This window comes from Saimiri boliviensis, chromosome 2, assembly GCF_048565385.1.
Source record: "Saimiri boliviensis isolate mSaiBol1 chromosome 2, mSaiBol1.pri, whole genome shotgun sequence".
In the NCBI taxonomy this organism is placed as follows: Eukaryota; Metazoa; Chordata; class Mammalia; order Primates; family Cebidae; genus Saimiri; species Saimiri boliviensis.
Genome location: NC_133450.1, coordinates 26,905,825 through 26,976,247, shown reverse-complemented (window position 1 = coordinate 26,976,247; position 70,423 = coordinate 26,905,825). Strand labels below are relative to the sequence as shown.

Sequence of the window (70,423 nt, the reverse complement as noted above, 5' to 3'; positions counted from 1 at the left end):
AATATGCCACCCTGGCATATTGACTATTTCGAGTTAAAGGCATTTGAAAAACAGCAGGTGCAAGAAGATCATTCTGACATTCCTTCTGTTTCTTAAAAGTAGGAGATGAAATTCCCATGTGAAAGATGCCTTCCCTAAACTAAAAGGAAACTAACAGTCTGATGATCAAGAATGGAAGCTTTAGAGGAGAGAATTCTGTACAGACCTTGTTAAAATGACTTATCTTTTTTAGCCTCCCCACTGAATTTAGTTACTTTTTCACAACTCTACTATTCTAATTCAGTATGTAAGTGTTCGACTCTAGCTGCATCTTTGGATCTTCAATTCTTGCTGAAGGCTCCCGTGCCATGTAAAGCTTGTATTAAATATATTTGTATTCTTTTCTCCTGTGGCTCTGTCTTACGTCACTTTAATTATCAGGCCCAGCTGAAAAACCTTAAAAGGGTAGGGGTAGGACAGGTACGGTGGCTCATTCCTATAATCCCAACACTTTGGGAGTCTCAGGCAGGGAGATCATTTAGTCGAGAGATTAAGACCATCCTGGCCAACATGGTGAAACCCCGCCTCTATTAAAAACACACAAAAAATAGGCCGGGCGCGGTGGCTCAAGCCTGTAATCCCAGCACTTTGGGAGGCCGAGGCGGGTGGATCACAAGGTCAAAAGATCGAGACCATCCTGATCAACATGGTGAAACCCCGTCTCTACTAAAAATACAAAAAAAATTAGCTGGGCATGGTGGCGCGTGCCTGTAATCCCAGCTACTCAGGAGGCTGAGACAGGAGAATTGCCTGAACCCAGGAGGCGGAGGTTGCGGTGAGCCGAGATCGCACCATTGCACTCCAGCCTGGGTAACAAGAGCGAAACTCCGTCTCAAAAACAAAAACAAAAACAAAAACAAAAACAAAAAAAACACAAAAATTAGCTGGGCATGGTGGTGTGCACCTGTAGTGCCAGCTACTTGGGAGGCTAAGGCCGGAGAATCGCTTGAACCTGGGAGACAGAGGTTGCAGTGAGCCATGATTACGCCCCTGCACTCCAGCCTGGCAACAGAGCGAGACTCCCTCTCAAAAAAAAAAAAAAGGCGGCGGGTGGTAGGGGTAAAATTCTGCCTCCCCTATACCACACAACTCATCTGCAACACATGCACATTAATCTGCTTAATGTTAGAAAATACCAATCCCAGAGAAGAGAGATATAGAAAAGAAAAATTAAACAAAGAAGAACACCTTCTTGCCTAACCATCCATTTGTGACATGTATATATGTTACCAAAGTACAGAAGTGACCTAAATGACCAAAGAACCCCACTTCTCCCTTTTCCACGGCTGAGATGTGTCACTACCATGTGCATCCTAAAGCCAGCTCAATCACCACAATGAGAATTCTCTTTTCTAAGGCATTACCACCCTCTTTAACATTTTGTGAATCCATTTTTGGCACAATCATTTGAGATTGTAATTTGGGCGTGCTCTCCCATAAACTCATCCCTGCTCTGATTTTAAGCAGGTAGCCAGGCCCTTTGGAACTGCTTACCTTTGAGATTTTGCAGCACAGAAAGCTAAAAGCCTCAAGTCCATATCTGCTTCATTGCTGGTGGTGGTAGGGTAAGGAAAATGGGACAAGTGTTAAGGAAATGTAGTAAAGAGATGTGTCCCAAGTGAAGAGGGGAACGAGAGTAGCAAGGGGTGTTGCTGAACCAAACTGAATCTGTTTGCTCATGCGCAATGGAAAGCCACACACTGGGGCATTTTTGCAGAGATTTCTGTAGAGAAAGGTATATTGCAAGATAGCCATGCAAGGAGACAGAAGACAGGTTCAAATCTATCTCCCCAGACCAGCCTTGAAGCACTATACTTAAGAGAGATTCTGAAGAGAAGCTTTGGGATTTGTTAGAGAGAGATTCTGAAGAGAAGCTTTGGGATTTGTTAGCGATTGGCAGCAAAAGAGAGGAATTTTGGAAAGGCCATTGAACATGTATGGTGTATCTTCAAGTTTCTTCATGAGTCACGTGTGCAAATTCAGGGTGAGTTGGTATGAAATATGCAGTGGAAATTTTGGCTGTGATGCCAAAATCATCCACTGGGCAAGTAAGTCTATTCTGGGAAGACTCCAGTCAGCCATATTGGTTCCAATCAGTTTCAGCCAGTGAGCCAGTTATTGCTGCAAGTGGAGGGGACTGTATCAAGCTGTTTCATTCTCTGACATCCTATAAGTCAAGCTGAAGGATTCTTGTTAGTGACCAATTTACCTTTTTTTTTTTTTTTTTTTTGAGACAGTCTTGCTCTGTTGCCCAAATGAAGTGCAGTGGCACAATCTCAGCTGACTGCAAACTCCGCCTCCTGGGTTCTAGTGATTCTCCTGCCTCAGCCTCCCAAGTAGCTGAGATTACAGGTGTGCACCACCACATTGGGCTAATTTTTGTATTTTTAGCAGTGACAGCGTTTCGCCGTGTTGGCCAGGCTGGTCTCAAACTCCTGACCTCAAGTGATCCACCTGCCTTTACCTTCCAAAGTGTTGAGATTACAGGCATGAGCCACCACGCTCAGCCAGTGACTAATTTCTTTAACTCTGTGGGGCACAGCTCCAGGAACAGAAGATGTTACTGAAATGCCAGGGGTCCCACTGCTGGTGGCACAGAATGCCAAGTGTCCCATCGCTCACTGCACAGAAAGTCAATCTGAGACAAGTATTGCAGGGTAGAATGCTTTATTTGGGTGCTGTGGCCAAGGAGAATGGGAGATAAGTCTCAAATCTGTCTCTTCAACCAACTAAAATTAGGAGTTTACATAGTATGGAAGAAATGTAACTATCTGTGGGGAAAAAGGAATTAGAGAAGGTAAAAAAGAGTTGGTCCACAGGCAGCAGGTGATCTGTGAGGCAATCATGACTGCTGAGAGATGTCACTGTCCAGATGTGGTAATCTGCTAAATTTCAGTTCTTTGATACTGTCTGGGAGTCTGGATGGTTGGTTTCCTGAGAAAGAAACGTGAGTAAGACAAATGTAAATTCCTCATGTTTTAAGACTGGGAGGGTCAATTTCTATGTTTATTCCAAAGAAACCATAAACATCAATTCCATGGAACAATTGGTCTGATTTCAAAGAGAGAATTCCCCATCCTGCACTGGGGAGCCATGCATCTCTTTCTGGAAAGATCTAAAGAGACAGATGGCTGTTGGGACACCTAAGGGTGCTAAACTCCAGGCACTAAGGGCCTCAAGTTTTCCCGAGTCCCTTGCCCCAAATGTGGCATAGATGCAGCAGAGGCAGGAGTCAAAAGGAACACAGAGGTCTCAGAGTAACCCGTGGGGTAGGCGACTGGCAGCAAGTCCCAGATGAGTCTTTAGTGCTTAAGGCTTTAAGAACTTTGTATAGGCCAGGCACAGTGGCTCACAGAGGTAATTCCAGCACTTTGGGAGGCTGAGGCAGGTGGATCACCTAAGGTCAAGAGTTCGAGACCAGCCTGGCCAACATGGTGAAACTCCATCTCTACTTAAAAAAAAAATACAAAAATTGGCCAGGTTTGGTGGCTTATGTCTGTAATCCCAGCACTTTGGGAGGCTGAGGTGGGTGGATCACCTAAAGTCAGGAGTTTAAGACCAGCCTGGCCAACATGGAAACCCCGTCTCTACTAAAAATACAAAAATTAGCCAGGCATGACAGCTAGCACCTGTCATCCCAGCTCCTTGAGGGGCTGAGGCAGGAGAATCACTTGAACCCAGGAGGCAGAGGTTACAGTGAGCCGAGATCGTACCACAGCACTCCAGCCAGGGCAACAGTGTGAGAGTCCATCTAAAATAAGAAATTATAAAAATTAGCTGGGTATGGTGGCCGGCACCTGTAATCCCAGCTGGGGCAGGTGGAACACTGTCAGACAGACTTAGTAATTACTGAAATTTAACATCCCACCAATTACACAGGTGGGATTAATCCACGTTGACTTAAGGAGAACAAAAAAGTTGTATTCTTGAATATCTGAATTTGTGGACCAAGAGTCATACTGAGTCTGTATTCGTTTACTTATTCATTTGGCAAATAATTACTGAACTTCTACCATGTGTTGTATACAGTGGCCCCTAGGCTTCCAGTGATCACACTGGAAGATGTCCTTCCTAAACCAAGGAGAAGCCGCTGCAGTACTGCTGAAGGCCCCAGGACATCTTATGGTAGCATTACAAATGACCCACGCTGCACTGATACTCTTACACTGTTAAATTAAGTGCAGCGTAATGTGACGTAGGGGAGGAAAATTTTAGCTCTACCTTCCTTAGGGCTTATCAGGTGAGCTTAAGAATTAAATGACATACTAAGAGAAAATCAACAGGAGCAAAGCATACAACTTCATTCAATACAAGTTTACATGGCCCAGAAGCACTCATAAGGAAATGAAGACTCAAAGACACAGAGTTGAACATTTATGTACTGAATTGGGCAAAGAATAATAAAATGTAACAAGGCAAAGGGGCTTGGGCTAGGGTAATTAATTGGGTAGAGGAGTGACTAGGAAGATAAGGGTTAGTCTAACAAGGTGTGTTTGTACAGATTTCCCTTGCCTCAACTTCCTATTCTTTTTCTTTTTTACTTATTTTATTTTATTTTTTGAGATGGAGTTTTGCACTTGTTTCCCAGGCTGGGATGCAATGGCATGATATCGGCTCACCGTAACCTCTGCCTCCCAGGTTCAAGCAATTCTCCTGCCTCAGCCTCCTGAGTAGCTGGGATTACAGGCATGCACCACCATGCCCAGCTAATTTTGTATTTGTAGTAGAGATGGGGTTTCTCCATGTTGGTTAGGCTGGTCTCAAACTCCCAACCTCAGGCGATCCACCCTTCTCAGCCTCCCAAAGTGTTGGGATTACAGGTGTGAGCCACCGTGCCTGGCCAACATCCTACTCTTGATGACAAGAATCATGCTTTCTTTCTGGTATAAGGAAGACATCTTTCACATGACAATTTCATCTCCTGCTTTTAAGAAACAGAAGGAAGGTCAGAGGGATCTTCCATTACCTCCTGTTTTTGAAGTTCCTTTAACTCAAAATAGTCAATATGCCAGGTCAGCATATTTTGGGGTGGCATGTTTGTAATTCCTTTAGTGTCAAACTTCAAAATTATACATATAAAAATTTATTGCAAGGAAATAATCATGGATGCAATTATTTTGCTGGGAGAATGTTCATCTTGGTGTCATTCATCATAGTAAAATCCTGAAAACACCCAAAATAGGCTAAATATCTTACAATACATCTAGTCACTAGAGCACTATACAGACATCAAGAATGATGTTGTACAGCTGGGCACAGTGGCTTATGCCTGTAATCCCAGCACTTTGGGAGGCCAAAGCAGGAGGATCACTTGAGGCCAGGAGTTCAAGACCAGCTTGGGCAATAAAGATAGATCCTATCTCTACAAAAATTAAAATAAAATCAATTAGCCAGGCGTGGGAGTGCATGCCTGTAGTCCCAGCTACTTGGGGGGCTGAGGCAAGAGGATGACTTGAGACCAGAAGTTAGAGGTTACCGTGAGCTTTGATCACATCACTACACTGCAGCCAGGGTGATATAGCAAGATTCTCTTTTAAAAAAAAAAAAGTATGGCCTGGTGAAGTGGCTCACGCCTGTAATCCCAACACTTTGGGAGGCTGAGATGGATGGCTCATTTGAGGTCAGGAGTTCTAGACCAGCCTGGCCAACATGGTAAAAGCCCACCTCTACCAAAAATACAAAAACAAAAACAAAAAAATTTTAGCCAACAGGCACCTTTAATCCCAGCTACTCAGGAGGCTGAGGCAGGAGAATTGCTTGAATCTGGGAGGCCAGAAGTTGCAGTGAGCCAGGATCACACCACTGCACTCCATCCTAGGCGACAAGAGCAAGACTCCAAAAAAAAAACTTGTTTGTGTTACTTTTACAATTAAAAATAAATCGTTAAAGAAAAATACTTTAGAAGAACATTTGATAACATAGAAAGGCATGAACAGTATACTGTTAAGTTTTTTTCATCATAAAACCGAGCAAATACCACATTTTTATAAAAACAATATAAATATGTGTATGTGTACATAAGTGTATTATATACATGAGATGCTGGGGGATTAGCGTGATATAAAAAAAAAAAGAAAACAAAAATGGTGATTTCTGCCAGGGTTAGGTCTGTGGGCCTTAAGCACTTGTGTCTTCCTGGATCCCTTCCTCCGTAAAAAAATAGAGAGAAAATTGTATTTGATGACTACATTGGTATAAAGATGAACATAACCCAGGCTAGGTTTATTATTATATATTCATTTTTATATTTATTTTTTCTTCTCATGTTAAAAAAATTAAAATTAAAACATTTGAGGGCCCTGTGTGCTTCCCGTGCCTGTTGAGTAGGTCAGCCCTGATTTCTAAGTGCTAGGATTGCCTGCTTTTTATGTCCTTCTGTTTGCCTATCTGCATTTTCTAAATTTTCAATGCCTAAGATTTATGCTTTTGCTACAAATGAAAAGCTATTTGAACAAAGAAATTTGTAAGCATAAATAAATGGTCCATTTTATGCAACATACAAAACTGAGAGCAAATGCAGCACCTGGGGTCGATAGCCTCTGGCGACTTTAACAGCCCATTGGACACAATGCAGCATCCACGGCACTGCTTGCTAGACTATCAGATGACTTCCTGCCATAACCAAGCAACAAGACAGAACTGCTGGTTCACAGAACAAAGTAGCTATCTGACTTACTAGAAAGAATGGGTTCATGCTCTGTCCATCACATACAAAAATGATACCATCAACCTCCACCGGTGGATGTGCAGTGGAACCTCAAATACTTTCCACATTGTCTGCCCAATAGGGCTCAGCCTTCAGAACCCTACAAATGAGTAAAATGTAAAATAATTCTATACTGTCCTAGCACTATAGATTCATAATAAGTTGATTCTTCTGGTATACATTTTCCAACTTTTTTTTTTTCTTCTTCAAGGTTATCTTTACTCTTCTTGGCCCTTTGCATTTCCATATGAGTTTTAGAAATCAGCTTGTCAATTTAAAAAAAAAATTAATAAAATCTGCTAGTCCTTCAAAAAAGACTGCATTGAAGCTAAAGATTAATCTGGAATCGCCTCTCGGCCTTTTGGCTAAGATCAAGTGAAGATAAATCTGAAGGGAACTGATATCTTTGCAGCCTTAAGTCTTCCAACCCATGAATGTGGTCTAACCCTCAATTTATTTAGATTTTAATTTATTTCAATAATTATGTGCCATTTTCAATGAAGAGGTCTTGTACATGTTTTATTAGATTTATTCCTAGATATATGGTGTTTTTAGGCTATTGTAATTAGCAAGCATTAAAGATATTAATTGAATGAGATAATATGTAAGGAAAATACTTTGCAAGATGTAAAACTTTCTACAAATTTGAGGTATTTTTTTCTCACCAACAGCACTAAACACATCATTTTGGAAAACCACCTATACACTCTTTTTAAAAAATATTTTAATGACACATGATTTTTATACATATTTGTGGGGTACATGTGATATTTAGTTACATGTGTAGACTGTGTAATGATCAAGTTAGGGTATCTGAGGTGTCCATCAACTCAAGTATTTATCATCTCTATGTGTTGGGAACATTTCAAGTCTTCTCTTCCAGCTATTTTGAAATGTACAACACAGTGTTGTTAACTACAGCCACCCTATTCTGCTATTGCATATTGGAACTTATTTCTTCTACTTAACTATGTGTTTGTACCCATTAACCAACTTCTCTTTATCTCCCTGCACCACCTGCCACCACACACACCCCTCCTAGACTCTGGTGTCTATCATTTTTCTCTCTACCTCCATGAGATTAACTTATTTTTAAAGTCCCACATGTGAGTGACAACATGGAATATTTGTCTTTTTGTGCCTGGCTTATTTCACTTAATAGAATGACCTCCAGCTCCATCCATGTTGCTACAATGACATGATTTCATTCTTCTTCTGGCGAAATAGTATTCCATTGTGTGTGTGTATACACATACACACACAAAGCAGTTTCTTTATCCATTTTTCCACTGATAGACACAGGTTATTTCCATATCTTTGCTATTGTGAACAGTGCTGCAATAAACTTGGGAATGTGGGTATCCCTCCGTTACAATGACTTCTTTTTCTTCAGATAGATACCCAGTAGTGAGATTTCTGGATTCTGTGGTAGTTTTATTTTTAGTTTTTTGAGTCATGTCCATACTCTTTTCCATAGTGTCTGTACTAATTAACATTCCCACCAACAGTGTATGAGAGTTCTCTTTTCTCTTCATTCCCATCAGCATGTTATTTTTGTCTTTTTTGTAAGTTAAGCCATTCTAACTGGGGTAAAATGATATCTCACTGTGGTTTTCATGTGCATTCCTCTGATGGTTGGTGATGCTTAGCATTTTTTCTTATACTTGTTGGCCATTTGTGTGTTTTCTCCATTCCTTTTCTTTCAATCTATATGTGTATTTACAGGTGAGATGTGTTTCTTGTAGGCAGTATACAGTTGGGTTACGTTTTTTTATCCATTCAGCCAGTTTATATCTTTTAAGTAGAAAGCTTATCCGTTTACTTTCAGGATTATTATTGATTTGTGAGAGTTCATTCTTGTCACTTACTAATTAATTTCTGGTAGGGTTGCATATCCTTTATACTTTTCTTTCTCTCTCATTTTTTATCATTGTGGTTGGGTAATTTTCTGTGGTAGTAATATTTTAGTCCTTTTTTACTTTATTGGTATGTTTGCTCTACCAGTGGATTTTATACTTCCATGTGTCCTAATCATGATGATACCTATCCTTTCACGTCCAGGTATAGGATTCCCTCAAGCATTTCATTTTTTTGTAGGGTCAATCTAGTGATGATGAATTCCTTCAGTTTTTGCTTATGTGGAAAAGACTTTATTTCTACTTGGTTTATTAAGGATAACTTTGGTGGGTATAGTATCCTTCATTGGAAGTGTTTTTTTCTTGTTTCTTTTATGAACTTGGATGTATCATTGTATTCTCTCTTGGCCTATAAGGTTTCTACTAAGAAATCTGCTATTAGTCTGATAAGGGCTCTCTTGTAAGTGACTAGAAACTTTCTTCTTGCTGGTTTTAGGACTCTCTCCTTGTCTTTGACTTTTGATAGTTTGACTGCAATGTGTCACAGACAAGAACTTGCTGCATTTTATCTCCTTGGGGATCTCTGAGCTTCTTGTATCTGGATGTGTAAATCTCTTCCTACTCTTGAGAAGTTTTCAGGTATTCTTTTGTTAAATAAGTTTTCTATCCCTTTCATTTTCTCTTTACCTTCTGGAACACTGAAAATTTAAATATTTGGTCACTTTATGGTGTCCCATATGTCATGTGCCCTTTTTCATTCTTTTTATTATTTTTTCTTTTATTTTTGTCTGGGTTATTACAAAAGACCTATCTTCAGGTTCTGAAATTCTTTCTTCTGCTTAATCTAATGGATTGTTGAAGGTTTCCAATGTATTTTGTATTTTATTTAATGAATTCTTTATTTCCAGAATTTCTGTTTGGTTCTTTTTTTGATATTTCTTTGGTAAATTTCTCATTCATATCCTGAATTGTTTTTCTGATTTCTTTGTATTGTTTTTCAGAATTACCTTGTATTTTACTCGGCTTCCATAATATCATCAGTTAGAATTCTTTTTCTGAGATTTTATAAATTTCTTTTTTTTTCTTTGAGACAGAATCTCGCTCTATTACCCAGGCTGAAATGCAGTGGCACAATCTTGGCTTATAGAAACCTCTGCCTCCCAGGCTCAAGTGATACTCCTGTCTCAGCCTTTCAAACAGCTAGGACCACAGGTGTGCACCACTATGCCCTGCTAATTTTTTATAGAGTCAAGGCTTCCCCATGTTGCCCAGGTGAGTCTTGAACTCTTGAGCTCAAGCAATCTGCCCACCTCAGCCTCCCAAAGTGCTGGAATTTTAGGCATGAGTCACCACCCTTGATCGAGGATTTCATAAATTTCTTTTTGATTGGAATCTGTTACTGGAGAACTATCATATTACTTTAAAGGTGTCATATTTCCTTATTTTTATATGTATCTCGTGTTCTCAAGTTGATACCTACATATCTGGTGTAACAGTCACTTTTTCCTTTTTTTTTTTTTGAGACGGAGTTTCGCTCTTGATACCCAGGCTGGAGTGCAATGGTGCGATCTCGGCTCACCGCAACCTTCGCCTCCTGGGTTCAGGCAATTCTCCTGCCTCAGCCTCCTGAGTAGCTGGGATTACAGGCACGTGCCACTATGCCCAGTTAATTTTTTGTATTTTTAGTAGAGACGGGGTTTCACCATGGTGACCAGGATGGTCTCGATCTCTTGACCTCGTGATCCACCCACCTCAGCCTCCCAAAGTGCTGGGATTACAGGCATGAGCCACCGCGCTCGGCCACTTTTTCCAATTTTTAAAATTTGTTTTTGTAGGGAAAGTCCTTTCCCTGAAGATGTGTTCCTTAGGTAGGACACGTTGGCTTTGATTCTGGATGCATGCAGTAGTATATTCTCCATGATTTTTTTTTTAAATTTTGGCTATTAACAGCATCAATGGTGTCTATGATTTCCTCAGTGACTTATGATTCAGTTGCTAGTGGAGGCTATGGTGAAGTCTTGCTGGGAATGGGGTCCTCAGGCGGGCCTCTCCTTGGGCCCCAGTGGTAGCAATGGTGGGCCAAACATGCCTATCCTTCAGCGTATGCTGCCACTGGTATAGGTGGGTCCAGGTAGGCCAAGTCCTGGGTCTCCAGGTGATTTGCTCAGGTGCCAGTAGCAGCAGCAGTGGGCCAGGTGGGTCAGTGGGTTCTCTGACCTTGGTCATTGGGCATGATGTGGATGATGGCAGTAGCAGGGACAGGACAAATCTCTGGCTCCCAAGCAGTCTGTGCCGGTGTTGGCAGTAGCTGTGATGGGCTGGACAGGCCTGCAGCAGTCTACACACTCTTGCAAGGCAACCAGAGTTTGCAGTAAGCCAAGATTGCACCACTGCACTCCAGCCTGGGCAACAGAGTGAGACCCTATCTCAAAAAAAAAAAAAAAAAAAGAAGAGTTCTCCATCTGAGTCTGAGTTTTACCCAACAACCACTAGACGGCATTACAGAAAAAAAAAATGTCAAAAAGCACATGATTCAATCAAAATCCATGGACTTGATACAAAGACATACTCATCTATGAGCTGCTTCTTCCTCTTTCTTTTTCTTTTTTTTTTTTTCTTTTTTTTTGACAGTTTTGTTCTCGTTGCCCAGGCTGGAGTGCAAGTGACGCTATCTCTGCTCACTGCAACCTCCACCTCCCAGGTTCAAGTAATGCTTCTGCTTCAGCCTCCCAAGTAGCTGGGATTATAAGCATACGCCACCACGCTCAGCTAATTTTTGCATTTTTAGTAGAGACAGGGTTTTACCACGTTGGCCAGGCTGGCCTCAAACTCCTGAGCTCAGGTAATCTGCCCACCTCGGCCTCCCAAAGTGCTGGGATTACAGGCATCGGCCACCACCTCTGGCCTGAAACTGCCACTGAAAATTCTCCCACACCTTGACTAGCCCTCAGTGTGGCGTAAGGCCCTATTGAGCCTCTCTGCCTCTCTCCTATCTCCACAGGAATCCTCAACTGCAGAACAGACGAAGGCGAGAGCTGGCTTCTTCCCGGGAACGGTTCCTGGCAATGGGACATTCGCTTTCAGCTGCCTCTGAGTCTGAATGTGACTCACACCCCCTATCCGAGCCCAGCCTTGATTTCAGCCTCCTCCACCTGCCAAGCACGGCCTGTCCCAGACACCACTGGGTTCTCATTTCCTTCCTCTTTCCACCAGTCTGAAGAAAAAAACGGCCAAGAATCAAGTCCTGGGGATATTAAGATTACGTATGAAACACAAAAAGGAGAAAGCCTTTGCGGTTATTTACCCCAACATCATTTCATGGAAGTGTCTTGGATCCCTTCTCCATCCTTGCAGCAATAACTCTGGGTGTGGGAGCCGGCAATCCACGTCCTCCAAATGACTTAGGGGTTCCCCAAGGATTATCTGATTCCGTATGGAGGGACATTTATGGTTGTCTTTCTGTTGACTAGGCTATTTTATAACCCTGTACAGACAGAAGTTTAGTTGTAGAAAAACTGACAATAATACAAATTATTCTTATCCAGAGATATACAAATGAATTTTGTCTAGTAGAGATACATGGACGTTTAGAAAAGATAACGCCACTCCAATTTATAGTATTCAGACCAGTTCTATGTCCATTGGCAAATTCAGCATTATTGGTTATGTACGTCTCTTTAAATTTACGCTTAACTGGATGTAACCATTTTCTGGCTCCCTCATTAGCTAAGGAGTTAAATAAATAAAATCTTTAACACAGACTCATTTTATACTTGTATGAGAGCCATCGTCGTAGTTCTTCAAACAGTATACTTTAGCATAGCGATCCTCGGAGTGCAGTCCCAGACCAGCTGCAGCATCACCTGGGAGCTTGTTAGAAATGCAAGTTCGGCCAAGAGCGGTGGCTCACACGTGTAATCCCAGCACTTTGGAAGGCCGAGGCGGGCATCGATGAGGTCAGGGGATTGGGACCATCGTGGCCAACACGGAGAAACCCCATCTCTACTAAACATACAAAAATTAGCCGGGTGTAGTGGCATGCACCTGTATATAGTCCCAGAAACTTGGGAGGCTGAGGGAGAATCATTTGAACCTGGGAGGTGGAGGTTGCAGTGAGCTGAGATAGCGCCACTGCACTCCAGCCTGGGTGACAGAGCAAGACTCCATCAAAAAAGGAAGGAAGGAAGGAAGGAAGGAAGGAAGGAAGGAAGGAAGGAGGGAAGGAGGGAGGGAGGGGAGAGGAGGGAGGGAGAGGAGAGAGGGAGGAATGGAAGGACGGAAGGGAGGGAAGGGAAAAGCGAGTTCTCAGACCTCATTCAAGTCTGCTGAGTAGAAAACGCTCGGGGCGGGGCCCAGCCACCTGTGATGTAAGGAGCTCTCCCGGGTTCTTCTGATGCACACTCAGATCTGAGAAGCTCTGCTTTATCCAACCCAGCAAACATTATCAAGATGTTACTTTAGTCCCAACTGAAGACAATCTGGAACCTGACCATCTTTGTTGTTCCCATCCCAGCCTGCCTGTGATGGATGTAAACAGGCCACCCTTCTCTCTCACCTCCAGCGACCATCCCAGTGGGCCCACTTGTTCCCTATCTTTCCCAGAGGCAGTAAGGGAGTGAACGACAGTTCTGTGAGCTGGATGGAACAGGGATGTCAAGGTTTCCTTCAGGAGGTTCGCTTAGGGCGTGTTTGCACCTGCAGGTCACCCTGTAGAGCTAAAACCCCCACACGCTTCATAGCTAATATTCCCAAAGCAGGGAGCATTTGGCCATGCCCCGGAGAGAAGGGATGAAGATAGAGGTAAAAACAATCTCAGGACCCAGCCTCGAATGTTGTGTTTCTTCTCTCCTCCTACAGTAATAGAGCATTATTTCACTGCTGGCAGATGCAGAATCACAAGCTCATTGTGCACTGGGCTGGAGCACATATGCCACCCATTTGTCTTGCAGCCTGGCTGGGCGCTCTGCCCTGTTCATGGGAAGCCTTCCCTGACTGCTGAATGTCAAGCAGGCTGGATAATCATCCTCAACAGAGAGAGGATCCATCAGAAACACTGTCTTCCCTTCCCTGGCACAACTGATGGGTAGGAAGGGCACTCTTGTCTCCCTTCACCCCACCCTCACCAAACCAGCTGGAGCTGGCTGCTGCCTGTGTTCTCTTGTGAGCATATCACAGGGGTACATGGAGCCCTGTGGGCAGCACAATGGGTAAAGGGTATTCTTGGGGGGCAGCAGAGCACAGCGGTGAAGAGGAGGCTCAGCAAAGTCTGGGTTCAAATCCCTTCTCCTTTCCACTTAGCAGGGATGTGAATTGGGCATGTTGCTTCCCTCTCCTAACCTTAATTTCCTCCAGAATGGGGATGATAAGGACGCCTTCCTCCAGGGGAGCTACGCAAAGCTCTTAACACAGAGCCAACCCCCAAATAAGCCTCTGTAGTCGGTGGCGGTGGTTGATGATGAACTAGATTCCCTAAAAAGCCCCCTGGAAGGAGAGTAGATGAAGGACAGAAAACAGGCGTTAAACACAGGCTGAACACAGAGGCCATAAAGGAGCTGGGGAAACTGGCAATGGATGAGAAGCCCCAGCCTGCACTGCAGCCCACTGGCAATTGTATGCAGCTGTGATTTGCTTCGTAAGTTGATACACTCAACCATAGGACAAATGGGAAGACCAAACTGGAAAATCTAAGTGGATGCCCTTTGTTAAATGGAAAAACGCTAGACGAATGAGTGTGTTCTTCCTTTTCTTTCTTTGCCAAAATCCTTGTCTACAAATCTTTATAAGCTTAGGTTGAAGACCCTTTCTTACCTAAAACCGGTGGTTCCCAACTGACAGTGAGTGTCACAATGAGAAAGGTTGCCACTGGCATCTAGTGGGTACAGGGCCTGATGCCACTAGCTGTCCGGCAGTGCACAGGACAGGCCCCCACAACAAAGAAGTGTGCGGCTTGAAATATCAACAGTGCCTAGAGCCAAACTCTGTTGCCTGGATTAGAACAAATCACTCTGTGCTCCTTAAACACCTTGTTCAAGCCTGGGTGGGAGCCTTGGCCTGAGTCTGCCAGGTCTTGCGGTCAGCTGGTGGCCTCCTGGTACAGCAGAAACAGCACAGCTTCTGAACGTGCTCAGCCCCACTCACTGGCCACAACACAAGAACAGTTGTTGAGCTTCTCTCAGGCCATTTCCTCAAAATGGAGAATAGAATGCCCATTTGCAGGATTATGGTAAGGATTACATAAAATACTGTATGTAGAGCCCCCGGCACATGGTGAGGGTTCAATAAGTTATTGGGATGTGTCATCTTAGACAAAACCTCAGGGCCCACAGCAATATCTCACATATCTGCCTCTCTGCATCAACTCAGGCTATGCCATGCATACAGTACAGGCACTCAGAAACTGTTGTCAAATTAAGTGAAGTCTCCCCTGAGAACCAAGCCTCAAGAAATAAGCCCAGCCCACCTCATGGACCTATAGCCTTGCAACTTGTAAATGGTTTTGACCTAGTCTTCAGGATGCACCAGCATCTCAGAACCCCCTCTGTTTCTCCCTGCTGTACGTCTGGGTCCTATCCATTGAACAGGGAGGCTGAGATCAGCCTTCGATTCTTTCGGGGACACTCAGAGCCTTGACCACAGTTTGAGAGCCATTACCATAGCCCGGCCCTTCCTGGATGACTGACCGGATCACTCCCCCACTATCCAAACACCTGCTGCAGTGCCTGGAGAAAACAGCTGGGGGAACACCATGCTGCTGGCCATGGGAGAGACACAAGTCTGGATGAGTGTGATTGGAAAAGAGAGGGGCCATCACCCAGCCCTTCAGGTTGAAGAGAGCTTTCCTAAGTACACACCCCCATCCACAGCCACCCACTGACACACACAGCCTGGCCACACCCTGAAGCAAACGTGGGAAGACCTTCACTCTCCCTTGCAGCGCTTTCAAGGGCTCACCTACGGCTGAGTATAGTGGCTCATGCCTGTAAATCCTAGCTTTGGAAGGCCGAGGTGGGTGGATCATGAGGTCAGGAGTTCAAGACCAGCCTGGCCAACATAGTGAAACCCCGTCTCTACTAAAAAATACAAAAAAATTAGCCAGGCATGGTGGCACGTGCCTGTAGTCCCAGCTACTGGGGAGGTTGAGACAATCGAGTCACTTGAACCAAGGAGGTGGAGGTTGCAGTGAGCCGAGATGGTGCCACTGCACACCAGCCTGGCAACAGAGTGAGGCTTCGTATCAAAAAAAAAAAAAAAAAAGTGCTCACCTACTATCAGTTTCTTCCCTGCTAGTGGATATATGAGGGAAGGCAGACTGGGCCAGGAATGAGGAGAGCCCTGAGTTCAAATGTAACCCCACCACCAGCTGACTGCGTAATCCTAAATCCTGTCACTTCTCTGAGCCTCAGTATTTTGTCTGTGAAATGAGAGCTAGGCAAGAAAATCTTTAAGGGTCCCTGGAGTGTGCTATTCTGCACTCTTTCTATGACCAGTCGTGGCTTTGTCCCAGATGAACCTGCTGAATGCAATGCAGACAAGCCCTGAACCATTCTAAGGCCAGCCCTTGCTACCTGTCAAGGCCTGGATCTCCTACTACTGTGTAAGGTGGCCCCCAGAGAATGGCAGGGGTGAGATCTTTCTGTTAGAGTTATTTGGAATGGACACAGTGAGTCCTGGCCCTTCTGGGACCCTGGAGGCCAGGCCAGCCTGCCCAGGAAGTATCAGGCAGGGATCAGATTGCAAAGATACATGGCGACACAGACACTCTGCTAGCCCACAGGAATCCAGGCCAAGAACAGATAATGCTTATACCAAGCATGCATCATCATTGTTAGGTGTTCTAGAGCAAACTGCTTCAGGTGCCACATTGCTCTTAGCTGCTTCTCCCAAATCCCCCAGTAAGAGGAATCCAGGCATCACCGTTGACTAAAAGAACTCAACTCCAAATCCCCTCTTCTGTCTTCTCCCCAAATCCCCATTCCCTCCACGCCCCTAGTACTCTCACTGAGCTCAGGTAACAGTTGTCTGGATCATATCTGGAGCTTTATCAGCACAAAGCTTTCTTTCCTACGTGAGGCCAGAGCAGAATGCTGTCAGCTGCCAGCCCCCTCACGCTCTCAGCTGTGGGGTAGCTGCAGGGTGGTGGAGGGGAAAGAACACGAACTCTGAAGTTGTAATCTCAGTGGCCACGCCCTGAACAAACTACAGTCCTTAATGGCTTTGAATCTCAGTTTGCCTACCTGTAAACTGATGTCAGCAACACCTACCCGCAAGATTGTCCTGGAGAGTAAATGAAACACTGCAGGAAAAGCACCTGACCTCCACTCGGTGCTCAGTAAAGAAGAGCTACTTTTATAGGCTTTCACTCACCTGGCTGAATAATTCAGTTCCAGACACAAAATGGACGAACAGTTTGAGAAAGAAGTGATGTAAAATGAACCCCAAACCAGAAGGCCTATTGGCACTTTATTTGAAGTGAATTGGATTCTGTTTGGATTAAAGAAAAAAATAGACTTATTCTCTTTCTTTTTTTTTCTCCAAATCGTCAGGCAACTGGAAAAGAATATGTGATCCAATTTTTTTTTTTTTTTTTTTTTTTGAGATGGAGTCTCGCCCAGTTACCCAGGCTGGAGTGCAGTGGTGAGATCTCAGCTCACTGCAACCTCTACCTCCTGGGTTCAACCAATTCTCCTGCCTCAGCCTCCCGAATAGCTGGGATTACAAGCATGCACCATCATCCCTGGCTAATTTTGTATTTTTGGTAGAGACGGGGTTTCACCATGTTGGTCAGGCTGGTCTTGAACTACTGACCTCAGGTGATCCACACGCCTCGGCCTCCCAAAGTGCTGGGATTACAGGTGTGAGCCACCATGCTTGGCGAAAACTAGACTTATTCTCTAAGAATTTAGCAGTCAATTCAGACAGATGCCAAGTCCATGAAGAACTGTCTAATTTTGTCGTGTGAACTCCAGAGTGGAAGTCAGACCGATGCAAATTCAGGTTTTCAGGTGACCTGAAGCAAATCGTTTCACAGTCTAGGCCAGATTTCAGCGGTTCCAAGCCCAGCTACCATTCACATTACCTGGGGACCATTTCTAAACTATGGGTACCAAGCTCCGCTCCAAACCAGTTTCATAAGGATTTCTGCAGGGTGCAGCCTAAGTATCAAGAATTTGAAGAGCTCCTTGCGTGATCCTAAGGTAAGCTCCACTGCAGCAGAAGCTCTCCAAGCGGCCTCCCAGGCATCCCCGGTGCCTACAGCCATGTATGATTCAGGGTAGACACTTAGTATGTGTTGGTTGAATAAATGAATGAAGATTCTGGCTCACTTTTTTGCTGTTTTCACGTTCATAATTTATGAGGTAAAAGAAGAAAAGGAGTTTAATCTCAAGAAAGAATCACAGAGAAACACTGTTCAATGGAAATTTCTGCAATGATGGAAATGTTCTGTAATCTTTACTATCCATTACAGTATCCATGAGCCATGATGGCTACTGAGTACTTGAAATATGGTTAGTGTGATTAGAGGAACTGAACTTTTAATTCTATTTAAAGTTAAATTGAAATTCAAATAGACACATAGAACTCTGGCTACCATACTGAACAGTCGAGAGCGGCTACCTTTTATAAATACATGTATGCCTATGCACCTTCATGCTCCAAACAGCACACCATTTACCTTTAAGGCAGTCCTTCTCCCCTACCACCTGTAGTCTTGGCCAATAAAATCCCCCATCCTCCTCTAGCCAAGGAGTTGGCCAAGGATCCAAGCTACGTCAACAGACTCTTCTCTCTGGGAATTTCACTCTAGCTTCTGTGTCACAAGAATAGAAAATGAGTCAGAGCAGATTAATATGAGTGCTGAAGCCCTAAGACAATGTGCGTTCATTTCCAGACCATTAGTCCAGAGTGTGACGATAACAGAAGTGATACATGATGTGACTTAGGAATCATTATCATCATCCCTGTCATCATCAAAGTACCCTGCAGCTTGGATGTGCCTGCTCCTCTAACTAAGTATGTCATTTGCCCAGCTTCTCTTATGCATCCTTTCTTCATCTGTAAAATAGAAATCATAATCATCCAAACTTATTCCACGGTTTTTGTGAAGACAGCAAATGGAATAATTGTCATGACAGCCAGGTGCAGTAGCTCGCTAGTCTGTAATCACAACACTTTTCGAGGCCAAGGCAGGCGGATCACTTGAGGTCAGGAGTTGGAGGCCAGCCTGGTCAACATGGTGAAATCCCATCTCTACTAAAAATCCAGGCATGGTGGCGGGCACCTGTAACCCCAGCTCCTCAGGAAACAGAAGCAGAGAATCGCTTGAACCAGGGAGGCAGAGGGTGCAGTGAGCAGAGATCGAGCCACTGCATTCCAGTCTGGGTGACAGAGCAAGACTCTATCTCAGAAAAAAAAATAAGGGAGGGGAATAATGGTCATGAAAGCTTTGAGCCAAATAAGGAGTTACCCAAGTGTCTGCTGGAGGTGTTATTCCCAGGGCATAGGTGTGGGGGATCATGGGAGGGTTTGATGAAGGACCAAGCTGTGCCACACCAGATAAGTCACTTGTTCTCTCTGGGCTCTGGGCTTTTTGGTTATACATCTCTTTCCAGTTTCACCACTTTCTAATCTATTTACAAGCCGCGCCTTCCTTGCCTGACGCATATCCTCTTCCACTTCTTTTTTTTTTTTTTTTTTTTTTTTTTTTTTGAGATGGAATCTTGCTCTGTCACCCAGGCTAAAGTGCAATGGCACAATCTCGTCTCACTGCAACCTCTGCCTCCCGGGTTCAAGCGATTTTTCTGCTTCAGCCTCCCGCATAACTGGGACTACAGGCAAGCGCCATCACGCCTGGCTAATTTTTGTATTTTTAGTAGAGACGGGGTTTCACCATGTTGGCCAGGCTGGTCTTGAACTCCAGACCTCATGATCCGCCCACCTCCACCTCCCAAAGTGCTGGGATTATAGGCATGAGCCACCGAGCCTGGACAACACGTAGTATTAATTATCTAATGCTGTGTAACAGGTTAGCCCAACACTTACTAGCTTAAAACAAGAATAGTTACCATCTCTAAATTTCTGTGGGTGAGAAAGTCAGGCGGGGCATAACAAGGCTGGATGTTCTCTGCTACATGTCTGGGACCTCAACTCTAAGACTCAAAGGTCAAGGGCTAGAAAGATCTGAAGTCTCAGTTCACCACGAACTAGTGATTGACTCTGGCTGTTTACTGAGAGCCCAGCAGCAGCTGTCAGCCAGAACACCCTCATGTGGCCTTACCACGTGGCTTGGGCTTCTTCACAACATGGTGGCAGCTTTCTTTTGAGAAACCAAGAAGAAGCTGTCTCTTTTTTATGACCTAGTCTTAGGAGTCATACAGCATCACTTTCATCACATTCTATTCATTAGAAATGAGTCACGAAGTTCATCCCACATTTAGAGGGAAAGAAATTAGATTCCATCTTTTAAAAAGAATGATAAAGAGCTTGCAAGCCAATTTTAAAACCAGCACCCCTTGGCTAACACAAGAAGCAATGCACCGAGTGAAAGCAAGTGTCTGAAGAAGTAAGACTTGCGTTCACATTCTAGCTCTGCCACTTATTAGCTGTGTGAGTTTGGGGAAATGACCCTCTGAGACTTGGTTTATACAATACAGGGTGGCAGGTGTTGATCCCTATCAACTTTTCCATGCTTGGAGTCTTCTTGCCTGGGTGAGTTTAAGAAGGTCCTAGCTGCACTAACTTTCTTGGAGTCCTGTGATCCTTCCCATCACTGATAACCCTTGGTTTCTGACTCTGGAGGTAGTATGAGGTTGCTACTGGAGCACAGGGTACCTGGAAACTTCAGGTACCAGGGACAACTTTAGGGAACAGATGCAAAACCACTGAGGCCCTTGGGGCTCTCTAAGGCCTTCCCTAACTCAGCGCTTGCGTAGTAATCTCAGCTTGTCAAGAAATGCAATGACCCCACAATTGAGGAATCTGAATCTGCCGTCTAAGGCCAAGGAGTCTTCATCCTCCCACAAGACTTATTCATGCAAACGACAGGTAGGGGAGAGGGGTAGGCTCTTAAAGCATACACTCCGCTGTCTTTACGTAAAGTTCTTGGCTTCAGCCTGGAGATAGTGCCTTTCCCACCGTTTACAGCTCTATGGCATGGGGGAGGAGAGGGTGCGTTTAGTGTCCAATGCCCAGGGCCACGCACCACAGCCAGCTGTATTCTCACCTTGCTCTAGGCCAGCCAACCCTCCCCAAGCATCGCCTCCCTCGCCCGTGCCGCGGTCCCAGCGTGGTCCGCGGGGTCCGGGGCGTCCAAAGCCTGGTGCAGGGAAGTGGTCTAGGGGAGAGCTCTGCGCACCCCATTCCCACCAGTGCAGCCATCCCATTCCCACTAGTGCAGGCAATTGGGTAAAACGGGGTGACTTTTACCCTTTTCGTTTCTAGAGGTAGTGACCCACCCCCCACCTCAATCCCTAGATGTCCTCCTGCAAGGACTGTGCGCGCTGGGACGGACTCTGCGCTCACTCAGTGTACTCAGTGTGACCACCTCGGCCGAGATATGGGGAAACTGAGGCCTACAGAGGGAAGTAAACTGCTGGACGTCCCAAAGCAACACAGGCACTGAATCCGGTCTAGAATCCCAGTCTTCCAGGCCAGTGCTCTCGGTCCTACCCGCTGAGGGCCCCTGCGAGGAATCCTTTTCAAGAAATTCCCGATCCCAGGAATTCCTTCTGCGCCGGGAATCTCCATGGAGTTTGCGCTCCGTTTGGCACGTTGAAAACTTCCTCCGTAGCTCCGCACCGCCTTCGCGACACCCTGACGGATGGGTGAGGAGGGAGCGAATGCCCACCGGCGTCCTTGAGGTAACTCGGGACAGAGGGACCGCTGCGGGGGGCTGAGGACCCGGCGCGAAGGCGCTGGCCCTTTAAGGGGGGGACGGAGCGCATGCGCGGCGCGGGCCGGAGTCGAGCCGGGTGGGCGGCTGGCGGGCAGGGGACGCGGCGGCGGCGGCGGCGGCGGCGGCGGCGGTGGGGCCCAGGGGCGGCGGGGGCTGCAGCAGCGACGACCCCAGCGTCCCGGAGCCGCGGAGCCGCGATCGGCGGGTGGACTCCGCGTGAGCGGGCTTGCTCCGCAGGCACCAGCGCAGCCCGCGCTCGCCGGGCTTCGTCACTCGCCTCCAGCGACATCCGCCGGCGGAGGCTGCGCGAGCCTCCGACTTGCGGTCCCCGCCCCGCGGTCCTTCCTCCACCCTCAGCCCGGGCAGCGGCGGCCGGAGCGAGCAGCCACGGAGCATCCTCCGCCCGCCCCGGCCGCGCCACCGCCCATGCTGCAGCCAGTCCCGGGCAGCGACCCCGCGGCCGGAGCCCGCCGCTCGGTGACCTCAGCCTGGCCCCTGCGCGCCGCCCGAGCCCGTCCCGCTGAGCCGCGGGCCCGGTGCCCTGCGATGGCTCGGCTGGTGCAGCGCGGCGCCAGGTGCCCGCCGTCCGCCCGCTGAGAGGCGCGGGGCTGGGGACCTGCTGGGCCTCCGCGCGCGCAGCCTTTGCCTCCCCGCCGCGCCCGCTCCCTTTCTGCGGACTCCGCGGCTGTTTCTGGGGGCCAGGGAACAGGGGGGCCCAGACAAAGCCCACTTTGTGCGGGGAGTTGGCCGCGGGCGTGGAATGTGCGCGTCGGCGTGCGCCCCCTCCCCGCGCCCCGCCAGCTGCGAGTCTTGGCTCCGGGACTTGTCTCGTCGCGTCGGAGAAATCGCCCCACGGCGCCACTCTCCCGGCCAGGGGTCCGGGTTCGGAGCTCGCGCTGCCGGGAGTCGCCTCAGTCTTCCCCCGGGGCGTTCAAGAGTTATTTAGGGGATTTTGTTCTCTGAGAAACTGAGACCCAGGGCGCCCAGTGGGCACCCGTGCCTTGACTCTTACTTTCTGCAGCCTCTGGTCCGAGCTGTCTGGCCTCAGTTTCCCTCCGACTTTTCTCCCCTCTGCCAGCCCTGACTGCTGCCCGTCATTGTTCTTGCAGTCAGATGGGGGTGCTTTGTGACGGCTGCCAAGTTGGGGTGTGTTCTCTTTATCCCGTTGTTCAAACAGAACAAGGCCTCCAAGGCTGACCCCAGACAACCCACTCCCTCGGACCCCACTTCACGTTGTTGCACTGATTTTTTTTTTTTTTTTTTAATCAAGTAGTGTTTTATTGTACAGGAGCCACGCCCTGATTTCTTAAAGGCGCCTGGCACTCTGGCCATGTGTTATCTCTGCAGCTGGTGTGTGGGAGGCCTCTTGTGAGCCACCTGTTTTCCCGCCTCCACCACCCCTGTCAAGGATTTAGGGATGCCAGGGGGAAAGAAGGTGGTTGGGGGTGGCAGCAGTAGTGCCACTTCAATATCCGCTGCGGCCACCGCCCCATCTGGGGTCAGGCGTTTGGAGACCAGCGAAGGCGCCTCAGCCCAGAGAGATGAGGAGCCAGAAGAGGAAGGGGAAGAGGACCTGCGAGACGGAGGAGTCCCCTTCTTTGTCAACCGGGGTGGGTTACCTGTGGATGAGGCCACCTGGGAAAGGATGTGGAAACACGTGGCCAAGATCCACCCGGATGGAGAGAAGGTGGCACAACGGATCCGTGGGGCCACAGACCTGCCCAAGGTGAGACTTGGGGGCCGAGGGGTGATAGCACAGTGTAGAGTGTTGGTGATCTTGGGGCTAAGAGGAAAGCCACACTCTCCTCCCAAGGGGCAGGGGACCACTGGCTCCATAAGATCTTTAAAATGCAGAGAAATCATACCTGTCCAGGAGAACTTTCACTGCCATTCTAGGAGGGAGGTTCACATACCTGTCCTCAGGAGGCCCTCCCTGCTGTCTTTTAAAATGCCCACGTTTTACAGGAGGGGACAGACAGCAGATGGAACTAACACACTAGGATGGCTTGACATCTCATTTGCCTGATGACACTTGCCAAGCCAGAGAACCCTGAGCAGACAAATGGAATGAATGACTCAGGAGATGCAGGGCTTCCTATGTTGAGAAAGTATTTTCGTGCATTATGTCATTGAATTCTCCCAACAGCCTTGTGACGTAAGTGCAGTTTGGGTTCCCATTTTACAGATGAGAAAGCTGAAAACTCACGTAGGAACCTAAAGTCCCACAGTCAGTAAATGGCAGAACTGGATTCAACTTCAGGTCTTCAGGGGGAGCGTGGGGTGGGTGGTGGAGGGAGGTGTCCGGGTCCTCTGCTCTGTTGGACACTAGATTCAAGGACATTAGAAGAGGTCTTATGGAGAAGCATAAAATGAAATAATTTTCCTGTGTTGGCTGAAACTCCTTCTCCAGGACAGCTATCCTTCAGTTGTGTCACCAACTAAGGCAGAGGCTGTATCTCATTCGTCTTTGTCTTCCCAAGGCCTCCTGTGTGCCTGGCACAGAACAGGCACTTGTGTGTATGTTTGCTGAATGAAAGGATATTTGAGAGTTTCTGTGCTGTACGCTGCTATATAGGAACACATGGCTGATATTTAAAAAAAAAAAAAAGAAAGAAAAAGAAAAAACATAATGAAGACTAAGGAAGCATTTTCGAAATGCAGAGGCCTGAAATCTCCAAGAGCCCTTTGGACTGAGTTCAAAGCCCAGTGCTTAGCCCAGCCTGCCCAGGTCAGAAGGACGGGGGCTAGGAAGAATGGAAGTTAGTATGAGTTAGGCATGAGTACAAGTTGTCCATTTTGTTTTTACCAAGTTATTGATACTGCCATCAGAAATGGGAAAAAGAGAATCAAAGGTTGAAGGTTAAGAAACTGCCCAATATTTCCAGGGGAAAAAAAAATGTAGATTGATTTTGAATGGCTGCATGAGTGTGCTCTGCACTGACTTACAATTTATTTAGCTAATCTCCTAGAGTTGGACATTGTTTCCAATTTTATTCCTAAAATGAATACTGTAGTGAACATTCTAAAATCCAAATGTTGGGGTTCATCTCTGATCATTTCCTTGGGAAAAATTCAAGTATTGCATCAAAGGAGACTGATATTGGTAGGGGTCACCTGCTTGTCTAAATACCCCTTCCACCTCTTTGAGATGCAATGTTCTTATCAATAAAATTAGATCAATTGTGGGGAAGATGAAATGAGAGACTGTGTGTTAAAGTATTTGACAAACTGTAAAGCCACAAACCAGTCCCGGTTGTTGGCTGTCCGTTACCTTTTTCTTTCTTCCTTTTTTTTTAATTGAGATGGAGTCTCACTGTGTCTACCAGGCTAGAGTGTAGTGATGTGATCTCAGCTCACTGCAACCTCCGCCTCCCGGGTTCAAGCGATTCTCCTGCCTCAGCATCATGAGTAGCTGGGATTACAGGTACCTGCAACCATGCCCGGCTAATTTTTGAATTTTTGGTAGAGATGGGGGTTTCATCATGTTGGCCAGGCTGGTCTCAAACTCCTGACCTCAGGTAATCCACCCACCTCAGCCTCCCACAGTGCTGCGATTACAGACATGAGCCACCACACCAGGCAAGATGTCCATCACATTTACTCATGTCCATTATCAGGTGGGAAGACTAGGTTTTGCTCAGATCATTTGTACAGCTGAGGCTAGAGTCACACCCTGCTCCCACATGAGCAAGTTCTTGTTGGGCAACTCTCCAGCCATCTTGTTTATGTCTAAATCAGGCCATAAAAGAGTGTGAATGGTTCCCTGCAGAACTGTTACCACTCCTGGGAACTAAAAGAAAAATCAACGCGCTCACTACTAACTGGTCTATAATGTCATCTTGTCACCTTCAGTCCTCATATACATTCCTTCCGGACGCGGATGAAGGAAGTCTAGGGGTGGGGGCTGCGTTGTGACCGACCCCTAGGGTGGAAGGAATTTTGTGAGATTGGAAAAATTTGAACTTCCCCTCTTCAAACCACAGATCTCAGAGAAACTGCATTCGTCTGCATGAGGTCCTTCCGCTACCTGGGCCCAGAATAGAAAAGAGCCCTTAGAGTCTGGGAGTGCAGTGGAGTCCAGGAGGCCTTGGAGAGAAGCAGCATGGGTTGGGTGCCTGGGTGCCAGGGTGCCAGTGGCAGGGTGGGCTGATCCTGCCCTGACCATCCCCAGGCGCCATGCCAACTGGAGCTGACACAGGGGCCTTCCCTACAGCGGCCACACAGTATGGGGCTCAAGAAGTGTTTTGTTGGGACTGTACAATGTTTTTTTTTTTTGAGACGGAGTTTCACTCTTGTTACCCAGGCTGGAATGCAATGGTGCGATCTCGGCTCACCGCAACCTCCGCCTCCTGGGTTCAGGCAATTCTCCTGCCTCAGCCTCCTGAGTAGCTGGGATTACAGGCACACGCCACCATGCCCAGCTAATTTTTTGTATTTTTAGTAGAGACGGGGTTTCACCATGTTGACCAGGATGGTCTCGATCTCTCGACCTCGTGATCCACCCGCCTCGGCCTCCCAAAGTGCTGGGATTACAGGCTTGAGCCACCGCGCCCGGCCGGGACTGTACAATCTTTTAAAAGGCCACTTGAGCCAAAATTTAAAACTGGGAGATTTCTCACATAAAAATCCAGATTTTTGGCATCTTTTCAGAAAAGAAGAAGACTTGGGAACACATGGGAATGTGCAGTCCCACGTGGCAGCTGTCGGCTAAGGCTGGGGAGTGGGTCCTACTCCCCCATCTTGCCACTGTCTCCACCACTCACTTACCAGGCCTGCCTGCCCCGTGTATGTGACCTGCCTGGCCCTTGCACGTGGTTGAGTCTGGGACCCCTGCCTGGTGGTGTCGTAAAAGGAGAGCACTCTGGAGTCAAAGCCACCATGTTCAAATCCTTGATCTCCCATAACTGCTTACATGAGGAATACAGGCAACCTTTTCTTGTGCCTCAGTTTTTTAACTGTTAGCAGGGCCCCTTAGAGGATGTTTGAGGAATTGATGTAAAGCATGTGATGCTTCATTAGGTGCCTCAAATAGATATACCCAGTAACGGAGCAAAGAATGAGTGTTCCGTCAACACTCCACTAGCGCTTTGGAGCAGCAGCCTTTATGGGGATGATGCCAGTATGTTATAGGGCAACAATTTCTAGAAGGATCCCCAATCCAGCAGCAGCTTAGGCTCCTTGATAAAGAGTCTCTCCTTGATGTTTCAGGCTTCTACCACCTTTAAAAGCTTAGTGGCCACTGACCCCAGACCCAGCTGCTAAAGGTCTTCTAACCATGGCTCAGGCCACAGAGCTCCTGCAGAATGGAAATTTGAACATCTCCTCTAGTTACTTACGATGACTCCAGAGTCCTTTCCTTTTGTTTATTTATAAAACAGGGTCCCACTCGGTCACCTAGGGTGGAATGCAGTGGCACAGTCATGGCTCTATCTTCTGGGCTCAAGTGATCCTCCCACCTCAGCCTCCAGATTAGCTGGATTACCATGCCTGGCTAATTTTTTTAATTTTTTTTGTTGAGATGGAGTCTCGCTATATTACCCAGGCTGGTCTCAAACTCCTGGGCTCAAGCGATCTTCCCGCCTCAGCCTCCCAAATCACGCTGGGATTACAGGCGTGAGCTACTACACCCAGCCTGCACATCTCCTCTAAAAGGGCAATGTTTCCAGGATCAGTATGTGCAGACTTATGTTCGGGGACACTGATAATGACAACAGTGAACAGGAATTAAGTCTGTGCTATGTGCCTGACCCTGTTCTAAGGCCTCGACCTGAGCATCTCATTCGCGCTATAAGGCTGATTCTGTGATGGTGCCTGCTTTGCAAATGAACTGTCTGAGGCACAGGGAGGTCAGGAGCCTCACTAAAGTCATGACTGGGTCGGGCGTGGTGGCTCACGCCTGTCATCCCAGCACTTTGGGAAGCCCAGGCGGGCAGATACCTTGTTATCAGGAGTTCGAGACCAGTCTGGAACTCTCGAGACCATGGTGAAACCCTGTCTCTACTAAAAATACAATAATTAGCTGAGCGTGGTGGCACATCCCTGTAATCCCAAGCTACTCGGGAGGCTGAGGCAGGAGAGTCGCTTGAACTGGGGAGATGAAGGTTGCGGTGAGCCAAAGTTGCGCCACTGCACTCCAGCCTGGGCGACAGTGAGACTCTGTCTCAGTAAATAAATAAAGTCAGGACTGTAAATGGAAGAACTGAATATCCACAGTGACGATCTAGTTGGAGACTCGTTGCCCTTCAGGCCACACTTTTTGGGCACACACATCTAGCCACAAGCTCTCCCCACCTCATTGTGCCGGACTGAAATAGACACACACACCCGCCCCCCCCACAGTGACAATGTCTCAATGGAACTCAGGACTGTAGGGGTTCCTGGAGCCAGGGGAATCTCTGGCCTTTGCTGTGGAGGAGGAGTGCTCCCTGGGGAGATCTTGGTGGCTATACCATTGCCCCACTTCACCCCGCCTCTCAACAGTGAGGAAGTATTCCCCGACTCCTGTTTCAGAGGTGGGGGGTGAGGGGCAAGTCCTAAACTGGGCCTGGTCATTTGCATATACAGAATCTTCTTATTTGTGTTTGAGTGAACGAGTCTATGTAAAGGTAATGAACATTCAGGAAAAAGGTGTAGGTGCTGTCTGCAGTGGGGTGACACAAGTCAAGGAACTAGCCTCGGTGATGGTGGCCTTTAAGGTCCTGCCTGTGAATCCCCAGGTCTTTTTTTAACTCTTCCTTCTCCCAGAGCAGCCAGCTCCTGGGTCCTTTGTCTGGACAGCAGGTGCCAGAGCTCTCATGGGTACTGCCTGGCCCTGGTCCAGGCCTGGCTCTGGGTGAATGATGCAGTGCTGGGACTGCAGCTCCCTGCTGCAGCTTCTTGTGGGAGGGTGTCCTTACAGTCTTTATCTCAAGCTCCTCAAGGTCACCGGATCCCCACTTGTAAGTGGGGATGATCTGCCTGCTTCCCTGCCTGGCAGGGGCTGCCACCTGCAGAGATCAGGTGACTGGGTGGATGTGGCGTGCTATTTAGAGTAAATTGCTAAGTAATTCCTCTAATTCCTCTTTGGCCTCCCCACCCCCGTATCCTTGACATGGGAGGCCAGGCCAGGCTCTGGGGCCCATTTGGCACAGTGTGGCCAGACAGGAAGAGGGGGAGCCCCTCCACCCCAGACTTTTATCCTGCTGGTGACTGTAAGTGGTGGTGCCAATCTGGGGAGGGGGAGCCATGTGAAAGGGAAATGGCTCCTTCCAGACAGAGGCGTCAGCAGCCCAGGAGCCAGGGCAGCCAGCACGGTTGCTAGGGACTGCCCAGACAGGAAGGAGAAGACAGATGGGAGGGAGGGCAAGGAAGTGCAGGCGATGCTGCGGCTGTGGACCAGGGCCCCTTCCCTCTTGCATCTCCACCCATTAGAGTGAGGAGGTGTCTGTCAGGCACTGTCTTGTTGCCCATGCCATCAGCAGCACCCCAGACATGAGTGTGCAATGATAACCAGAGTGTCACTTCCCTCCTGTCAGAGCCCAGCCCCTGCAGTCACATTACTTAAAAAGCTGGGCTGGCATCTCCACCACACGAGAGCCTTCCAAGGAGAGGAGGAAAACAGCTACGTCCTTCCCTCCCCACCCGCCCCTACCACCTTCCCTTCACATGTGCCCCTGAGCACAGACTGTGACTCTCAGCAGCCCCGTAGGGTGGGTGAGCTCAGTGTGGCCTTGGAGGGCCAGCTGCAGGCCTGGGGCAAGGAGTGGGACCTCTCTTTGTGGGGAGCTTCATAGCTTGTGGCGAGTGGGGAGCTGGCGGCCAAGGGGGAGCCCCGAGGGGTGGGTCTTGTCCCTGAGAGTCTGGTTCTGCTACCCAAGGAAGTATTTTCTGAAACCTCAGAGGACACTAGCTGATACGTCTCTTAGCATCCTCGGCCTCACCGACTTGTTGCAGCCAAACTGCCAGACTCAGGCTCCCCTGGCTAGAGAGGGGCCCACACTGGCATAGTGGTCTGTTTTCTGGAGAATGGAGGCCAAGGGGAAGCCTAGGGGTCTGCTGCTCCTGACCTCACCCCAGCAGCCTCCGGCCTCCCAGGTGTCAGGAAGCACTGCCTGACCCGTTCTCTCCTCCCCAGTTTCTGGGTTGGGTGCTGGAAAGTGTGTTCTGGGGAGGAAGACTGTCTGGGTACCTGGAAACCTGCGATGCTTAGGTGTGGAGCTGTCAGGAGGAGAACTGGGCCCCTGTGCAGGCCCCAGCCACAGAGCCACAGCGAGACCTGTTTCAAAATATCTCTCTGGCCTGCTGACTGACTCCTTGACAGTTCAAGTTGGCACTCTAGAAGCCCTGGCGAATATGCCCATGATACTGGGTGGGCCATATCCCCTATCAAGGATGCTCATCCCCCTCAGGACCACTCCCCAAGTCTCGGGCACCACCTAAGAGGATGGGACCCCGGAGACACCAGCTTTGATCCGGCACCTGAACCACAGCAAACTTCAAACCTAAAAGAACCTAATCTTAATATTATATTCTTAAGTCTTGAAACAAATGAATATTTAACATTTGAAACAGTCAGCGAATTAACCTATGTTTTTCTAAAATTATTAAAGAAGCATAAAATTGGAACATCGACATACGCTGTGAATGAGGAATGCTGTTAAGTGCCAGGAGGGAAGGAATGGGTGCGCTGGGGCCCTGGCAAGAATCTTTGAAAAGAGGGGGTGCCAAGAAAGAAAGCTCAGGGTGGGAGGCAGGGAGGCCGTGCGTCCCCAGGGTGGGGCGCCTCTGGGCCAGTCTAGCCTAGGTGTTTGGTGGACTGGAAGCTCCAGGGTGAGCCTCTTCTCGTGACCGGAGTTCTTTCTCTGACCCCAGATCCCCATACCGAGTGTGCCTACGTTCCAGCCGTCTACGCCTGTCCCCGAGCGCCTGGAAGCTGTGCAGCGCTACATCAGGGAGCTGCAGTATCCTCTCTGGTCCAGGGTTGTGGCCACCCTCTGGCCGGTGTGGGGGGCCTTGTTTCCGGGCAGAGCTGGCGAGGTATCAGCAGAGCAGCCTCGTTCCACAACGCCAGGGCCACCATTCACATGGCATCTCTGTGCTCCCTAGTGCTGTGGGACGTGGCCCGTGTCCCTCCTGGGTGTCGGAGGAATTTTGTCTGATGAGTGCAGAGCCCACTCCGGACTCTCTGCCACCTACTTCCTGCTCCTGCCATGTAGCCGGATAAAGAGAGGGAAATGGGTCCCGAGTGACTGGCTGGTGAGGTGGCCAAGTATAGATCTCCCGCTCTGTGGTCCACCTGCCCCTAGCAGAGAGAGAGAGAGGGAGCTGCCTTGGGGCTTTTGAAAGTCTGGTTTTGAATAAAGGGGAAAATGGGGGAGCAAAAGGATTTTATGCTCCAAGAGGTAACTTCAGGATTCCAGAATTTTCTCCTGGTTCTTCTCCTTTTTCTTCCCTGGCAGGAGGCTGGTTGGCCAGCAGGGGAAGAGCTGGGCTCCCCTGGGCCCAGATTGCCCTGGGTCCCTGCTCTGGGCCCTCCAGCCCCTGAACCCTGCCCCAGAGCTGTCTGTTCTGGGTCCTCTCTCCCAGGCTTCTGGCTGCAGAGGTCAGAGATGGGAGGGCGAGGCATGGGTCCTGGGTCGGAGGCAGCCAGGCTGACGACTGCAAATCGGGTCCAGCTCCTCATTCTGCCAGTGGGGAAACCAGTGCAGTGAGGCAGGTGGCTGGCTCAGGAGCCCCCAGCAGTTAGAGGCTGAGTGGACCTCGATCCCTGCTTCCCCTCAGTTCATGTGGCTTCTCAGCTGGTTAGAGAAGGAAGTGCTGCAGGCAGCTGTTCCCCGCCGGCCCTCACCAGGCTGGCCACCTGCTTCATGTCTCTTGTCCAGGGGAGAACAAGGGAGAAAGCCAAGGAGGGTGAGAGAGAGGGAGAGAGAAGAGCTGTGAGGTGGGTGAAGCATGCATGCTGACCCCGTGTCCTCTCCAGGAGACTTGGCTCTTGAGCTTGGGAACAGGCAGGGAAAGAGGGTCACCCTCCTTCAGGCCAAGCTAGGAAGCCCTTAACCCCTGCCTGCAGGTACAATCACACAGGGACACAGTTCTTTGAAATTAAGAAGAGCAGACCTCTGACAGGGTAAGTATGGGGAGGCCAGTCCTCTGCCCCAGGGCTGGCCTAGAATCTCTTGACAGCCCCGTAGTGCACCTTGGAATGGAAGTTCATGGGGCAGTCAGGGACCCTTCTGAAGGGAGGCAGCCTTCGGGGCAAGCACCACACTGGGGCCTTAAGGTTGTCATAGGGAGGAAAATCCAGCAGAGACTAACAGCCAGGGCTGCCTTGAAGGAAAAGGAAATTCTGGGTCCATGCTGAGCTAGAGGGTAGGCGAGAGCCCACCCCCAGCCCTTGCCTTGGCCAGGAGAGAAGGTGGTCCCAGGTAGATTGTAGGTGAGCCTCAGCATTTTTATTTTTATTTTTTTAGTGGGAGATGGACCTAGCAGGAGAGACACCTCCCCCTTCTCTGTGCTGCAGCTGCCCACTGCAGGGACTTGCATGGCCTTGCATGGCCACTCCGTTTGCCTTACACCACGGACTCTTCTGGTCACTGAGTGGAAGGTCCGGTGTCTGAGAACAGGGAGCTCCCTGGAGAGAATGTCGTGTGTCTCACTTCCCATCCCATCACCCCGTGTGTAGCCCCCTGCCTGGGTTCACTTGCCCTGGAAAGTTTCTGCCCATGAACCTCCGAGGGCAGAGGAGAGTGGAGAGTGAATGTCACGGCTGGGACTAGAGGCTCAGTCCAGAGATGCCCACAGGCTTAAGACCCTGGGCATTAAAAATTAATGTGAATAGGCCACCCTGGTGGTTCACACCTGTAATCCCAGCACTTTGGGAGGCCAAGGCAGGTGAATCACGAGGTCAAGAATTCGAGACCAGCCTGGCCAACATGGTGAAACCCCATCTCTACTAAAAATACAGAAATTAGTTGGGCATGGTGGCACATGCCTGTAATCCCAGCTACTCGGGAGGCTGAGGCAGGAGAATCGTTTGAACCCAAAGGCGGAGGTTGCAGTGAGCCGAGATCGCGCCATTGCACTCCAGCCTGTGCAACAAGAGCGAGACTCTGCCTCAAAAAAAAAAAAAAAAGAATGCGAATTTTACATCTTGCCCCACACATAATCTCTGTTTGCTTCTTTGTGAAAATGCTTTTAAATGGCTTATTAGCACAATTCCTTAATTATCCCCTCTCCAAGGCCCTGTGTGGAATCCAGCCTCCCTGTCCCCAAAAGCTTTGTTCTTTTTGGCCTATGGCTGCTGTGTGCTGGAGGCCCACCCCAGCCTTACTTGGCATGGAGGAGTCTGGGTGCCCACCTGGGCAAAGCCAGTGGCCAGGCTGAGTTCTCAGGCTGAGGACAGAGGGAGGAACCAGGCCTCAGGGAAAGGCTGTCTTAAAATGGCCGGAATTCCAAGTTCAGGAGCAGATCCGGAAGTCACCAGGCAGCTTTCTGCCTGAGATCCCACATACAGGGCCAGGTGGCTGCGGGGAGGCAGTTGCGGTCAGTTAAGAAGCTCTTAGGAGAAGCCATGGTTGGGTCAGGGGTGTCCACCGTGCTTCAGAAGGAGGAGATCGACGCCGACGCCCCTCCTCCCCACACTGCCTCGCAGAACGCCCCAGCCTGGTGGCGGTCAAGGTCCTGCCCCCAGAGCGCTTTGGAGCAAGAGCCAGGCGTGGGAGGTGGAAGTGGAAGGAGGAAGAGCGGGCCTCCTTCCTATCAGCAGTGGCTGCCTCTTTCCCACCCCCTCAGGCTCCAGATGTGGTTGGGAGCGTGGAGGGAGGCGCTGGGCCTAGGCCGAGGGCGGCTTGGGAGGCAGCCTCTGACCTTCTAGCAGTTTGAGTCCGCCCCGCCCCCTCCTTCTCACACTTCCCTGGAAGGGGCTAGAGACGCTGTCCTTACCGCCCCGCCTCCCTTTCCCACAGGCTGATGGACCTGGCCAAGGAAATGACCAAAGAGGCCCTGCCAATCAAATGCCTGGAAGCCGTGATCCTGGGAATGTATCCTTCCCGGCCTGGAGGGGAGGGGTCCGGGCTTCTCTAGGCCTCCACTGCCGGCTCTGAAAGTTAGGGAAGGGAAGTTGAATGGGCTCTAGGCCTCTCCCATAGGTGTCATCTGGTTGGCCCCAAGATGAAGAAGCCCCCCTAAAGTGGAAGAACCCCTCCAAAAATGGAGGAGCCCCAGGGGCCCGGGCCCCTACCTCTCAGCGGCTATCTTCCCAGGCTTACCGGGTAGCTCGTTTTTGAGTCACGTGGACGCAGGGACCCTGTTCTCTGAACCCCAAATCAGGGCACAGTGTCTCAAAAAGGCTGTCGTACCATTTCCAAGAACCAGACAGTCTGGGAGGCACAGTTGGAATGCCCAGATGTTGGCATTTCCAGAACACGTTGATTTGTGGATGAGATATTTAAAGCAAAACTGCGTTAAAAAACCACAAGGTCTCCTAGTCACACTCCACCTCTCAACCAAAGGGTAGAGGTGGGGCCTATAGCTGAGTCACCAGGGTAGCCCTGGAGACAGACTAGCCCGCAGGAGAGGCCGCCCTCCCCAGTCCCACAGTCAGCAGAGGGAGAGGAGGACATGTCTCTGGCTGGTTCTCCATCCTAATCGGTCAGGGCCTGAGTCCTACCTTTTCTTCTTAGTCATTGTATTATTAAAAACGTCATACACAGCCAGGCATGGTGCCTCATGCCTATAATCCTAGCACTTCGGGAGGCCAAGGCAGGCAGATCACGAGGTCAGGAGATCAAGACCATCTTGGCCAACATAGTGAAACCTTGTCTCTACTAAAAAAAAAATTATTAAAATTAGCCGGGCATGGTGGCACACACCTGTAGTCCCAGCTACTCAGGAGGCTGAGGCAGGAGACTTGCTTAAACCTGGGAGATGGAGTCTGCAGTGAGCTGAGATTGCACCACTGCACTCCAGCCTGGGCAACAGAGTGAGACACTATCTCAAAAAAAAAAAAAAAAAAAAAAGTCACACACATGAAACATAACAACATCATGAACTCCCATGCACCCATTACTCAGCTCCACCAACTCGAGGCCAATTCTGTTTCATCTCTTCCCGCCCCACCCACATTCTCTACCAGCTTTTAAACATTTTGCCTGTGCCCGTGGGGTAGGCAGCCCACTGGGCTCAGCACTGCAGAGGATCACAAATTAGGTGGGAGCCAAGAGGGGACGGGGAGGGGCCTGATGGAACACGAGTCCCTTCTCAAGGTAGGTCCTGGAAGGACTGCGATCCAGGCAAGTCCTCTCCTCTGTTTTTGGGCCACCAGGGTCTGGAAAGCCCTGCTGTGTGGCACCAGCCCTGCTTGACTTTAGAGCAGTGGCCACAGATTCCTGGAAGTCTCCTGCCTAGTAGAAGTTCCTTTTATTGAGCGCCTGCTGGATACCAGGCTCAATGCAGAGGGCAGGAATACCAGGAGGAGACGCCAGGAGTGTGGCGATGAGCAGAGCAGGCATCTGCACTCCGAGGCTGGCGGGCCCTTGACCCGTGGCTCCCGGTCCCAGCCCCTCCCCATGTGCTGGTCCCGTGCCCCTCCTGGCTCTTTCCTTAGCAGGGCCCTGGCCAGTTACCTCACCAACAGCATGCCCACCCTGGAGCGCTTCCCCATCAGCTTCAAGACCTACTTCTCAGGGAACTACTTCCGCCACATCGTGCTGGGGGTGAACTTCGCGGGCCGCTACGGCGCGCTGGGCATGAGCCGGCGCGAGGACCTGATGTACAAGCCGCCCGCCTTCCGCACACTCAGCGAGCTCGTGCTGGACTTCGAGGCCGCCTACGGCCGCTGCTGGCACGTGCTCAAGAAGGTGAAGCTGGGCCAGAGCGTGTCACACGACCCGCACAGCGTGGAGCAGATTGAGTGGAAGCACTCGGTGCTGGACGTGGAACGCCTGGGCCGCGATGACTTCCGCAAGGAGCTGGAGCGCCACGCCCGCGACATGCGGCTCAAGGTCGCGCATCCTACAGGCCCTCGACCCCCTCCCCCAGCCCCTGCCCCGGCTCTTACCCCTGCCCCAGCAGAGGCGATGTGAGAATTGAGGGAGAGGACTGGGGTGCTGGGCCCTTGCTTAGTGGTCAAGACCGTTCCCCTGGGGTGGGCAGACCAGGATGGCTGCGGAAGGAGAAGGTGGGTGGGTGGCTTTGGATGGTAGTAGGTGTTGGGCACATGGAGAAGGGGGCTTTGGAGTCTAGGTCAGTGGTGGGGAATCACTGCCTCTCTGGAGGGTGTGGTCGGGTGCTGCGATGGGTGGCCTCCCCACTCCTGTAATGCATCCTGACTCTGCCCCCCACCCCTAGCAACCATGAAAGGCCTAGAGGGAGGTTGGAGGAAAGGGAAGAGAGACCATGGGGAAGACAATGAGGGCAGTGTTCCTTCTTCCCCTCCCCACCCACACTTGAGCAGGAGGCTTTGAAGAGTTGGGCTGGGGGCTGTTGTGCCCAAAACAGCTGGGCTGAGCTGTTGAGTTGAGCCTTAGAGCCTTTCAGCAGGCAGAGTTCTCGTCTCTGCCGGGGTTCTCCTGGGGCTGTCAGGGCTCCCTGCTTGGTGTTCAGCCCTCCTCATAGCTCAGTCACTGCTGCACTGTGACTGTCCTCCAGGCAGCCTGGAGCCTCCTCTGCACTGCTGTGTGCACTGCTTCTCTTGACAGCCCTGGGAGGCCAGCGGGTGGTAGCTCTATTTTCAGGGTAGGAAGCTCAGAATCTTGCTCACAGGCAAGTGAGCGGCAGATTGGACTGGAGCTCAGCCTCCTGCAGGGTGATGGGAAACCCACCTGTGTTGCGGGTGTCCTAGTGGGGGTTTGTAAGAGCTAGGACTGCCCTAGCCATGCCAGCCTTAGGCCAAGACCTCATGGGGTGACAGTGCCTTCCCCTAGGAGAGAGGCAGGCTGCAGCCGACCCTGCATTAAAGAGAGCCTGCTGACTTCTGCCTCTGCGCTGCTGCTCCCCGCCTTGCTCTGGGTCCCTCAGCACCCTGGCTCTTGCTGCTCACTTTGCTATTGTGTCTTTAAGGCATCAGGTTGGATCTAGTGTGGGAGCCAGTAGTTCCCTAGTTTTGAGAGCTGCGAGGGATTCCCACCCTGTTTGGTGCTAAGCACTCCCCTGTGTTATTTGCCCCTCTCCAGCGCTCCCGTGTTTTGAAAACTCAGGTCAAACTGTGGTGCCACATAAAGGATGACTCCGTTGTTTTTCTTATTTTTTTCTTAAGCAGAGCTAGAGCTACTGGCCTGACTTCTCAATAGCTGGAGATAGCCAGCATCACCCTTGGGGTGAGTGGGATCCAGCCCAGAGTTCAGCATGGGCTGCTCCCACGGCCGGCACATTTACCTGGCCTTTGTTGAGGGCTTTTTGCAACAACTTTATGGTATCTCAGTGACTTCCCCCACTTCCACTCTACCCTCAAGGAGCCACAAGGATTGGATAGCCCCGGGGAGGAACTCCTGCCCTGGCATCTTTCATGCCTGGGAAGTAGGTTGGGAAAGATCCAGACAGGGCAGAACCATGTTCAAGGTTCCCTGGGCCTTTCCCAGGGCAGCCTCTAGGGACCCGTGGCTCCTGGAAGGGGAGGTTGGGCTCCGGGGCAGCCCTGCAGTGATGCTGTTGCTTCTTCCTCTCTACCTAGATTGGCAAAGGGACAGGCCCGCCCTCTCCCACTAAGGACCGGAAGAAGGATGTTTCTTCCCCACAGCGGGGCCAGTCCAGCCCCCACCGCAGGAACAGCCGCAGCGAAAGACGGTGAGAGAGGGATCACCCCTGGGTGGGTCCAAAGAGGGTTTTTTCCTTTCCTCTCATCCTGTGAGTCCCTCTTTTTTTTTTTTTTTCTTTCGTATCTCTCTCCCACCCTTCTCTCTTTTCTGCTCCTACCCAAGGGAGGTGAGGTGGGACGGTGGGTTTAGGAGTTTGTGTATTGACATTTCCTATAGCAAGGCAGTTTCATTTCCCCAAAGAAACCAAACTCGGGCTGGGCGCAGTGGTTCACGCCTGTAATTCCAGCACTTTGGGAGGCTGAGGCGGGCATCACCTGAGGTCAGGAGTTCAAGACCAGCCTGGCCAACATGGTGAAACCCCATCTCTACTAAAAATACAAAAATTAGCTGGGTGTGGTGGCGTGCACCTGTAATTACAGCTACCCAGGAGGCTGAGGCAAGAGAATCGCTGGAACCAGGAGGCAGAGGCTGCAGTGAGCCAAGATGGTGCCACTGCACTTCAGCCTGGGCAACACAGCAAGACTCCATCTCAAAAAAAAAAAAAAAAAAAAAAAGAGAGAGAAACCAAACTCGGCTAGCCCACTAGTCTGAGCAATGGGTTACGTGGGAGAAAAGGCAGAAAGGATAGGGTCCCTGCAAGGCAGTGAGCCTCCCAGAATGTCATGGGGGAGGGCATGAATATTAGATGACTTTGAACATAACTTTGCCCCTGCCCCAAGAGTCTGGTTTTTGTCTGTATCTGGGTGGCAAGAACAAGCCATTAACATACCAGCTCTCCTCCTCTGATTTCAGCTCCTACAACACATCGCTCTGGCTCTTTGCTTTAAGTATGTCATTCAGGAGCCACCTCTATGGTATGAATTCATGGGTGGGGTACTAAGCAGGCCTCTGACACCAAGATATCCATCATCTTTGACTTTGATCTAAAAGCTTTTGTAGATGCCAAAGCCCCCTCAGAGAGATTTATCCTTTTTTTTTTTTTTTTTTTTTTGAGACGGAGTCTCACACTGTCACCCAGGCTGGAGTGCAATGGCACAATCTCGGCTTGCTGCAGTCTTTGCCTCCTGGGTTAGAGCAATTCTCCTGCCTCAGCCTCCCAAGTAGCTGGAGCTACAGGCATGTGCCACCATGCCCAGCTAATTTTTTTGTATTTTTAGTAGAGAAGGGGGTTTCACCATGTTGGCCAGGATGGTCTCCATCTTCTGACCTCGTGATCTGCCCACCTTGGCCTCCCAAAGTGCCGGGATTACAGGTGTGAACCACCGTGCCCGGCTGAGAGATTTATACTTTAAGCTGTTACCTACCAACTGCAGCCAGATTAGCCAGCCTCCAGGAGAGAGCAAGCCTGTGAGAGCAAGCCAGAAGTCACATTCAGACAGCACAGGTGGGCCGGGGCCTCCAGAAACACACTTCCACGTGCACTGTGCTGTGCGTTGGAGGGCTGCTTGGAGAATGCGGTGGGGAAGTCACCAGGCAGCCGCTGCTGGCTCCCCCGCTCCCTCTCCCTAACAGACCACTCATTCTCCCCGTACTCTGCTCTCTTCCTTCCTATAGGCCCTCAGGAGACAAGAAGCCTTCCGAGCCCAAAGCCATGCCAGACCTCAACGGGTACCAGATCCGCGTCTGAGGCGGGTGCCAGCACTGCAGGCCCCACCCACCCCTGGGGGCCAGGATCTCTCCTGAAACCAGCCTCACACGTGGGGAAGACGGGGCTGGTGACGAGGCAGGGCAAGAGGCTGCAAGGAAGAGTGTGTTCCAGCTCAGCCCCCCAAGCTGCTCCCACTCCCACTGAGCCAAGCCCCCCAACTTTGGGCTTAGAGGCCGTTAGTATTTTACTTGGAGTTTTTAACTCTACAACTGAAGTTTAAGGTATCCGGGGAAAACTTAATCCAAATGGATCTGCTGATGGTGGGAAGGCCAGGGCTTAGGAGATCCACATGCCACGGGGCCAGGTGAGGGGGGTTGCTAGCTCTGCTGGCGCCTCTGCCCCTGGCTTCTCTCTGGGAGTTGAGTACATCCACTCAATGGGAAATTTCCCAGCCCTACCAGGCCCATGGTGAGGGGTGGGGGTGGGGGTGGGTGGAGATGTTTCTCCAGTTCTGCCTGCCCTGGCAGAATCTTGACCCAGGGAAAAGGAAGCAGGGTAGGAGTCCTCCTGAGAAAGATCTGTGTAGCCCATAAACCAGTAGCATGGCACAGGCCACGTCTGCCCCAAGAGCACAAGCTCATGGCCCAGGAGAGCCTTCAGGCCCTCAAGGCCTGCATGGGCAGTGCTGTGTGGGCTGAGGATGGGTGATAGGTGAGCCTGGGGAAGGATCCCTGGGCAAAAAGTTCCCACGCTGACTGCGTCTACTTGCTCAGTCCCAGCTCGGCCTGTTTCTCTAGCCCAGAGGCTCCCTGCGGAGGGTCTGGGCTTGGTGGAGGGCCCAGAGTGGCGCTGAGGCCAGCATGGCTGAGAGTTGAGCAGACCCTGGGTGCCAGTCCAGGAGCTGTGGCTGGGCATAGGGTGATGGGGTGGGGTGCGTGGGCCTGGGTCTTTCCCCCGGCAGTGGCAGGAGTCCTTGCTGGGGAAATCAAGACCAGACTGGGATGCTTGTGCCCCAGGCTGGCCTTCCATCCTTTTAGTAGCCCGTCTTGGCTTGGGGGTTGCAATGATAGCTGGGCCAGTCGCTTGTGGCAGGGTATCAGGGCCCTGGCAGGGAAAACATAGGCACCTAGGGGTGTCCCCAGCCTGCCCATCAGCATGAGAGATATCTGGTGGGAAGTGAGAGGATGCAGAGAGGTTGGCAGGGCTGGGGGTAGGTTCTGGAGGCTCAAGCAACAAGGAGGTGCCGGGAAAGGGTGCAGTGCAGCTGCTGAGGAGGGACAGAGCCCAGAACTGGGGGATGTAAGTGAGAAAGGGATGTGGGGCAGAGTTTAGGATCAGGCTGCTCGAGGAGTTGTGGGTTGCCTACAGCGAAGACGAGATGGCTGTCAGGAGGTATAGAAAGGATTTGGGTTGTGGAAGGATACATGGATGAGATGACCGTTGAGGTTTTGCTGTTTTACTGAGAGGCTGTAAGTCCGCCGGGGCGGGGCTGTCAGTCAGGCTGTGGAAGGACTGGGGGCTACATAAGGAAGATCAGAACTTGGGCTGTAAACTCTCAAGGCCACAGGGCCGGCAAACGGTGAGAAGGAAGCTTCAGGGCTGGCTGGGGGCTGTGGCTACCTAAAGAGGGTGCACCCTGTTAAAGGGGCTGCAGCTGCTCAGCTGTTCTTACAGTGCCAGCCCTGTGTTTCCAGATTGTCTGCTGTGTCAGAGGCCAGAATTCTGATTTTTTATGCGAAATAGGATTTTTAAATGCTGGTGATCAGTTCATAAAACCTAAAAACCCAGTACAGGAGAAAGAGGATGCCAGTTTGCAATCCCTGAAGTAGAGCGAGCTCATGCTGGGGAGAAGTCCGCCAAGAGAGATGGGGTGTATGAAAGTCCTGTTTCCCAGAGCTGGGCTGGGCCGGGTAGGGGTGGGATCCTGGCAGCTGAAGAGGAGGAAAAGCCACTGAGGTTCCTCCCAGAGCGGGACAGACCGGAGACCCTTTGCAATTGCTGGGTCACCAGCGGGGGTGGCATGAAATAGAGACAGTGCAGCTCTGGGCCTGCCAGGGAGATGGATGTTGTCTTCAAAGCAAAGAAAGAGGAAAGGAGGGCAGAGCCAGGGCTGCCCTTGCTGATGAGAGTGCCTGTCAGGGAAGGCACCACAGGCTGGCAGCTCGTCAAACCAGCAGCTCTTGACCCAGAGCCAGACTCAGCAGGGCCTGGCCCGAGGCACCCTGGGAGGCCAGCTGGTCAGTCCCTTGCCTCCTCAAGTTTCTCCCGGGGTCAGTGAGCCCTGGGAGGTGCCTAACCTAACTCCAGCCACACTAACCAGAGGGGCATGCTGACCCCTGACTCGCTGTCCCATCCCAGCTTCAGGGAGTGGGGATGGTGTGGTCTCCATGTGCCCTCTAAGCCTAAAGCGAGATGGTTCACCTCGGGAGGGGCCAGGCTGGCATTGGGCCCTCAGCCGCCTCTAGGAACTCCCGACTCCCGGGCATGACAGGGTTTCAGGGGAGTAGATATGAGAGGGAGAATCCTCGTTCCGGAGTCTTAGAAAGTTCCAACTTGCAGGCTCCTTTCCCAGATCCCTCCATGGAGAAGCAAGCGGAATGAAGCCCTAACCTGCTTACTGTCCTCAAGGGAGGGAGCCGTGCCCCAGCTGAAAATCTCCTCCCCCCCCCGCCCCCTCACCGCACTCACCCTTCCTGAACGGAGACTTCGGGCCTGTGAAGACCAGCGCAGGACATAGTGGTGCTTTTTAATTTATGTTTAACTGTTTCTCATATGTAGCAACCCCTCCTCCCCTCCTGGGCGTGTTTACACAGGCTCTGCTTGGGGGCTGGCCTGGCCTTGAGGTTTCTGGGGAGGCAGAGAGGCAGGGACTTTGAGGCCTTAGTCACCATCCATGGTTATCACCTCATCTCACTTCCTGCGAGGGACGGGGCCTGGCTGATGTGACCCCAGCTCCCTCCAGTTCAGGACTGCCTTAGGGCTCCTTTGCCTTTGGAGTTGGGGGCTGCTGGCTGAGGAGGGGTCAAGGTGAGTGCCAAGAAAGCTACCTGGGGAAAATGGACCCGGGCGGGGGGGTGATGGCAAAGTCTCCCCAAAGCCTGGCTCCTTGTGCTCAGTGTCAGGAGCAGACCACGGGGGAGCCAGGTGTAGAGAGCCTTCCTGCCCACCTAACTGCCAGCCCTCTCCCTCCACAGCCTCTGCACACCCTCATGTTCCCCCTATCCATCTTGCCAGCCACACCATCCATCTTCTGGCAGAGCCAAGTAGGGGAAAGCAGCAGCGCTCTGGCCTTGGGATGTGATGATAAAGCAAGCCTAGGGCCAGAGTTTGGGGAGCAGAGAGAGACAAGAAGTTGGCCATGTCTGATTTCCAGCCCTTCCCGCTTGAACTTGTCTTCCCAGGTCAGGGAGTGGGTCTCATTCCGGCTGGTGGAGTGCCCCGAGGCCTGTGTGGGCGTGTGTGCCTGCTTTACCTGCCTAGACTGTTTTCTGGCTCAGCTGCAGCAAGTCGGCAGGCCCACTGTCTGCCCTGTGTCCCTGGCCTCACTCCCAAGTGCAAGGACATGCGCGCTGGGCCCAACATGATGATGGTGTGAAGGGCAGGAAACAGTCCTCTGAAGGAGTGGGAGGTGGGCAGTCTGCCCCGGCCAGGCACCATCACCTCCTGGCAGCTTCCGCAGACCAGGCAGGGCTGCTGTGGTGCCGGCTGCCAAGTCCATCAGTACTGACCGTCTCGCTCCATCTTGGTGCTCCGGAGTCCCAAGTTTCCCTTTATCATCAAGTCTGACAAGAGAGAAGAAACATGGGTGTGCCTGGCCCACAGGGCCTGGTGGTGTCGGACCTCCCCGCTCCCTCAAGCTCTGTATGGCTGCAGTGTTGTACTAGACTTTGTTCTTGCTGTTCTCATCTCAGTATTGCCTCACCCTTTCACTTACACTTCGTCTCATTCCTGTTGTCACTCTCCCTTGAAATGAATAAAGTCTCCCCATCTCCTGCTGTATGGGTTGGGCAGAAACCACAACCTGTAAGCCTTGTCTCCTTTCCTTTGGAGCTGGGGCCCGAGCCTTCCCCCAGCTCGACAGCATCAGCCTCGTTGGCTCTGGAAAGAGCCTGACCTGAGCCCAAAGCCAGGAACAGGAAACCTCCCAGCCCCAGCTGTCGTGATGAAACTTCCATGGTCCCAGACTTTCCTTCTCAGCCTGCTGAAGCCACTCAGGCCTTGTTAACCCTGATCTGCGAGCAGCGCTTTCCCGTTCTCCCCACACAGTGGGCCTGGCCCCCGGAGGCTCAGGTCAGCTCCAAGGATATATTCCAGGATCCTGCTCTTCCGGTCCCAGTCCACAGCAGTCCATCAGGAACAAAGGAAAATGGGGCGTGTTCTCCTGGGAGATGAGTGTAGCTCAGGAAACCATAGCAACCTTCTCAGCACTATTGACATCCAGAACCCATGTTTTGGAAAACACCTCTGGGTCCGTCCACCACCCCCGTTCTTCCTGTCAGTTGTCCCTCCAACTCTGGACCTCTTCCCACACTTTTAAGACAAGCCCAAACAGTTGAAACCAGACTCGCACAGAAATATCTTTTAGATTTCACAGCAGATTTCACTCTTAACCCTTCCTGCCCTTGTCTCTGCTCTCCTTTCATTCAGCTTAAGGGTGAAATCCAGACCTGTGAGAGGAAGCAGTGTATTTCCTTACTTTTCATACCAGCCAGTCCCCATGAAACCTTAGCCAGAAGTATAATTTAGCATCACAAGACTCCCTCATTTTCAGTGGTGTGGTAGTGACGGGGGTGGGGGGAAGGGGACATGGCAGTGGGAAAAGGACAGGTGACCTGTTGGAATCCACCAATGTCCGGACTGCACACCAGTACATAGAGGCAGTTTTGTTACAGGCTCCTTTAAATCCAGCTAAAACACCCCCCAAAAAAAGCATTTCAAAGTAACCAGAATTTGTGAATACCTTGCATTGCACACCCTTTCATAGAGGCAGTGTTGCAATTTTCACATTTAAGTCCAGGTAATATGATACCAAGTAAAGGGTAGGTTGCAACAAGACAGGTTCATACAGTGGGGCCCCTGGCCTGCTCTTGTATGAATGAGGGGCTGGGTGAGTGCTGGGGTGAGAATTGACAATAATGAGTCAGGCAAGCTCTTTGGGGACACTGGCCGTTTTCTTAGAAAGCAGAAGGAAATGTCACTGCAGACTCCTGGAGGATCAGCACCCAACCTGCCCGGGGGTGGAAGGGGCTACATCACTTCCTGCCATCCTCTTCCTCAGGCTCACAGCACACACTTGCCTAATTTAGGCATGTGACTGAGTTACACCTTTGGGTGCAAGTGGCCCTTCCAGAGGCCTGATGATGAAGGGGTTGAGGCTCTGCTGCCCCATTTGCCAGGAGCTCGCATTTGAACCACTACCGTGGAGGTAGTAGCAACAGGAAACAGTCATACCAAGAACCAAGCAGAATGGCCCAGATGCAGGTTGCCTGTAATCCTTAGTGGCTGCCAGTGGGGTGAGGGGACCAGCTGTTAAGGCCTGGCAGGTGAGGAGAAGCCACGTCAGGTCAGCTGGTGGCTCACCTCTCTGAGCCCAGCCCAAATACAATGTGCACACAGATACGTGGACTTTTTCCAACCCTGAGCCAGAAGGACTTGGCTGCTGGCAGCACAAAACCTCCAAGAACTTTAAGTGCAGGCTCTGCTCTCCTCTGTACAGCAAGCTGAGGCTCCAGGCTTAGGGTCATAGGAACTGACTGGGGATGGGGCAGAAGTTGAGTTCCCTCCGCAACCCATGATGTCCACATTCTCTTGCTTCCGGCAGATTTGCACCCCTACCACCACACTGCTGTCTGGCTGGCCCATGCCTGGAACAGTCTTGTCTAGCACATTTGCTCAGAAGGGAGAGGAGAGCGGATGCACCAGAGTGATGGGAGCCCAGGGCTGCAGGGCAGCTCCCCCAGGTGGAACCCAGAGGTGGCCCCTCCCACTCCTGGGAGAAGAGAAGCTACACCGTGCACTACGAATCCAATTAAAACACAACCCTCCAACAGAGGATGGGATGGGGTTACCAGAGGCTGGGAAAAGCAGGGGAGGGGAATGAAGAGCAGGTGGGTGGTGCAAAAATACGGTGAGGAGTAAGTTCTAGGTTTCGATAGTGCAGTAGGGAGACTATAGTTAACAATCTATTGCATATTTCGAAATAGAAGAATTGGAATGCTCCCAATACAAGGAAAAAAAGGAAAAGAGAAATGCTTGAGATGATAAAGGTCCTTAAATACCCTGACTGGTCATTACACTTTGTATACATGGATCAAAATATCACATGCAGCCCCCAAATATGTACAGCTATTACCTGTCAATTTTAAAAAAGAAAAACAAAAGAACCCAGAACATTCCTCTAGTTAGTAGCTACATCAGGGCAGGAACTGGAGAGAAGCAGCAGCAGCCTCCTCACTGGCCATTTCCCTTCTTGGTCTCCAGCTAAAAGCTGCCTCTGAGCTCCCCCGGCCCGGGGCCCCACCACCAGTGTCTGCCTTTCGAGATAACCTGTCTCACCTAATCCTGGAAAGGCTTGTGAGAAGCCTGGGGTGGTAAGACAGTAAGCAAGGCCTGGGAAGGAAGAGACATTTTTTCAGGGACAGATGGCTCACTGCTCAGCCCTGACTCCAGAATGCAAAAGAAATCAGAAATAGATGCTCAGCAAGAAGCATGTGCCACCCGCATCATGCCTCATGCAGCTGCCATAGCTTTAACCAGGAAAACACACACCTTACCCCACTTTGCAGACCCTCCTGAAGCGCAGTAGATGCTAGGGGAGGCATGGGGGGAACAGATGGAGGAAGAATGAAAAGCAGTCCAAAGAGTCATCCTCTCACGTGGCAAGGACGGAAGAAAGCTATATCCAACAGTGTCAGGGCAGGAGGCTTCAGAGCAGTGGGAATTTACCTCGGCGAATAGAGGGAGATCTTACAACACATTTCACAAGCTAGATTTATGTCTTGAGATGCCACCCCAAGATCAAAAGCTTCTCGTTCTTTTCCACTCTGCCCACTTCATTCTTCAGGCCCTCTCTTAAGGGCCTAATCCCTTCAGCATCCTAAAAAAAATGACCAACAGTAGAGGGGAAAAAAAGGTAAACCTTTATTTGGAAAAAGACTTTAAATAACCATTTAAAACCCCATTTCGTTTTCAAAACAGAAACAAGTAAGCAAGGAAAAGATCATCTGTCAAGCACCTGCCCTCTGCCCTCATTAGCCATTTCAAACCTGCATTTCCCAGCAGAAGAGAACAGTGTTGGGTCCTAGTCCTCGGATCCCATAGGGCACTGTCTTGAGACCCTTTTAGGCAGTGTCCAGGGGACGGACAGACAGAATGAATGGTGGGGTGTGGACAGACCTGGGGCTCAGACAGGCACATGCCCAGTACCCAGGAAACGCAGTTTAAAAATATACACACATAGAAAAATAAATTCCCTAGAACCTAGGCATGGAAAGCTTCTAACCATGAATGCAGCAGCACAATTCAAACTGGGTCTTTGGCTTTCAAAAAAAGGGAAAGAACCTTCACCCCTGGCCCACGGTCCCGAACGCAAGTCCCCTGGCCGCCGTCTTCAGTCCCACTCTGGAGGTTGAGTGGGGCAAAAGCAAGTCAAATCTACCAGGGCCAGCAGCTACTCTGACTTAGTATGTATGGCGGGGCCGGCCCTGGATCTCCCAAGGCCACACCCCAGCAATGGAAGATTAAAGGATGCAGGTGACACGGTGTGGACCAAGGAGTCCCCTGAATAAGCCAGGGTACCCCTGTATTAGGGGAGGGAAAGCAGAGGCAATAAGCAGCTGAGGCCTTGCTGCACAGAGCCAATCCATAAGCACTGCCACTCCAAATTCTTGGACCAGTTTTGTCCAAGGCCACCTTACTGCTGAGGCAGTTTGGCCCGAGCTAAATACCAGGGTTTTCTAGAAAGAAAATGGAAGGGAAGTGGGAGACGGGAGGCAGCAGAAAGTAAAAAGTGGTGGGAGGAGAGGAACAGAAAATTGCTTCTTAGGAGTGCAGAGGAAAGAGAATCAGCTTAGGCCTGAGTCCCAGCCGGGGAAACTGCAGAGTCCACCTGCTCTTTCCCCTACTGGAACTCCTACCCTTGCCCCAGTTCTGCAGGCTGCAGGATCCAGTGAAACAAGAGTTTTCTTGAAGGCTCTTTCTCCTCCTCATCCTTAGTTTTAAACCTCATACCACTTACCCTAGCCCTGTGAACCCCATATAAGGGTTCAAACTTCTGCCTCCCTCAGGGAAGTCTGGAAAAAGGGATGGGCCATTGAGAAATTGCACCAGGTCTATGGGGTTGGAGGCACAGGGCCCACTGGGGCAGGTTGCACATCCCTGAATCTGCCACTCCAGGATGTGGGCCCCATTTGTTCCCAGAGCCCAGATGCAAGGCCTGCTCTGGTTGGCATGATGAATGGGTAATGAAGCACAGAGGCTAAAAGGAGAGATGGGGCCATGCCCTGCTGCTGCCTGATCATACACAGGTACTTGGGTCAGACTCTGCACCTGCCCCTAGGCCTGCAGCACCCATGTGAAAAGCGGACTGGTCAGAGGCAGGCATAGTTGTGCAGAACAGTCCCACCCCAAGAGGACACACGCATGATATGCACATCTCACATGTGCATGCCTGGCAAGAGGGTCCAGAGGTCCTGAAGGCAGGGAAAATGTCGGGTCAGAAGGTACACCAAGAAACGGCCTGAAAGCAAATAACCAATGAGATCAGTAACTCCCACAACCCTGGTAATTAAAAATCAAGGGGGAGCGCTGGATACATGGAAGGAAAGGGGAGCCCCCTTTCTGCCTCTCCCAGGGCCACTGAGTGTGTGGCACAGGATTAGGAAGAGGCTGGGGTGAGGCAGGGACAACAGGCAGAGAGCATGGCCAGGCCTGGAGAAAATCTAACCATGGGAAAAAGGGAACAAGGAGTGGGAGGGGAGGGGATGTAAGTTTCTTGGATCTAAGTTTCCAGAAGCACGGGATTTTTCCAGTCTCTGATCCAGTGAGCTCTTCTGGAAGAGAAGCTCTCTTCCCTCGGGAGCCCCATCATGGGGCGGTGACTTCCATCCCGAAGCTGGCTAGCAGGCAGAGGTGGTCTGAAGAGCAGAAGGGGTTAGGTAACCCATTGGCAGCCCAGAGAATCTCTTCAGAGAGAAGTGAGAGACGGCCCAGCAGCTTGAGAGTTCCATCTCGATACAGCCTGTGATCTGGGGCACAAAACAGAAGCCAATAGGTAAAAGCAGCCATAGCCACAGTGCACAGGCCTTCTGCAAGCTGCATTCCCGTGGCTGCCCACTGCCCCTCACCTCCTCCTGCAGCCTCTGAGGCGGACTTATTTTCTCAGAGATATTCCATAATATCATCAATGAATGAAGACTGGTGAGTTCCGGGGGACTGGGGCAAGCTGGAGAGCCCGGCATTACAAGATCTTTTGATTTTCTAAGAGAATTTGGAGATCCAGCTTTTCTATATAAAATCTGATTTTTTTTTTTTTTTTTTTTTTTTTTTTTTTTTGAGATGGAATCTCACTCTGTTGCACAGGCTGGCGCGCAGTGGTGCGCTCTCGGCTCACTGCAACCTCTGCCCCATGGGTTCAAGCGATTCTCCTGCCTCAGCCTCCCAAGTAGCTGGGATTACGGACGCCTGCCACCGCGCCCAGCTAATTTTTGTATTTTTAGTAGAGACAGGGTTTCACCATCTTGGCCAGGCTAGTCTTCAACTCCTGACCGTGTGAACCACCTGCCTCGACCTCCCAAAGTGCTGGGATTACAGGCCTGAGCCACCACACCCAGCCCATAAAATCTGACTTTTAAACATAAGCCATCAATTCAAATATTTAATTAAAAAAAAAAAATTTTGTTTTTGACAGTCTTGCTCTGTCACCCAGGCTAGAGTGCAATGTAGCACAATCTCGGCTCACTGCAACCTCCACCTCCCGGATACAAGTGATTCTTCTGCCTCAACCTCCTGAGTAGCTAGGATTATAGGCACCCACCACCATGCCTGGCTAATTTTTTTTTTCTTTTGAGACAGAGCTTTACTCTTGTTCCCCAGGCTGGAGTGCAGTGGCACAATCTCGGCTCACTGTAACCTCCACCTCCCGAGTTCAAGCGATTCTCCTGCCTCAGCCTCCCACGTAGCTGGGATTACAGGTGCCCACCACCACGCCCAGGTATTTTTTTGTATTTTTAGTAGAGATGGGGTTTATCATGTTGGCCAGGCTGGTCTCAAACTCCTGACTCAAATGATCCACCCACCTCAGCCTCCCAAAGTGCTGGGATTACTGGTGTGAACTACCACACCTGGCCAAAAAGAAATATTCTTTACACAGTATAGGCATGGGGCTGGGAGACTGCTAGACTGTGACTACTATTGGTATGGGGAGAAGCAATAGAAAATAAAATCTCTAACCTAGGTTCCCCACTCAGTGGCTGTCATTAAACAAATTCAACCACTTCCTAGATCTCTATTTTTATCTTTAAAATGGGGATTGGCAGTGACTGTCCTACCCTCCTCTCTTTAATGCTGCAAGGGTAAAAAGAGACAAGGCAGGCAAGTAGGCTATGGGGAGAATGATAAGGATGATCAGTGCAGGGGAGGTATGAAATCTGCTCCTTTGCTGGTTAAATCCCAGCAACCCAAGACATGCTACCAAATGCCTGACCTACCATTAGCTGTTCCCAGGGACCTCGGGGTAGAAAAACCCAGGATCCATCAAGCTTACCAGTTCTATTCCCATTCTCATAGGACTCAGCTGAGAAAAAGATGTAATCTACTGTCGTTCCAAGACCCAACGGCATTGTAGTGACCTCTGGGCAGCCACGCTGGGGCAGGAAGTGGGTATATACTGAGGTCAGGTGGAGGCAGTGCTGGATGGTACCTACAGTCCTACAGGGAGGGAGGGGAAAATATCAGTCAACAAAAATTATTAAATTTTCCCTAGGTCACTTTCTCTGTGGGTTTTATGAAGATTTTTAAAAGGGATGATCTCAAAGACTCAATCTCTGCCAATTCCTTGCCATGTTAAGAAGAGGCTAGCAGTCTTAGTTAAAATTAGCCTAGAAACACACATTTGTACTGAGACTCCGTGACACTCCTTATCCCCCACTATCTGCTTGTGACCTGGTAAAGTATACCCAGTGCACCCCTGTCTGGGGCCCAGGGCTCTTCTGTAAGGCTTTACCCTCTGAAGAAAGAGTACATGGCCTTTTCACCTGCAGGAACATGGGTGGGTCACCGCTGGCTTCTGCATACCTACATGCCCTCTATAAGCTTAGCAGATATTAGGGGGAAATATCTTAGCAAAAAGTGCTCCCTCAAGTCAGCCTCAAGACAGCCAATGGGAATGAATCTCTCTCTTACACCTAGGCAGGGGCTAGACTGCAAACTGAAGAGAACTGGAGACAGTTACCTGGGGAAGGCAGGCTCAAGCTCAGATGTGTCTTCCTCAAGGACAGACTCAGCCCAACCCGCAGGTCGCTCTGTAGAGGACCAGAGAGAAAAAGGTTTTCTCATCCACAGACAGTGAAGCAGGGTCAGAACTTTTCACCCTAAAGTCCCTCTCAGATCCTTGACTGGACTGCTTCAGAAGGATCCAGGAGGAGAAAGGGAAAGAGAAACAGTGAGGAAGAGAAGATGACAATAAACCTAAGTCAAGAACTTCTGAAAGCAGATTTAGGGCCTCTAACACAGACATTGTCTTCCGTAGCTTCTTGCTTTTGGTTTTCTTTAATTTGATTTTTTAAAAAATAAGTCATATAGTCACATGGTACAAAATCAAAAAGTAGCAAAAAATAACAGTGAAGTTTCCCTCCCACTTGCCCTCCTCTACCACTCAATTCCCCTCTCCAGAAGCCACCAATGTTACCAAATTCGTGGTATATTCCTTCAAAGACCTTCTATTACATACCATCCATTGTGTATGTCTATGTATATATGCATACATGTATATATACATACATACTACATATACGTATAAATGCACATCTCACACACACACATATCATACATATAAATGTTAAAAAAGGAAGATACAAATTACCAGTATCAGGAAAGAAAGAAGGGACATTAGTACGGCTCCTACTCACATTAACAGGATAACAAGATCAGCAACAACATGACAAGCCCTTAGCTAGACTGACCAAGAAAACAGAATACTCAAATTACTAAAAGTAGAAATTAAAGAGGGGCGCCCACCACCAACCATATAGAACTAAAAAATAACTATATGTGAATGCTATAAATAACTAGATACCAACAAATTAGATAACATATAAAATTGAAAAATTCCTAGAAAGACACCAACTATTCAAAATAACTCAAGAAGAAACAGGAAATCTGAATAGGCCTATAACAAATAAAGCGATTAAATCTGTAATTTTAAAACATCCCACAAAGAAAACTCCAGGTTCAATGGCTTCACTGGTGAATTCCAGCAAACATTTCAAGAGGAATTCATACAAATCCTTCACAAACACTTCCAAAAAAAAAAAAGGAGACGCTTCTCAACTCATTCTATGAGACATTATTCTGACACCAAAACTAGACAAACTACCACAACAAAAACTACAGACCAAGATCCATTATGAATACAGATGCAAAATTCCTCAATAAAGTATCAGTAAACCAAATCCAGCAAAATATAAAATGATTATATACATGACCAAGTAAGATTTATCCTAGGAATGTAAGTATGGATTAACAACTGAAAATCAAGTATGTGATATGTCACAATAAAAAAGTTAAAAAAAAAAAAAGCCACAAGATTATCTAAACAGACATAGGAAAAACATTTGACAAAATCCAACACCCTTTTATGAGTTAAAAAACACTCAAAAGACTAGGAATGAAGAAAATTTTCTCAACCTGATAAAGAGACTGAAAAATTCACAGCTAGGAGCACACTTAATGGTGAACTGAACACTTTACCCCTAAGACTGGGAACAAGAAAAGGGTGTCTGATCTCACCACTTCTATTAGACATTGTACCAAAAGTTTTCGTCAGACTAATTAAGAAAGAAAAATAAATAAAAGGTATCCAGATTGGAGGAGAAGAAATACTATTTCTCTTTGCAAGATGACATGATCTTATATAGGGAAAATCCTAAGAAATCCACTAAGAAACTATTAGAACTAATAAATTAGTTCAGCAAGATTGCACGTACAAGATCAGTACACAAAAACACTTCTATACACTAGCAATGAACAATCCAAATATGAAATAAAACAATTCCATGTACAATAGCATCAAAAAAAAAAAATAGGAAAAATTTACTAAAAAGTGTAGGCAGACTAAAAATTACAAAACTTGGAAAGAAACATCTAAATAAGAAAAACCAGCTCATGTTCACTGGCCATAAGACAATACTATTAAAATGACAATACTTCGCTGGGCAACTGAGTGGGTCCCTGTCATGGAAAGGAAAGAAGGAAAGAAAAGGGGAGGGGGAAAGGGGAGGGCGAGGGGGGAAAAGCCAGAGGGGAGAGGGGAGGAGAGGGGAGAGAAAATAAAGGAGAGAGGAGAGGGGAGGGGAAGGAGGAGGGGAGGGGAAGGAGGAGGGGAGGGGAAGGAGGAATAGGGAGGGAAGGGGAGCAGAGGCAGGGCACAGAAACTGACACGACAATCCTAAATTTCATATGGGAATGCAAGAGACCTAGAAGACACAAAAATCATCTTAAAAACAACAAAGTCAGAGGACTTACTCGTCCCTATTTCAAAAGTATAGTAATCCACCTTACCTATGGCAGATACATACTGAGACCCCCAGTGGATGCCTAAAACCATGGATAGTACCAAACCCTAAATATGCTGTTTTTACCTAAATATACCTTTAAGAAAGCTGACTTAATAAATTATGCACAGTAAAAGATTAACAACAATTATAATAATATATTGTAATAAAATATGTGAATGTGGTCTCTCTCTCCCTCAAAGTATCTTACTGTTTTTGAACGTCAGTTGACCATGGGTAACTGAAACCACGGAAGGCACAACCACTGAGAAGGGGAACTACCATATACACAACTAGAGTAATCAGACAGTGTGGTGCCGGCATAAGGACAGACACGGAGATGAAGGGAACAGAATTAAGAGTCCAGAAATCCATACATCTATTGTCAATTGATTTTTGACAAGGGGAGAAGTGAATGGAAAGGGACTAGTGGGTGTAAGGTTTCCTTTGTGAGTGATGGAAATGTTCTGAAATTAGATTATGGTGATGGTCACACAATTCTGAATATACTAAAAGCCAATGAATTACACACTTTAAATGGGTAGATTTTATGACATATGAATTTCACCTCAATAAAGCTGTTCAAAGGATATGGGAACGTTACAAACAACTTCATGCCAATATATTTGACACTTTAGATGAAATGAAATGCCCCTTTTTATGCCTTACATTCTTCCTGTTAGATTTATTTCTGTATTTTTTGTTGCTCTTACACATAGTGTATGTTTTCATTATATCTTTTAATAAACATGTATCTTTATATAGAAACACTACTAAGTTCTGCATATTAATTTTGTACCCAGTCACCTTCCAGAATTAACTTAATGCTTAATGTTGTCTTTAGTTGATTCTTTTGGATCACCAATTATATAACAGTATCATCAGCAAGTAATAATTTACTCCCTTTCCATTTTTATACTTCTATTTTACTATATTTCTATTTTCTACTTCCAATTCTGTTGGCTGGTATCTCCAAACACAGTTAAATAATGATGGTCTTGTCCCTGTCTTGCTCCTAACTTTAACAGGAATGCTATGAGAGTTTCCTTCTTTAATCCAAGATGCTGATTTTGAAGCTGAAATAAATATATTTCAACAGTGTAAGAAATTATCCATTTTCTTCTTAATTTAAGAGGGTTCATTTTAAAAGAATCTAAAATAGATGTTAAATGTTAACAGATGTCTCTTCAACATCTATACAGAGGATGGTATAGGTTTCATGTATTTTAGTAGATTTCACATATATATATAGATAGATAGATAGATAGATAGATAGATAATTATATTTATAGATCTCAATATTGAACTATCCCTATATTTCTAATCAACTTCACTTGGTCACAGAATCTAGCAGCACATTGAAAGTTATCTTGAAGATAACTTTTAGTTATCTTCTCAAATATAGTCTCAAAAATAGTCTCAAAATTATTTTCTCATTATTATTTTCTAGATATTCTCCAACTTCAGCTTAAATTTTCTTCTTTGATCAGAAAGTTTTTTTAAATGTCCAGTTCATAGCATTTTTTCTTTTTTTGGAGACAGGGTCTCGCTCTGTCACTTAGCCTGGAATAAGGTCACCGCTCACTGTACCCTTGACCTCCCAGGCTCAAGCCATCCTTTCACCTTAGCCTTTTGGGTAGCTGGGAGTACAGGCACATGCCACCATACCTGACTAACTCTTCTATTTTTTGTAGAGACAGGGTTTTGCCACGTTGTACAGGCTGATTTCAAACTCCAGGATTCAAGCGAACCACTTGCCTCACACTCTCAAAGTTCTGGATTTACAGACGTGAGCCACTGTGCCCAGCCTCTTTTTCGTCTTTTTTTTTTTTTTTGAGATAAAGTCTCACTGTTACCAGGCTGGAATGCAGTACGCGATCTCAGCTCACTGCAACCTCCACCTCCTGGATTCAAGCAATTCTTCTGCCTCAGTCTTCCGAGTAGCTGGGACTACAGGCGCGTGCCACCACACCCAGCTAATTTTTGTATTTGTAGTAGAGAGACGGGGTTTCATCATGTTGGCCAGGATGGTTTCGATCTCTTGACCTGGTGATCCACCCGCCTCAGCCTCCCAAAGTGCTGGGATTATGGGCGTGAGCTCTTTTTCAATTTTAATTTATGTGTTTATTGCATGTGCTTTGTGATCTAATAAACAATCAATTTCTAAGAATTTCCTAAGAATATTTAAAAAGAAAACATGACCTCTCTGCTTTCAATGTTTGGTGGTTGATACGTATGAATCAGATTTATCACCTGACATGTTACTTATTCTGTATCCTTAGTCATCTTTTATCTACTTGATCTGTTACAGACTCAGAAAGATCAATTAAAGCCTTCTACCTTGCCAGGTGCGGTGGCTCACGCCTGTAATCCCAGCACTTTGGGAGGCCAAGGCAGGCAGATCACCTGAGGTCGGGAGTTTGAGACCAGCCTGACCAACATGGAGAAACCCCGTCTCTACTAAAAATACAAAATTATCCAGGCATGGTGGTGCATGCCTATAATCCCAGCTACTCAGGAGGCTGAGGCAGGAGACTCACTTGAATTCAGGAGGCGGAGGTTGCAGTGAGCCAAGATTGCGTCATTGCACTCCAGCCTGGGCAACAAGAGCAAAACTCCAACTCAAAAAAAAAGCCTTCTACCTTTAGTTATTGTCTGTTACTCCATGTTACAGCCTATGGTTTTACTTTGTGACTATTGATGCAATGTTATTTGGAACATAAACATTCTTAACACTAGTATCTTTGAGTTACATCCTTTATCATTACAATATGCCATACAATATGGCTCACACCTATCATCCCGGCACTTTGGGAGACTGAAGTGGGTGGATCACTTGAGGCCAGGAGTTTAAGACCAGCCTAGCAACGTGGTGAAACCTGGTTTCTACTAAAAAATACAAAAACTAGCTGGGCACAGTATCATATGCCTGTAATCCCAGCTACTTACGAGGCTGAGGCACGAGAATCGCTTGAACCCAGGAGGCAGAGGTTGCAGTGAGCCAAGATTGTGCCACCGCACTCTAGCCTGGATGACAGAGATTCTGTCTCAAAAAAAAGCAAAACAAACAAACAAACAAACAAAAAACAAAGGGAGTTGGAAAGAGTGAGAATCACAATGTTTTTTATTATACACACTGGATGGTGCAGAATGCTCCAGCACAATGCAATGTCAGCTTATGGGAAAATCATCACTACCTAGCACTGAATCTTCCTTTGCACTCAGAGGCTCCCCATTCAAGCTAGTGTCACAGTTAAGTTGCCATGTTTTGAAATGCACAGTTGAGTTGGATGACTCTGGTATTGAACTGGAAATACTGTTCGCATATCTAAACAGATCCTCTAGAAAAATGAACTCACACACTAAGATCTCCTTGCACTCCATTCAAGGCCCTCTTAAAATAAGGACAGTTGGCTGGGCATGGTGACTCACTCCTATAATCCTAGCACTTTATGAGAGGTCAAGGCAGGAGGGATGGCTTAAGCTCAAGAGTTCGAGACCAGCCTGGGCAACATGGTGAATATCAGTCTCTACAAAAAATACAAAAATTAGCTGGGCATAGCATCATCTGCCTATAGTCTAAGCTGCCTGGAAGGCTGGGGTGGGAGAATCACTTGGGCCTAGGAGGTCACGGCTATACAATGTGCCGCGACTATGCTATTACATTCTAGCCTGGATCAAACAGTGAGACTGTGTCATGAAAAAAAAAAATTAGATTTGGACTCTTTAAAAGAGATTCATCAAGAGCCTGTTCAGCCCTGGGTAGGAGCACTGAACAAACAGAAGGATATATTCAGAGTACGCAGAGAATAAGTGTGTTTATCCAAATCTAATCTCAATTTTGAAAATACTACTATTATTTTGCACCATTAGTGAACTGGCTATCTTGCCCTACTGAATGAGTCTTTTCTACCTACAAAGTGACTGTTAGTATATATTTTAAAGATTCTTGGTTTAATTTTGTTGCTATTTATGTTTCATTCGAGTACATCACTGATTTAAATAACCTATTCTTAATATGAAATTATCTAAGTGAGATCCTGTTTTTGTAATCCTAAAACACTGAACTCCGACTCCCCTAACTGAACCTGCTGACACAAGCACTTGTCCCAGTTCCTGGTACATGCTGGTTCACTCAATACAGGGCGGCCATCACTGTTACAACTATTGCTATTGCCACAGCTGTAATAATACTTTAATTTTGCAATTAAAAATAAACTGGGGCACTGACATGTTTGCTGCTCTGTAAAAAAAGCCAATTCAAATTAAATTCTCACCAGAAGAAAATAAATTCAGTGTTCATCAGCAGGCCTTTCACTATAGTTTTCCCAGCCATTGCTTGGTTGCCTTTAGTTACTCCTCTAATAGTGTCTTGAAGAAAGGTTGTTAGTTAAGTATAATATTCTTGAACTATATCTTCTTTCCTAGAAACCTTAATCCAGTATCTTCAGAAGTAGGATGTCAATATTAAGAAGTCAAGTCTGCCGGGTGCGGTAGCCCACACCTGTAATCCCAGCACTTTGGGAGGCTAAGGTGGGCGGATCACCTGAGGTCAGGAGTTGAGACCAGCCTGGCCAACATGGTGAAATCCTATCTCTACTGAAAATACAAAAAAATTAGCTGTGCGTGGTGGCACATGCCCAGAGTCCCAGCTATTGGGGAGGCTGAGGCAGAAGAATTACTTGAACCCGGGAGGCAGAGATTGCAGTGAGCCGAGATTGTGCCACTGCACTCCAGTCTGGGTGACAAAGCAAGAGTCTGTCTAAAAAAAGAAAATCTGAAGTCAAAAAAAAAAAAAAAAAAAAAAAAAAGGTCTGAAGTCAACCTGATTACCATTAGGCTTCAAAGTAGCTCAATCTTTTGATTTAACTGCCCAAAAGATTCTTTCATCTTTGACTTCTAGGAACCTCACTAGAATGTCTTAGTATTAATTCTCCTACATCTTTTTTATTTTTTTGAGACACAGTCTCACTCTGTCACCCAAGCTGGAATTCAGTGGTACGAACAAGGCTCACTGCAGCCTTGACCTCCTGGGCTCAAGCAATCCTCTTACCTCAGCCTCCCATGTAGCTAGGACCACAGGCATACACCACCATGCCTGGCTAATTTTTTTTTTTTTTTTTTTTTTTTTGTAGAGACAGTGTCTCACTTTGTTGCCCAGGCTAGTCTGAAACTCCTGGGCTCAAGCAATCCTTCTGCCTCTGTCTCCCAAAATGCTGGGATTACAGGCATAAGCCAGGGTGCCTGGCTCCTATACCATTTTTTACTGAGACACACATGTTCTCGATCTGAAACTTCACATCTTTTCATTTTGGGAAAATCTTTCTTGAATAATCATCTTTAAATATTTCTTCTGTATTATAGGCTACAGGCTTTCTTCTTTGTGAACTCCAATTACGTACACGTTCAATCTCCTTTATCTTTTACTACTGTCATTTTCTCTCGAACCCTTTCTAACCTTTTACTTCCTTCTCATTTTGTTTTTTTTTTGTTTGTTTGTTTTGTTTAGATTTCCTGGCCTGTCTCTTACCTTATTTTTGACAGTATCTATTCCTACTTGTTTTGCATTCAATTTTGTCTTTATTTTTTGTAATGTTTTTTAATTCCACTTCTTTTCTGAGCTCTGCAGCTTACATTTCATCTTCTGATGTCTTGCTACGTGCCTGAACTTATTTTATAAAGGAAATTAATTTTATTTTTGTGCTCTTTCTTTCATAAAGACAATTTCGTTATTCATGAGAAAGTAGTAATTTCCATAAGCTCCATGGCAATTATTTTTATCTTTGAAGTTAAACTTTTTTTTTTTTAAAGACGGGGTTTCACCATGTTGGTCAGGCTGGTCTTGAACTCCCAACCTCAGGTGATCAGCCCACCTTGGCCTCCAAAGTGCTTGGAATACAGGCGTGAGCCACCATGCCCAAAGTTAAACATTCTTTATCTGCCTTTTGTTTTTCTGTTCTTTTATTGTAGTATTTTAGTACAGATTCCATGCTCTTCCTTTTTGACAAACCCAGCTTTGTATTAGTTGAGGTTTTTCTGCACCAGCTATTTGTACAAAGTTTACATAAAGGAAGGACTTGGTATTTCAAGTAACAGGAACTTTCCTTTTGACACAGGTTATGTAGGCATCCTCTTAATCTTTCTTTCTCCCAAGCCAAGAGACATGTGGCTCTACACGTATCTCATTTACCCTCTCTACCACTTGAACAGATTGCTTAATGGAAATATTAAAGGCTTGATTCCTTGATCAGTCCCTCCTCCTCAACCTCTTAGGATCAAAATGGGTCCAGAGACTCTCCTATCACAACCTATGCGTTCTATTCTTGTTAAAAAAAAAAAAAAAAAAAGGGAGTTTTATGCCTCCAGGTGGAAAAAAGTACTCAGCTAGTTCTTTCTGAGATCCGTTATCCCCACAGGTAAGTCTCTCTACACTTCCTCTAGCACCCCTGCACGATCTCCAGTGCTTCTTGCAGGCTTTCCTTCTGTGTTGTGGTGCTTGGCATCAGATATCTTCAAATCTCCCAGTTTTGTCTACAATGGAGTTTACATTTCTTTTTTCCATTCTCCTTGTTGCTATGAAGTGGTTTCAGAGACCAGAAGAGGAGAGTGTCAAGTATATTTGCTACATTCAATCTGAAAGCTCTCAGTAGGAAACCACTGACACCTTATGATTTTCAAAGCCTCATCATGGGTAACTTCTCCCCTATATATGTTGTACACATGCTAGTTATCAGCAACTTAAGCCTAAAAAGGTTAAGTGGCTTACCCAAGCTCTCAAAGCTACTTAGAACCCAGGTGTCTTGATTCCTGGTCCGGCGCTCTTATCACACTGCACATCCATGCACACATACGACCACTGAACTCAAGTGACCTTCCTTCTAAGGATACATATTATCGGAGCTAATGTCTTAGAATTATACTTAGAGTAGGAAACCACATAACTGACAAACATCAGGAGTGAGGAAGAAAGAAGACCAAGAAACTAAGATTAGTTCCCGTTACCTGGCTTAGTATCTGTCACTCCTTCCATGAGGACCAGTCCTACTGGTCGCTGACAAGCGATGCTGCAGAAGCGGAAACGCAGCAGGAAGTCTCGGCCATACTTGCGTCTCTCTGCAAACCAGGAAAAGCCATATAGTGAAAGAAAGACGACAAAGCCACATGTTGAGACCTCCTTAGTACCAAGCAACTTCCAGCATAGGTACACAGAGGAAGGACTCAGAAGAAAAGGAGATTTTCCAATGGCTATGATTTAAAGTTATCCATTTTATTGGAGGACCATTGGGAGGACAGTGAGAAAACAGAGGAACTTACTAAGAGAAATGAGGGATTACACTTTTTCTTGTCAAGGAGATACCAGCTTTCTCCCAAATGGGCATGAAGACACAGCCAACCAAGAATGTGACATGTGCTCACCTGATCTCTTGGGGTGACAGGAGGTGACATACTGACAGCAATCAGTGATGCCCAGGGAGCTGGGCCACAGTGGGGCCTGCAGCTTCCTCTGGTAAAGCTGATGGGAGAAGTCTTCCTGTCCAGATACCTGCAAGGAAAGACCAGGGTAGGAATGAGGAAACCAAGAAAAAGGAAATAACAGTCCATGTTTTGGGACATGTGGACAGATATAAACACACACAATCACACACTACATACATGGTATAAGCAAGCATGTAAGTCTCAGGGGCAGGTTAAAAATAAGGACCTAATTAAAACCACTACTTTTTCACTGGCAACACTGAAATGTCCATGAAACAGGAGGAGGGGTAAGAGACTGAATCAAGGAGAAATGAATTGTATTAACACATGGCTCGTTAAATTTTACCTCCGAAAAATTTACACAATTCTCCTCCACAGAGAATATCAACTCTCAGGGGCTTTAAGTTGCAATGGCTAAAGTTTTATCTTCATCTTTGGATCTTCTGGATCAAGGTCTAATATCCTGAACCTATTACTGGGAAACCACAGGGTCAAACCAAATGGGAAAGCACCAAAGCACTTTACCGTATCTATGTCACCATCCTCGGTCAAAGCCAATGAGCAGCCTGGGAACGGACAAAACGTATGGGGGAAACATTCGGCAACATCAGTCATCTGCACATCTCCAACATGTGTAGCAAAAGTCCCTTCATGCCATTTAACAACAACAAATATTTGAAAGCCAAAAGACACTAGCTAGGTGCTGGGGATAGAGCAGTGATAGATAGAATCCCCCTGCCCTAAAAGGGCACACATTATCAGTATGTCATCTGAAGTAAAACAGATCTGCAATTCAACGGCCACTTAATAGCTGTGTGACTTTGGGCAAGTTAGTTAACCCTCTTGGGTTCAATATATCCTACCATAAAACGGGATAGGCCAGGTGCGGTGGCTAACGCCTATAATCCCAGCACTTTGGGAGGCTGAGGTGGGTGAATCACCTGAGGTCAGGAGTTCTAGACCAACATGACCAACGTGGTGAAACCTCGTCCCTACTACAAATACAAAAATTAGCCAGGCGTGGTGGCACATGCCCGTAATCCCAGTTACTCGGGAAGCCGAGGCAGGAGAACTGCATGAACCTGGGAGGCAGAGGTTGCAGTGAGCTGAGATGGCCCCTCTGCACTCCAGCCTGGGCGACAGAGCGAAACTCTGTCTCAAAAAATAAATAAATAAAACGGGATAATAATACCATGTACAATTAAGAATCTTAATAATCACTACCAGTTACTGACTTTGAACCAGATACTGGAAAACACTTTACATGCATTATTTTATTAAATCCACCCAAAAAACACCTCTGAGGCAGGTCCCATTATAGCCCCCATTGTACAGAAGAGGCAAATGGGGTTTAGGAAAGTTAAGTAATTTGCCCAAGGTGGCAGAGGAGGGATCTGAACTCAGGACTGTCTGGCTTCAAAGCAAGTGCTCTCATTCACTATACCTAACAGTGCCTGTCATGTGGCAGGCATTCAGTAAATTCTTTTCCCCGTTCCAGGAGCTCCTTGATTACACCTCCTTTAGGGCAAGATCATGCCTTTCTCTGCACACATGGCAACTAGGACACTGCTGGCTCATTAACATAAAATCCCACGTGTGCAACAATAATTCAATCGTTTTGTGTCCTTTCACCATTGGGCCTTGCCAAAAGTTAGGCAATAAACTGAACCAGTCGGGGTACAATAGAGGAAGAAGGAGATTAAGTAACATAAAGAACTCAGCAAGAGCTGACAGAACTATGAGGTATCTGTCTTCAACACTCAATAGTTAGAAGGAATTGGATCCATATACAAATTGCTGAGTGAAAAAGCAAGCAAAAATAAAACATATAGTTGTGTATCGTGTTTATAAATCACACATAAGAGATTACATATGGGCTGTTATAAGCAATCACAGCACAGTATTTGAGGGTAAGAGCTCTGCAGCCAGACCACCTGGTTACAAATCCTGGCTCCACCACTAACTACCCACACAACCTAGGGCAAATTACTTCACTTCTCTGGGCTTTAGTTTCCTCATTTATAAAAGCCATGATAGAAATTGTTTAAATTAATGAGTTAACGACCATAAAGTGCTTAAAATAGCATAGCACACAGTTAAGTGCTTAACAAATGTAAACACTGATTACAATATCATAGGAACATAGATATCACTGTAAATGCAAAGAATACAATCTAGAAGACTACCACCAAACTTTTCTTAGGTCATTACGTGACTCTAAGAGAACAGGATAGGGAATATGGGTAATAAAACAGGCCTGTGCCTTACTGTATAATGTTTAAATTCCTTAAAGTATGTACTTATGTATTACTTGTGAATTAAAAATATTAATGATGAAAACTGAAAAAATTCCAATATGCCAAAGTACTCAAGAATTCTTAACTTCCAGGCTTGGTCACAAGCTACTCAACATAACAAGAAAAAGGAGGAGCAAGCCAGAGCAGGTATCTAAGGTCCCTGCTACAGAAGAAGCACTAATGCTAACACCTAAATCTCTCTCTAGACCATGTTCCCATCCCCACCGTGGACTCTTCCATTTCACCTGCCAGGCTGGCATCCCATGGTACTGGAGCTCTCCATCCCTGATGAAGTTGTAGAGAGGTGAGTCAGGGACAGAATTGAGGTCCCCGCACAAGACGATGGGGCAGTGGCTGCCATCTGACAGTCTGGCCACCTTGTCCACTTCCGCCAGGAGAATGGCCATCTGGGCCAGCTTGACATCACCCCGGCGTGGGTTGTAAAGGATATGGGTATTTGCCACACACAGCGGGGCCGCTGAGACTTGCCCCAGGCCTTCTGGGACGAGTGGTTGCAGTAGCAACACTAAGCCCACATTATCCCGATTAAGGAGCTCCAAGCCAGGCCGGAAGTACTCCACAGGGCTGGCACAGAGCAGGCGGAATCTGGTAGGCTTGTAGCAGACAGCACAGCCATCGGTTTTACACCCGGTCCTCCTCTTGTAGAAACAGGTAAAGCCTGCAAGGAGAACCCCACCAAGGAGATGGATCAGAGTCCTTAAAGCCTGAATCCCTTCCAACCAGCATTAGCAGCCCCAGTGTGTGCCCCCAAGGCAGGCGTCCCCAAACTACGGCCGGCATGCGGCCCCCTGAGGCCATTTATCCGGCCCCCCGCCGCACTTCAGGAAGGGGCACCTCTTTCATTGGTGGTCAGTGAGAGGAGCACAGTATGTGGCGGCCCTCCAACGGTCTGAGGGACAGTGAACTGGCCCCCTGTATAAAAAGTTTGGAGACATCTGCCCTAAGGCATTGTTCCTGCTCCCAACAAAGGAGCCTTGCCACTTCCTTGCTTCAGCAGGTTCCCCCTTACAGTTGTAACCAGGTGACTTGGGTGGGGTGGAAGGGCAAGGAGGGAAGGGTATGAAGCAATTCAACATGATAGAAAAGAACACGGAATCTGGAGTCAGACAAGCTGGATTCCTAGCTCCACATCTACTAGCATTGTAGCTTTGTGACTCTGAGGAAGTCACATGAATTTTCAGAACTTCAGTTTCCTCATCTATAAAATGGGAATAAGTCTCACAGTCTCACAGTCTCACCACACTGGTTACTTCAAGGATCAAATAGCAATGTACGTCAGAATTGCTTCAAAACTGCGGAATTCTACTTTCTCAGGCACAAATGGAAGGAGCAAGCTGACATGTGAAACTGAGGGTTTACTAAAACAAAAGGAAAGGATGGGGTCTTCAGGAGACAGTAGACAAGGCTATAGGAAGAAAAGGTGGCAGGCATCCCAGGGAGCTGCATTACCCATCATTCGCAGAGAGGGTTCCAGCTGCTCCCAGTAATGATCTTCCTGGACTTCCTGGAGACACAGGATCTGGGAAATTGACAAAGAACCCAATCACTCCAGAGTGCTGGAAGGTGACCCCCACCCTCCAGGAGCAGGTCCTGAGGCCAGGAAGGGGAAGCTGCTAGGTCACACTGAAACTTCCCCCAGGGCTGACTCTTCTCAGAGTCACCAACAGCAAGAACAGGCCCAGACTTAAGCTGAAAAGATTATACATGTGCACTGGATTTTCCTGCTCCTTGAACCCCTCAATCCTCCCTTCCTGAATAAAGGCGCTGGAAAGTGCACACCTAGGGCGATTCTTCTCAGCATCTGCTAACAACTCACTGACAGCAGGCAGGCAAGCTCCTGCCCTAGACAGATAGGACTCCAATCGTTTGAACAACGGGTTGAACTCATCTTCTAAGAGCACCAGGAAACAGCCCAGGTCCAGCAACAATGCAAGATGGCACTTCCCCCTCTTCACTCACATCGGGGTCCCAGTGCTGGAATTCCTGCATGAGGTTCATGAAGCGATAGTTCCAATTGAGGATGTCCGGATGGCAATGTAGATAGAGCTCTGAGCTCTGCTGCATCAGGTCCTGAGCCAGGATGTTATAAGACATCAGAGTGAACTGGAACTGAGGACCATCTCCTGCTTCCAGGCCCTGAGCATCTGGCTGGGTGGAGAAATCCTCCCATTCTCGCCACAAAATTTCTGCAAAGGGATTCGAAGAAGCGTTCCATGACAAGGATGAGTAATGCAGAGGCACTGCCATCTCCACTCCTGACTCAGTAATATTATGCCTGGAGTTCCTTTTCCATCTTCCCTGTCACCCATCCCTCTCTGTGGGGAACTGAACAGTCTGTGGACATTCTTCAGATGACACGGTTAGCTCCACAAAGCCAGAGACAATCTTGGCCCGCTCACCACTGCATCCCCAGTACCTAGCATCTAAGAGAGGCTGCATATACGCAGGCTGACAGTCTCTCACTTTTGACAAATCCATGAATCTCTGGAGCATCACTCAGATGAGTGTTCTTAACAGTCAACTGAGGTTAACGACATTTCTAGAGTAATTACAGCCCTGGGTGATTTCTGACCCCTAAATCTGGAAGAGTCTGTGGGGCTAGAGACCACAATATGTCCCCATCTCCCCTATGGCATTTTGCTGCATAGTGGATTTCAAATCTCTTGACGCCTTTCTTCAAATCTGAATGGACTCTGAATACGTAACACAAATAAAACTGAGGCTGATTGTGACTGAGACAGAGAGTAGAGGCTCCGAGACCTCTCCATCCCCACCCCCAGAAAGCCCTAGGGTTACCACCAGAGAAATGACACTGGAGAATCACATCTAGAGTATGCTTTCAGCTCTGCCCCTACCTGGCTTTATGACTTTAGGCATGTTCTGCTACCTCTCTGTACTGTCATTATTTCACCTTTAAAACCATGGGGCTAGATGAGATTACCTGTAAGGTCCCTCTAGATCTGACACTCCAAGATTCTTAGAAAAACAGAATGCAGTGGCAGAGCTCCCTACCAGAGAATCTTCTCCTTAGCAATTGCTCTGCCCACACCTGAGACACCCTGCTCCCTTGGCTCACTCAGCCAGTTGTCAGACTCACCATGATATGGTATTTCCACTGGGGGAGGCTGCAACTGCCCCAGGCCCTCAAAGGACCAGATGGGAGCCTCTTCCTGGGGCAGAGGCTCAGGTGCTATGCTCCAGGCCACCACTGCCGGGTCCTCTTCCCACTGCTCTGTGGCCAGGGCACCCACTGGGAGGACAGCACAGTCTGCATACTGGGGGTCCGTCTGCATGGGGACAGCTGCCCACATGGGGCCCTCCACCTCTAGCAGTGGCTCCTCTTCTAGCATCTCGGGGGAAGGCTCATCCAAGTTCTCTGCTGCCCGAAGGTCACTCAGCTGCCTGCTGGACCACTTATCCTCTGAAACAGCATTCTCTTCTCCAGGATTATCCATCAGAAGTGCCAGGCTGCTCTGGGCTAGTCCCTTATCTATAAGGGGACCCTCACTTGCAGTTGAGAGCACCTGGCTCGACCCTTCCTCTTGCCACTGCTGCAGCAGGCCCTCACACTCCTCCTGGTCAGGGCCCCGAGGGGCCATGGCAAAGTTGCCCTCTACCTGGGAGGATGAGCTCTTCGCCAGAAGGGCATTTTTTCGACATGTGAAGAAAGCATCTAGGAGGAAGGCCAAAACAGCAGGTTATAAGAAGACTGTCATTCAACCCACACTCTTCTCCCAGCTAAAACATACGCCCAATAAAAGCAAGACCCATAACCACCTTGCTCATCATTGTACCACCACTGAGCCTGCCCATCTTAATGCCTGAATATCGTCATCTTTATCATCATATTTACTGTGTGCCAGGCACTGTTCTAAGTGTTTTACAAGTTTTGACTAATTTATACGGCAGGGAGCTGATAAATATTCAGTGCCTGAATGAAAGAACAGCTGGCCCACATAATCTAGAACACAGACGGGCACACATAACCACACCCCTTTTACGTGGCAGTTAAGACTATTATTAACAAACTCTTTGGTTCTAAGAACCACATTACACTGGAACCAGCCCTTGACTATGAATCAGAACTGTGAGTTATGGTCTAGCACCAAAAGTAGTAAAACTGACCTTGAGCAATGCCCCTAGTCAGATGGAGTTACTCTTGACTGTAAAATGGGGACAAGAGGCCAGACGTGGTGGCTCCCAGCACTTTGGGAGGCAGAGGCAGCAGGATTGCTTGAGGCCAGGACTTAGAGACCAGCCTGGGCAACATAATGAAACTTCGTATCTATAAAAAATTAAAAATTAGCCAAGTATGGTGGCACATCCCTGTAGCCCTAGCTACTTGGAAGGCTGAAATGAGAGGATCGCTTGAGCCCAGGTGGAGGCTGCAGTGAGCTATGACGGCCCTTCTGCACTGCAGCCTGGGAGACAAGTGAAACCTCGTCCCAAAAACAAGGAAAAAGAAAAAAAAATTAAATTTTAAATTAAAAAAATAGAGACAGAGAAATTTGAACTAGATAATCTCTAAGAGCTTTTCTAGCTGTATAAATTCCCTAATCTACGAATGCATTCCAAAAGAAAAAATCCTAAAGTAGTCTCAAAATCTATACAATTTACATCTTAGTAAAGGCCCCTAAGCTTCTTCTCAAGGCTACTTATTCTAACAAAACCTTCACGAACTTCATTATCTGCTTTCCCATTCCACAACACAGCAGAGGCTATACATTAGGAGGTGCCAACAACCGACAGTAAGAGAGAGCCGCAAATGACAGCCAGAAGCCAAGAAAGAACGTGGGAAAAACTCTAAAATTAGAGCCCCCAAACTCTGAGCACAGTGGTTTGGTGAGAGCAAACAACTCCCACACTCACACACTCAGTCATTTATTTGCAGCACAGGACAACTGGCATGCACGATGCTAGCCCTCAATCACTAGAATCATTTTATTGGCAATTTTTTTTAAAGGCAAGAAAACATAAAAGTGGCTCAAATGTTGAAAGACAGTTCAAATATCTTGTTTGGGACCTATGTATACTTATGTCCTTCTAAACAATGGTTTTTAACCACAGTGATTTTGCCCTCGGAAGACATTTAGCAAAGTCCAGGCACACTGTGGTTGTCACAACTGCAGCAGTGCTACTGGCATCTAGTGGTTAGAGGATAGAGACGCTGCTGAATTTTGGACAAGTCACAGGACAAGCCCACAACAAATGATCTGGCACAAAATGTCAACAGTGCTGAGACTGAGAAACCCCGCTCTAAACCCTTAAGCTGGGTTGCTGAGCTTTAGTCTCAAGCACTTGCTAATGATCTGCCCCTTGAAACATCCTCTGTATATACCACTGGCAGAGGTTCTTTGGTTCAGATACACGAGGTTACTGGCTTTCAATTTTGGCAGATGTTTTGTGGTGGTGGTGGTGGCGGATTTTCAGCAGCAAAATGTTTTTATTTTTTAAAAATCCTATCTGGAAACCAAATAAGCCAAGTAAATGCAATTGAAACGACTTTAAGGTGTAGGTGGGGAGGGGCCCTCCGCTGAGATTCCTGGAACTCTACTGGTTTGCAAACCTCTGGACTAGTGTATCATTTCACTAAGGCTGCCGCAGTGGGCATGAGAAGAGCTCCAGGAATAACAGCAATGTAGTTAAAAGAATACGCTGAGCTCTCTGAAAACAATTACTTCTGTGGAGTTTCCCAGTTCTCAGAGGTATGGACAGACAAGACATGCCTGAATTCACTGGGTGCCAACTATATGCCAAGCAATGTGTTCACACCAGAGATACAGCGAACAAAATGGACATGGCCCTGCCCTCCTGAAGCTTTGCATTCTAGTCGCAGATACACAGTAAAAATAAATTTAAAATATTACGGTATGAAATATACATTATCAATGACACACACATTGCGTATCAACTGTGTAAAGTTCCACAAAGGAAAACCACAGTATACACCAGTTGGGGCCCTTATTCGTAAGTACTTAGTCCTATCCCATAAACTAAAGGCAAAAAGTCTGGGAGTTCCACAGGATCTCAGAAACTGAGGGTCGCATTAAAGCCTCTGGAATTTCAAAGCCCAGGAACAGACAATGCAACAAATTACGAAAAAGTAACGGAATAACCACGCCCTCCCCTCTTTGAGGTATCGACTGGGCATTGCCCCAGCCCCGCCCATCCCCCTCTAAAGTGCCGGGGGTGGGGGCGGGAATGCTCCAAAGCAGACATCTACATGTGTCTTTGATTTCTGAGCGTCCGTTTTTCAACCAAACACACCGGTGAGAGCGGAGCGAGAGCTGCCAGGTGGCAGTGAAAGGTGAGTGTGAAGTCAATCTGGGGAAGCCCGGAGCGTCCAGGGCTTCGGCCATTGACCTCCCAGGGCCCGCCCGCCTCCCCCGCCGAGAATTTGGGCACTCGCCTCGGCCCGAGCTGCTACCCCTTCCCGACCCCCGTGGGACTGACTCTGCCGACCCCATAACCCCTCTGCAACCCCAGGGCCGGGAAAGGGCCCCGCCCCGTCCACAGCCGCTCTCCACCTTAACCGTGGCCCGACGCCATCTGACAACAGGCAGGAGGAGGGGCCGCCCACGACGGCCGTCGGCCAGGTCCAGGCCCCTAGGGATCAGGAGGGCCCTGCGGGGCGGGGGCTCAGGACCGCCTCCCCACACCTCGGCACTGCCCCGGGCACGGTAGTTGTGAGGCCCAGCCCACCGCACGCCGTCCCAGGCCCGCGGAACCCCGCAGAGGCAGGACCAGGCCGCTCTCCCGCCTGTCGGTACGCGGGGCCGGTACCTGAGAGGGCGCGGAAGAGGCGCGCGGCCGGCAGCAGCAGGTAACACAGGCACGACGCGATCATGGCCGGCCCCCGTGCCCGCCTCCACTCCTCACAGCCGCCTGCAGAGCCTCCCTCAGCTCGGCCCCGCCCCCGGCCCGGCCCGGCCCACGTGGTGTCGCCGCCGCTCCCGCCGCAGCGCTTCAACAACAACTTTATTGGGAGCGCAGGTTTACGGATTGGCACTCAGGAAGTGGGTGGAGCCGGTTCCCATGGCAACTAGCCGCGCCTCGCTTCCGCTAGCCACCCAATCGTCCGGGATTAGAATTGAGCGCCTCTGGGAGGCGGAGGCAGGCAGATCATGAGGTTAGGGGTTCGAGACCAGCCTGGCCAATATGGTGAAACCCCTGTCTGTACTAAAAATACAAAAATTGGCCGGGCGTGGTGGTAGGCACCTGTAATCCTAGATACTTGGGAGGCTGAGGCAGAAGAATTGCTCTAACCCAGATCGTGCCACTGGACTCCAGCCTGGGTAACAGAGCAAGACTCCGTCTCAAGAAAAAAAAAATTGAGCGCCTCACTGGAGGCTCCATAATGTTATTCAAAGGCCGCAGTTTATTCCCGTTCCTGCTGCTAACTAGGTGTCCACCTGTGACCACACTATAACCTCTTCGCCCCTCAGTTTCCTCACCTGTAAAATGAAGAGCTAGACTTTCTCTAAGGCTTCTCTTAAGCTTGACTTCTAGCCCTTCTCAGCCCAGAAAGGAAGCGAGTTCTTCTCCATTATCTCCTTTTTCCTGCCTCTACTTCCCTGTCTCAGATTCTAGGTCACAAATGAGTCCTACCTTGCTTCAGCAAGTAAGATTTTGTCTCCTTCCCCACCTTCCAAATGGGCCTTCTTTTCCCTAATCTAGAAAAACAGGATGTCCCACTGGTAAGGGAGTCAACAAAGAAAGGAGAGAGAGAGAGAAAGAGAGAGAGAGAGAGAGAGAGAGAGAGAGAGAGAGAGAGAGAGGAGAGAAGAAGAGAGAGAGAAAAAGAGAGAAAAGAGAAATTTCCACAAGCCAGGGACCAGTTCTGGCTGCTTGGTTGCTTATCTTGAGGTTTTTCTAATACAGTCCAAGTACCTACTATAAGCAAGTATCCAGCTTGATAGTTGTAGTCTTTTATTTCTTTGTTTCTTTGTGTTTGGTTAACCCAGCCCTCCCCTCCACACACACACTGTTAGCATATCTAATTGTATGTTAGCTTAAAAGTTCCAGAGACTAAATCTTGGAACAATATA

General features: G+C 48.4%; 2 protein-coding genes and 1 pseudogene across 5 annotated transcripts; 1 reads left to right on the top strand and 2 right to left on the bottom strand.

The window, feature by feature from the left end:
- Positions 1–21,617: 21,617 nt before the first annotated feature.
- On the top strand, positions 21,618–42,832 carry VASH1 (vasohibin 1). The gene is made up of 7 exons (XM_003924582.4): positions 21,618–23,219; positions 30,344–30,432; positions 31,542–31,598; positions 33,436–33,510; positions 35,091–35,472; positions 37,140–37,252; positions 38,779–42,832. The coding sequence occupies exons 1-7, from the start codon at positions 22,911–22,913 to the stop codon at positions 38,849–38,851; spliced, it is 1,098 nt and encodes a 365-aa protein (XP_003924631.1). The 5' UTR covers positions 21,618–22,910; the 3' UTR covers positions 38,852–42,832.
- Positions 42,833–45,930: 3,098 nt separating this feature from the next.
- On the bottom strand, positions 45,931–47,020 carry LOC104650792 (uncharacterized; annotated as a pseudogene).
- ANGEL1 (angel homolog 1) lies at positions 45,931–69,314 on the bottom strand. 4 transcript variants are annotated; one of them, XM_039468904.2, is made up of 12 exons: positions 69,159–69,312; positions 65,473–66,048; positions 64,335–64,561; positions 63,825–63,894; positions 62,600–63,033; positions 61,092–61,209; positions 60,583–60,623; positions 59,998–60,124; positions 59,584–59,694; positions 50,262–50,331; positions 49,575–49,738; positions 45,931–48,057 (listed from the first exon to the last, which is right to left on the bottom strand). In XM_039468904.2, the coding sequence occupies exons 1-12, from the start codon at positions 69,220–69,222 to the stop codon at positions 47,897–47,899; spliced, it is 2,163 nt and encodes a 720-aa protein (XP_039324838.2). In that variant the 5' UTR covers positions 69,223–69,312; the 3' UTR covers positions 45,931–47,896. The 4 variants fall into 4 exon arrangements, with proteins under 4 accessions (XP_039324838.2, XP_039324836.2, XP_003924630.3 ...); XM_039468902.2 differs by lacking the exons at positions 60,583–60,623; positions 61,092–61,209 and having other exon boundaries at positions 69,159–69,310; XM_003924581.4 differs by lacking the exons at positions 60,583–60,623; positions 61,092–61,209; positions 69,159–69,312 and adding an exon at positions 68,903–68,986.
- Positions 69,315–70,423: the final 1,109 nt, after the last annotated feature.

Coding starts and splice junctions, on each gene's coding strand:
- VASH1 (XM_003924582.4), top strand. CDS start 22,911: ATGCCAGGGGGAAAGAAGGTGGTTGGGGGTGGCAGCAGTAGTGCCACT. Junction 30,433..31,541: donor CGCTACATCAGGGAGCTGCA/GTATCCTCTCTG, acceptor CCCTGCCTGCAG/GTACAATCACACAGGGACAC. Junction 37,253..38,778: donor AACAGCCGCAGCGAAAGACG/GTGAGAGAGGGA, acceptor TCCTTCCTATAG/GCCCTCAGGAGACAAGAAGC.
- ANGEL1 (XM_039468904.2), bottom strand. CDS start 69,222: ATGATCGCGTCGTGCCTGTGTTACCTGCTGCTGCCGGCCGCGCGCCTC. Junction 61,210..62,599: donor ATGGGATGCCAGCCTGGCAG/GTGAAATGGAAG, acceptor TTTTTGAGACAG/AGTTTCGCTCTGTCGCCCAG. Junction 60,125..60,582: donor AGGATGGTGACATAGATACG/GTAAAGTGCTTT, acceptor CTTTCCTTGCAG/GTATCTGGACAGGAAGACTT.